We start from the raw sequence: 72,089 nt of genomic DNA, 5'->3' as shown, positions 1-72,089 counted from the left end.
AGTAAAAAAATGTTTTGTAAATGTAAAGTAAAAACGATGTTTTTGACTTCTTTGAAGAATTAACTTGATTGGACAGCTTCAAGATATTACACTCTAATTTGTTACCTAACAATTTATATAGACGAGGCTCATTCCCTTCTTGAAGTAAAAACACATGGGACATGATAGCATACAAAGACTCGACTTAGAGTAGAAATCAATAAAAAAATATGTACTTGCCTATGTAAGCAACATGATCAATGGATGTACGAACTCATGTTTGGCTTCTGCATCGAATTATCGAACTTTTCGAACGGAAGACTTCCATCAAGTAAAGAACATAAAAACGAAATTTATATTCTTTTTCCCTCGAATTTTCATCCAAAATCGTTGATTAATTGTTCTATATGTATAGTAGAATGCATCATCATATTAGATAGAAATTAATCTTGTGTTTCATTGATTATTAGGATTAATTTTGATTTTAGTTCCATGAAGTTTATTAGAGAAAAGGCCACGTAAAGTTAAAATGGAGAAAGATAAATAAAAGCAGAGTTAAATAGATCGCAATTATCTAATTACAGAGAAAATATATTATCCCAAGGAATTTCAGCGATAAAAAATTATCACCACTAACCTGATTCTTCAAATCCTCCTATTCCTCCTATCTTGCGAATACAAAACAAATTCATAACGAACTAAAAATTGTATAGGTAAACAAAACAGAAATTTTGAAATTTAGAAACAATTATTAAGATTTTACTAAGATATAAAAACAAATAAACATACTAGTGATTTTTATTTACCATAAGTCGCTTTTGACACAAAGCTGATACACAAGGATGTTGGTTATATTTAAATTCAGTTAAATCTCTGACACATAATTTTAAGTCCATGAATTCATCATATTGTTCAGTCATATGTTATTTTATGTATATTATATTATGGTGATACCATAGTATTATTAAAAATGTCTTTGTCTGATTTACCTCTCTTCTAAATTTCGTGGTATTAGAAATTCACTTTTTAATAGTTTATAAACTAAATATTCAATAAAATTCAGAATTCAATAATAATAATCCAATTGTCAGAAATTGAATTATTAAAATAATAATAATAATAATTGAATTTTCAGAAATATTTACAAAATCTTTCTTACTTTGCTTTTATCAATAATAGAAAACCCCTTGATTAAATATTTAATAAAACTATGGAAACTATTTGAATTTCATGTCCTCATTGTAATTTATTGTTGATAATTAGGTAAATCATATTTAAAAAACAAAACAAATATCAGAAAATAATATGCGTGACTGTAAAATTTGTAGCATTAAAAAGATAAAAAGTAAAAAATTTAATTTTCGAAATGATCCAAAAATCAGTATTATGAAATAACATTTTCTGTTGGTAATATAGATAAAACATCACGCCTACTTTTTGATAAATTGTATAATATTTGGATTAGTTAGAATGTGAACTAAAATTATATATATATATATGTAATGATATTTTAATTCTAATTTCAATTTAATTAATTTCCAAGATTTTATCTTAATTTAGCCCATAGTAACTTCATTCTAAAATATTCTCTTATTTCGTGATCCAATTCCACTTTCAGTTTAATTTATCCCTTTGTAAAAATAATGCGCCATCAAGAACTACGTTTCACATGAGAGTGATACTTCGGTACCCTTGAACAGGTGTCAAAGGTCATTCCCTCGGCGCATGGCCGGAAATCCTATGTTATATAAGGCAAGTCATCATCTGTTCTTCCTTTTTTTCCCTTTTCCTACTTCTGTGTGTGGCGCGCTGCGTTTTCTTGTATATAATCATGCCTGCCACTCGGAATAGAATAAAACGTAATTACGAATACCAAGTCTCTTCACTGTTTCGAACCTGCATTCTACTTCAATCAAAATATGTTACATATTATTTAGCCGACAGGATTCGAAAAACATTATATATATATATATATATCGAACAATTTTACCTTCCAAAGTGTATACGTATGTCAGATGATCTGGCCTATTGATCGTCAATATATACACAGAAACACAAGTATACACATTTCATCTTTATTATTAATGAAGATAAAAATTCGAAAAATAATGATAGACAAAGCAATTCATTAACTATAAACTAAATATTCTTTCTAACTACGAGAGTTCAAGTTCTTTTTTAATAAAACTCTCATAAATATATGAAATACACAGGAAAATTTACATGTAACCAGAATAAAGAATGAACCGACTAATATAAATCTAAAATTTTCCAGCTATAATCCTATTTATTCTGCGGCAACAAACATGCTATATCTGTTTCATTCAGTTTCGCTAAACAAATGTCAAGTACCGAATAAAATATTTATGAAAACAAAATCAAAAACAAGCGACAACTCTCCTGAGGTAGTGATATTTAATATGAGACGGGTAGAAATCGATGTCCCTTAGGGCTTTAAAAATTTTAATATTTTGCAAACCAGACGGATAAAGTTAAGGGAAACTTATTTACGCAGTTAATAACCTTGTTGTTTACATGGTAAATTTAATAATTCCAAAAGTCCCGTTTCCCCTATAAATAATCATTATTCCCTTACCGCGCCACAGAATTCATTAGACCGAAGCAGCCCCAATGCCATCGAATAAATGACAACTCAACCTTTAAAGTTGATTGTTTGATCAAAGCAGTTAAAAATAGGAAGTAACTCTTGCTTAAAAATTGCGAAAGTGAATCCATCATTCATAGAACCGAGGAAATTGAGTTCTTCCTTATAATTATATTTAAATCCAGTGTGAGATGTGACCTCTATGAAGACATATGACGAAAATTCCTTAGTTTTTGAGGAAGGAATTAGAGGAAAATATAAATCTTTGTAGCTGGTTCATTAGATATGCTGATTTAATAATGGATTTCTTTCACAGGTAGTTAATATCCAAATTAATCTTTAAATATTTCGAAGGAATTTCTATTTGCAAGCTGGGGATAGCTAATTAAATAAAAAGCACAAAATCGATGAAAATGTTAAATTTTGTTAATTATTCTTCAAGTGGACATACACGTTCAGGAAAGTGGACAAAAATACATTCATTTTGAAGCATTTTAAATAAATGGAAAACAAATTAACAAAAAATATAAAATAAATAATGAAATTTATTTTTGGGAAGCATTTTAACCTAATATTGGAAAAACGTTTATATTTTTTTAAGAAAATTTTTTTCAAATTTTGCTTGTATAGAAAAATGAATATTGGATAAAAAATAAATTTAATTATGAGGAGAAATAAATTTGATTAATCGAGAGGCATTATTTTTTTATTATTAAAGATTTATTTGTTAAAAACTAAAATTTAAAATAGAAATAGTTTATTAATGATTTTTTACACTATTCGAAATTATAGTCAAAGTTGGTAAAAATGTTTTTGATGCAAAGCGAATATCAACGCATTGTAAAATTAACATGCCGACCCTTAAAAATTTGCTGATATATTTTTAAAATATTTGATTTAATCAATTAGGAGCAACGCAGGTTTATTAATAATATTAGATACTTGTCTGTAATATTATAAACAGGGTTATTTATAATTTTACAGACTTATAAATAATTTATTTTTTACAACTAGGAATAAGTTTTGAAATAATTACTGAATCGAATTAATACTGCATAAATTATAAATTCTAAAATTAAACCTTCACTAAGGATAAAGATTAGTTTTCTTACGCATTAAATAAATCGGTAATAAAGTTGTGTCATTAAAATTAATTTTTTTCTTAAATTAATTGCATTCCTTTATTTAGCATTTTTCTCCTACGTCATAAATATATCTGAAAATTGCATTACCTAACCGTGTTGTATATCAGAATAATAAATTAAAAATAAACCTAATAATACCAGTGTTTTATCTTCATTTCAGAATTTAAAATTTTGTAAAAGATATTGAATATTCTATTTAATTGAAGTTTGTTTAACTTAAAAATCATAAATGACAAATCTGTTATTAAATTCCTAATTATTCTATATTTTAAAATTCCCTGAATTTTTTTTACAATAATTGTGTCTGAAATGAAATCAATTAAGTTGTAAATGAGTTTCCCATAGAAATGATTTACTCTAAAATATGTACAAAATAAATCAATGCATTTTTTAACTCATAATATTATGAGATTGGAAAAAAAAGCGAATACTATGGAAAGTTGATTGCTTTGGTAATTCGCATATTATATAAAATCAAAGAATTAATTTTTACAATTTATATAATTAGTTTTTTAAATTTATTTAAATCAATGCAATAGCGAAAAATAATTTCCGAAAGAGTTTAAAAAACTTCTATGATGAAATGAATATTTATTTTTCTAAGTGAATGGAAATAAAAAAGTTATTAAATGAGTGGAATGGCTTCAAGAGCAAAAATTAAAATTTTCTCTTAAGAAATCGCTTTATAGAATATATCTAAATATTTCCTGATAATATCATTCATATTTTAATATTTATTTCAGTGCATTCCACGAAAAAAATTCTAAAGATTAAAAGAAATGTCTCAGACGAATATTGAAATATTGATGAACTATATTAAAACTTAGTGTACATACCACAAACATCAACTATACAGTGCGGAAATCAAAGAATAACATTATACTGGAAAGTATAACAAATCCCTATAAATTTATTAGGCATTGAATGAAAGATTTGAATTAAAATTCCATAATGAACATAAATCCAAAGATAATTTTTTTCGCTCTACGAATTCAATATCTATCTAAAGTGAATTCAATCTCAATCTTGTGTGAAAAATCTAAGTGAAGAATCAATTCTATTTTGTTTTTTAATGCATATATTAAAGAATAAGTTAATAAAACTAGAAAAAAATTTTATATTTTCATATTAATACATTACGACTTAATTCAATTGTATTTTCATATCAGCTTATATAAGAATTAGAAGGAAATTCTTTTTTGGGTTAGAAAAATTGTATTGTTTTAAAATATATTTCATTAAATATGAGTAATAGAACTAAGGAAATATTTGTATATGTTTGTGTGTATCTTATAGTTTGTGTGCATATTTATCAATATCTCTCTGTATATATTTAGACAGTGTAATTTTTCTGAAGTTCATTTATTAACTGAGACAACATGAGATTTAAAAAAATTTACATCTTTTACGGTATTTTGGAAATACAATTATAAAACTTTTTCTAACAAGCTGGTACATAAACTAATATTTTGGCCCTAATTAGAGGAGATGGTCTGTTTATAAAAGCAGTCAATCAATGCTAAGTATGTATTAAATAGCATTAATTACTTAGTATACAATTAGCATTGTTATTGTTTGGAACTTATTCATATAGGAAAATATTGCATGTGGCCATTTCTGAAAGCAATTGAAGAATGTAAGAAAACCATTCACTGGGAGGAGTCTTCCTTAAACTTTCTCACATGTTCTCTTATAAAGGTATTATGCAAGAAAAACACTATCAAGGCATTGGCGTACAATAGTAATCAATGAAATATCAACGTTCGGCATCAATTTAGCATTTTTACTCAATCTATCTGTAAACCTTAGCAAGTGTTTTGACAATTAATTTTAGACATGCGATTAAATAGTATCTGAAAATTGGATTTCCATATTCATACTGTATTTTACTCATCTAGCTTTCTTTGATCGTTATCGTGTTAACTTACATTCAAACAGCCGGACAGACAAATTTATTCTGAACGCATTTCATCCAAAATTTGATTGAAATCTATGCATTTGTTGAAAAGACCGTATAGAAAATTTTATCCTTCTAAATCAAAGCGTTTTTGAGTTATCTTTGTCACAGACCGACAGGCATTTTTCAAAAAAAAAAAAAATCGAATTCATAAAAACATGGTGATTTGTCAAAAACTCCAGATCCACTTTCTTGATGATTACAATTCTTTTTCTATACTTTTTATATGAAAAAGTAATAAAACCAATGTTAATATGAAATGTTTTATTATAATCAGGAAAGACAAAATATGATTATAGTTAATAATAGCAAAAATTATGTATATTACAAGAATAATGACTGTAACAGTGTCAATCTGTCAGCTGCAAACTTTGCGCTGATTTGATAGTGTGAAATTTATCTATGTATTTTAGCCAAATCCATGTTATTGAATCTAAATCCAAGTATATTTAATGAAATACAAACATGAGGTGAAGCGCTATAGCTTTAAACAAAGGTTATATCACAATATGTTTGCCCTTGTCGAAGCAACTAATCAACTATTATCGTCTCATACCTTGAATAATATCTCATCAGAGAATACAAAGGATCACTGATAATTTTCATCACGAAAGAGCTTGAATTGGTTTCATTACCTTCGGGCATTCAACAACGGTTGTACATAATCAAATAGTATATGCACACGGATAATCAGGCATACGGATGTGATTCCATTAGATTACACATAAAGTAAATTTTTATTTTAAATTAATGTGATATTTTCATTATTTTCGGAATTAGTGTAGTCTTTTTTTAAAAAGAGTTGAAGCATTTCGTTAACATATTTGAAGCTTGATTCTACTTCATATTTCAGTTTTAAAAAAAGAAAAATCTTCTATATTTCAAAGATTAGGAAAACTATTTATAAAGCGACTATATTTGTTTATCCAGTGGTACTTCAAACAGCATGGTTTTTACTGCAACAAGATTGTGTACCACCACGTCTTTAACTATAAATTCGAAATCACTTAATTACTTCTAGAACAAATTATCATTTTAAAGCGTTGATCAGACAGAGCTCTAACATATCACAAATTATGATACTAAAGAAAAGTGCATTTTTATCAGTTAAAGCTTTTTTTTTTACTTACTTATAAACGAAGTGCAGAGAGAGAGAGAGAGAGACAGAGTGTTATAATCATCAATTCATTTGAACTAAACAGTTTGACTAATCTCTACGTTTCAGACACTTCTGAGTGCGAAAAACACAGTTGAGACGTTATTTATGCATGCCTGATTGAAATGCAATAACTGAAAAACGCTTCAATATAGATGGATGAAGTTTGGTATATGGATTTGCAACCAAATGCGTCGATTTGTACCAAAGTTTTAACTAAATCTATTTAGAGGAAGTAAATCTATTTGGATTTTCTATTACTAGTGAGCTCAATAATTCCGAAATGCAAAAAAAGCAAAGTAAATAAAATTTCACACATGACTATTTAAATATTTAATATTTCAAGAGGATTGGTCATCCGTCTGTCTTTATTTTCATATCGCTGTAAAAGCAATAACTTATAAATGGAATGTCTTAATTCCATGAAGTTCTGTTTTAAATCAACAGTAATAAGATATATGGATGCGGATGCAATTATAACTTCTTTCGCTACTACCAAATGAAGTGTATTGCGACAAAAGTGGTATGCACTACCACACTATCTAGCAGTAATGCGTAATTATCTCATTACCATTTCAGTGCACTATGTTGTGAGTTCAAATGACACAGAATGATTACCCAACTTCAAATTCAATTGCTAGTTATTAATGAAAATAATTATTACGGATAAAGAAAATTTACCATATTTATTTTTATTTTAAATTCATGAATAAATAAAAAAATTGTCATTATTCATTCTAGCATTTAAAAAATTAAATGTCAAAAATTAAATGCAATATTGAATATAATTCAATATTGATGGATTTGAATATATACATATTTACCGTGAAATATTTCATTTTAATAATTTCTATATGAAAATTTGAAATATGAAAAGTAACTTGCGTTAATTAAAATAAGCAAAACTTCCATTTCAGTTTTTATACAGAATTGTAATACTTTCATATATTCATGTAACTGTGTTGAATATTTTAATTATATCAGATACCTGAAGTATTAATGATGGTTAAATACGAACCAAAAATACTACTTTTTTCAAGCATTTCTCTTACAACCTGGTGTTGATTTTTCCGTTTAATAAATAAATATATAATTTAATAGCATTATCAAATTCGCGAGCCTAAACTAAAAGCTAGTTCAATCATTATTCAGCAAAATCCAGTTACTGAACGTTTATGATCTCTAAAGACTTTCCCTTGATACCTTTTTCCAACCTTTGATGTCATTTTGTAAAGCATACGGTTATGTTCCTAGATGCAATTTTGCATAAAAAAAGAGTTAATAAAAAAAGTCTGCTAAAATATGTTTTTAGCTCAATTTAGCTAAAATAAGTTTTAGCTTAATAAAGAAGACAACAAATAGAGATGTAATTTAAACATTCCTCTCTTGGTAATTAAGGAGAAAGAAGATTTTGTAAATATTAAATTTAAATTATCCGTGTATAAAAGCAATTATTTTCTAATGATTTAAATTAAGACTTCATGGTAACTTTAATAATTTCGTATGAAGTTAATGTATTATGCAAAAACACGAATTTATAACAGGTACTTACACAGCTAAATTTAGCGGAAATTTCCGTTGGAAGATATATAAGTTCTCACGGTCTTTCCTTTTTTAATTGTATTTTAATTTTGTTTACGAATCTAATATTGGTCATAGATGTGACAAAGAAACTTATATATATAAAGGATGTCTTCTAATGTAAAGTGATTTTTTAAAAGAAGGAATAATAATATTTAAACAAACAAATAATCAATTTATTAAGACTACACATAATAAAATTCAATATTTACACTATTTGTAGTTATGGGATAAGATTTAATTAGAAGAAGGGTTCACATGAGATGGGAACGCAAAACATGGCCGAGCCTAAAAAGGGTACTTAAAGGGAACACGCAAAAATCGTCAGATCTCACTCTTCCATCACCGGAGCAAGAATTGAGTGTTATTCCTTTTGGAGCCTCCAGCAGTCTCGATGTCATATACGCGCGAGCCTTTCTTACTGGAAGTCAAAACCAAGCCATATCCGACTTGACATGATTGGCAACGCCATCTCTTACAATCGAAACCAACTAAATACTTCAATTAATCACTATCCCTGAAATAAATTTACAGCCAATATCACTTTCTACATATATATTAAAAAATTTCTTAAAAATTAATTTCAAAGAAAAAAAATTAGTTCATAGTAAATAAAGAAAATAAAATATTACTTTATAATATATCTTTGTAATTTGAAAAACATATAAATATCTAAACTATACCTTTACACAATCTAATTCAATTCAGCAAGAGGTATCTCCCTAAAACTTCCTCGAATACTTTCTAATAAAGTTGTCATCCCCCCCCCCCACATAAAACCATGGTCTTTGGGTTAAGAAAGTGAATATAATGAATCTTAGATTTTTATTTTCATGCGTGAGAGTTCGGTGTTTCTTTATACAATTAGGATAACTTTTGTATTAATTATATGTCATTGACAAAAAATAATTACGAAAAATCACTCTTCTGTTTGAATCTAGCATTCTTACCGAAATTAACTCGTGATCGGTGATGATTTTATTTTTGCAATTGATAGTTGACATACAGGTTAATGCACAAGTACAAAAAGATAAAATATGTAGTTTGCATTTCCTTTCTCTCAGTGTTTCATAATAAAGTGAAGATAAATTTTGTATTAATTATATGGCATTGGCAAAATCTAATTACTAACTATCACTCTTCTTCGTTAACTCATTCTTATTGAAACAAACTTTAACTTTTTTGGAATAGATAAATGACATGCAGTTAATACACAAGTACAGAAAAATAAAATATGTATTTTTAACTATATTTCTCTGACCGACTGAAATTAAATTTAAAAAATACTGTTGTTATAAAATCGCAATGCCAGTATTCATTCACTTAAGTCATTGAGTTTTTATATTATTGAGTTAACATGTAAGATTACATTATAGGCCGACGGGTGAATCATTCAACAAATTAGCTAAACAATTTTGATAAAAATCTGTAATTTAGATGCTAAAACTGTGAACAAAATTCAGTTTATCTAAATTGTTATATTCTGTATTATCATGTTTACAGAGTACAGAAGAAAAAAAGTACAGAGCTTGTCAGCTTTGATTCCCAATTTGATACGCATCTACTACATTATAGATGGTAAACTCGTGGTTCAAATTTTTAGTTATTTAGTCTAGTTATTGTATTTTTAGTTATTTTGTACACAGACAGGAAGAAAAACATAATTTAAAAAAAAAATGTTTTTCGGATTGAAGAAAGTCTAAAGCATTATGACTCGTCTAAATCTCGAAAGGGATTTTTATTTTAAGATTACAATACTTTCTATTTGTATACTTTCTATACAATAAAGTAAAAATAAAGATATATAAATCACCATGAAAGAAAGAATCTAGCTTTTTTAGCCGATTCAAGAACTATTTGTCAGAGAATTTTACCTTTGACATAATGTTATTAATCTTTCTCTTTTTTTCACAGACACCTAGCTAAACTCTATTTTGTTAAAAAAAATATCCTCTACACTTCTTCCGCTCTAAATTTAAATGGCAGCAAATAAAACCTTTTTTTTTCCATAAGTTTGACATAATTAATCATCCGAAATATTTCATTTATCACTGAGAGTTTTTAGAGTCATTTTTGGAGGTTAAAGATTAATCACTAGAAGTTGTGTAAACAGGTGAAATGTGAAATAAAACGAGTGATGTATTTTATAAGGTGAAAGCTATCCAGGTTGTGTTTTATAAGCAAACAATTTATGTTCTCTTAGTAAGTTTAGATATCAAAGGAGTGTTATTGTGAAAAAGTAGTCAAATAGGAAATAACGGAAAAAAATTACCTGACATCGGTGCATTTCTAGAATTTTTATCGCTTTGAGTTCGCTAAGTGAATGACTTTTTTGCCTTAAAAGAAAGACATTGTTCATCATTTGTAAATTTTATTTACGTGATTTGTCATCGCTAGACATCAAGTAATAAATTTCATCTAGAGCCATAAAAAGGCTGCAAACAAAATTGATTGATAAATAAAGCAACTAGTATAACAAATCATTTTTGAATGGATTTCTTTTTGAACTATCATTTAAATTTTCTTAAAACGAAAATGAGTAATATATCTCAATGCATATCACAATTTTGAAAACAATTTTAGAGGAATTTGTTTAGTTGAGTAACAACGGACTTAATATAAATTCTAAGCTTAAATATTTGAAGTCTTACGTATCATAGAAGCAAGTTCAGCATTTTATTCTTTTTTGAAATTGTTCTAGCAATTAGTGTGAAAGAAAAGATTCTTATAAGATTGCATTTTTTGGAACTATCATTTAAATTATCTTAAAATAAAAATGAGTAATTTTTCTCAAGTGAATGCCACAATAATGAAAACAATTTTAGAAGTATTTTAATTGAGTAGCAACGGACTAAATAGAAATTCTAAGCTTAAATATTTCAAGTCTTATGTATAATAGAAATAAGTTCAGCATTTAATTCTTCTTTGAAATTGTTCAAGTAATTAGTGTGAAAGAAAAGATTCTTATAAGATTGCATTTTTTGGAACAATCATTTAAATTTTCTTAAAATAAAAAAAAATCAGTAATTTAACTGTGTGAATGTCACAATAATGAAAACAAGTTTAGAAGATTTTTTTTTTAATTGTGTAACAACGTACTTAATAGAATTTCTATGATTAAATATTTCACGTTTGACATATCCTAGAAGTCTTCCTTGAATTTTTTCTTGTTATTAGGGCGGAAGAAAAGATGCTTATAAGATAGCATTATTTTAATAGAAAAATCAAATAGGATATTAGCAATTGATGACTTCAAAATAATTCCAATTTCATTATCGATGTATTGGTATAAATATAATAGAAAGAATAATCTAATAATCTCTATTAAATTATGATCTTCAAATTACATCTTACTGTTATCAGGCATTTTATAAGACTAAATTGTAATTTTCTTTATTAAGAAAGAATTCGATTTCATATAAGAAATACTTTGAATTTTATATGATCAAAATAAATTAGTTTTATAAAGCTTTATTTGAAACCTTAGTACATTGGAGTTTAATTTCACCAATGTTCCATTAAAAAATAAATATTACATACATAATAATTTTAGCTGTACAGTAAAAAAAAAATTAGTATCAAATTAAATTATTCGATTCCATTCTCTAATAACTTAAACATATTATGACATTTAATTAATCTTTCAATACTACAGCCTCAAATTTTGTTATTGTTGTTAGTTTTTAGTATTTGCTTATTCTAGTTTAAAATTAACTTTATTATTATTACTCAAAATTATTCAACAATTATCAATATCCATGATTTATATCTAATAATCATTTATTCAGAGTCAAAATCCACATATCATGAATGTCAGTAACCGAATATTTCATATTCTGAACCCTGATAAAATTCAAGTTCTGAAATTTACAAATAATTGATCAATTATATTTGATTTAACTTCTTGGGCTTGCAATTCCAATACAAATTAACCAATTTAATAAAACGTAGCAATCGATAGCGGAGGTTCCAAATGCCTATCTTTAGCACATTATTTGAATGAGATATGATTTTGATTTGTTCGATCATTTGCTAATTCTTAATTCAAATAAAAACATTTTTACATTTGTACTCAAATATTCCATAATTATCAGTTATATCTCCAATTTATCTCAAAACATGAATTATTCAGAAATCTATCTCACTTTTCACAAACTTAATTGATCGAATTACGCAAAGATCTCACCATGATAAACTGATTCGAGTTCTGAAAACTTATGAATGAGAGATTACTCAACATTTATATTTGAATTCCCTACCTAGGTCCTTAGTTCCAGTACAAATTAACCAAATAAACTACAACGCAGCAACGAGCGACGGAGATTCCAAATGCCCACCTATTTGCAGGTTATCTGGCCGGCCGGCTAACTAAACGCAAACTTAATCCTTAATGAGATCCACGGTATCTTAACGTATACCTCCAACAGAAGTAGACCCATTAATAATTCCTGGGGTTCTCCAGTAGGAGGAGAAAGGCTTAAAATAGGAATGCTGCCTTAGTTCAGTAATTTGGACAGAGACGGAGTGGTATGAGTCGTGGATTGTAATTGCGTGAACTCAAGTGCCGTAGTCGGCTTAATTTGGCTGGGTAAAGCGGATTGCAGAAACACATCAAAACATGTAATAGCGACGAGAATTCAGAGGTGCCGTGGTCTGTGGTTTAGTGATGTTTCCTCCCCGGCTTCATTAGGCTCGTGAGTTTTGAAAGGTTTGTGAGGCAAATGCGAGAAGAAATGTGAGCTTCTGTGATTCGTGTTATGGGAATTTTAATCAGTCATGTAGTATGTTCTTTGTAAGTTTGAGTTAACTTATTATTAAGTTCATGTAGGAGTATGATTCGAATGTTTTAAATTCATGCTTTGGGAAATTGGGAATAAACTACCATCAGCAATTATGATTTAAATTTAAATAATGTATTAGAATATTTAGAATCGGCTTATAACACAATTTTATATTCTTGCTTCCTTATATAATAAAAAATAACCATTCGTTTTGAAGGGACATAGTAAATTATTATTAAATTCATGTACGAGATTTTAACATGCTAGTTTCAAAAGATATAATTCATATTTTGGAAAATCAGGAATGAGACAGCATAAGCTTGGTTTAAATTTAAATGATATATAAGAAATTTAGAATCAGTTAATAACACGGTTTTTTTCTTTATGTAATAAAAAATAACTATTCTATTTAAAGGGTCGTAGTAAATTATTATTAAGTTCCTATACGAGATTTTAACATACTAGTGTGATTCAAAAGATTAAAACTCATGTGAAAATATTTAAATTTTGAAAAATTGGGAATCAGCCAGCATCAATCAAATATGGTTTAAATTTGAATAGTGTATAATAATATTTAGAATCGGTTTATAAGCCAATTTATCTGTGTTTTTTTCTTTACATAAGAAAGAAAAAAATATATTACAGAAGATTAATATGTTACATAATATATTAATCTTATAATTAATCTTAATATATTACATTGGGAGGAAAAGCAGATTGTAGAAACACATCAAAAGATATAATAGCAACAAGAATTCAGAGGTGCCATGGTCTATTGTTTAGTGATGTTTCCTTACTCTTTCCTTATTAGGTTCGTGAATTTTGAAAGGTTTGTGAGTCAAATGCGAGAAGAAATGTGAGCTTCTGTGATTCGCGTAATAGGAATTTTAATCAGTCATGTGATATGTTCTTTGTAAGTTTGAGTTAACTTATTATTAACTTCATACACAAGATTTCAACATGCCAGTATGATTCGAAATATTTCATTTCATGTTTTGGAAAAATGGAGAATTAACCAGCATCAAAATAAATTGAATTGAAATAGTTTATAAGAACATTTAGAATCAGCTTATAACATGATTTAACTTTTTTTCCTTATATAATAAAAAAATAACTGTTCATTCTAAAAGGGTACCGCAAATTATTATTAAGTTCATGTACAAGATTTAAACATTCTAGTATGATTTAAAAAAATTTAAATTCATGTTTTGAAAAATTGCGAATGAGACAGCATCAGTATAATATGATATGATTTAAGTTGATACGGTGCTTTAGAATACTTAGAATTGGATTATAACAATATTTATCTTTTTTTTTCCTTATAAAATAAGCAGGAAAGAATATAATCATAAGGAAATTCCGTATATTTAAATTCCTCAAAAAAGGATAAATCAGTTTATAACGCGATTTATCTTTTTTCCTTTTATAATAAAACATAAATATTCGTTTTAAAGCGTCATAGCACCATCACATTTATTTTTCTGTTTTAAATATTATTTAAAATGCCTAAGAATACGGTCATTTAAACTCAAACAAAACCTAATTAAAAAGTAAAAAACATTAGTTCCATTTCTTTGACTGAACATTATTTCTTTAAACACAATTTTTTACTCTTTTTTTTCTAATCTAAATATAATTGCTTCAAATTTTATATACAGGTTTAATAAGATATATTACAGAAAAGTACATATAGATATCCAGATGCAATCAGTATCAAATTTAAGAAAAAATATTCAATTTATGTTTAATAAAAAAAATTAAGAAATTATTATAATGAAAAATGAAAGTCCATTGGTTTTTCTATTTTATCTTGCATGCAAAAAATAAGCAACTAAAGACATTTTGTATATCAAGGGTTTTTATATGCATAGGTAAAAACGTAACTATAAATTTTAAAGCCTTATCTTAAGAAGTAATAAAAAAAAGCGCTAGCATTTTTAAAGCACGAAAGTGAAGAAAAACTTTATATGGAAAAAATAAAAATTTGAAGTCATCATTTGAGAATACATTTTATTTTTCTCCTCAGATAGACATGGAAATAAATAACTTTCAAAATATTGGAAGTACAAATTTGAAAATGTTAGAAATTGTAGAATGAAGGAGATATAAGAGTAAAATCTACAAATAAATAAATGTAATATAAATTGAGACAAAATTCTTCCATGTAAATTTCTTGTTTATCACTCCTCCATATCGAGAAAAATTTAGCTTAAATAAATACAAAATATAGCACTTCCTAAATAACTTGTAGGATCAATAAACTGGAATGTTATTTCATATTTTCCTTAGTCTCTCCTTAAAATTCAAAAGCATCGATATATTTTGGTTGTATTACTGCTGACTAAGGTAGGGGACATTTCCCTAACGAAATATTTCTGCACTGTTTGTGAGCACATACCCTGTGCACCTGTTTGCAAAAAAATAGAAGACTGTAAGAAGGAAAAATCAGAAAACAGTTTTTTTGACTAGTGGTCCATTTATTCCCATGAAGCCAAATATGTCTTTTGTACAATTTCCTATAAGCAATTCCATATCACAATTAAGAATATTTCTTAAGAGCAAAAAAAAAAAAAAAAAATCTTCATAAAATACTAATTTCACAGGAAACTCGCTGGGTTTCTACGTGATTGCTAAAATAAAATTGCTTTGCATTTCCTCTAGAACTACTCATCGCTCACATTCACATGAATGTCTACTTTTCTTGGCTGCCAAGCAAAACAATAAATATCTTCTACATAACTTTCAAGATAACAGAAAAGAGCTGCCACCTGGGGTTAGGAAAGGGAATTAATCCCGACTACTGCGTTCTTATCAATACTGCACTTTTACGCTGGAAAATTCTACAAAGTCTCAAATGAAAATTTAATAGTCTGAAGGAGCACTGATTGGTTAATAAAAATATGATGAGGAAACATTTTTTCTTAAAGGGGTAGTTTCATTTACAAACATCATAATGAAATTAATCATTTAAAATACATGTTACCTTACTTTATTCTAAAATATATTTGTAATCATTTAGAATACACAAATACTATTTTTAAGAAGATTCAATCCAACATCAGTTAAAATTAATTAATTAATTATTCAGAATGAGTTGTTCTATTGGGTTTCACATCCAATACAATCCACTGAAGCATACTTTAAAAAAGAAAGGAGAAAATAATATCATAGTTACTTGCTTTAAAATGAGCATTCTGCTATTTTTTTATATATATTGTCTGATTTTTATCAAATAATTATTATCAAAAGCTCTGTTTAAAACTGAGAATTAACAAAAACATCCTTTCATTGAAAGTTTTCTTAAAAATTATACATTTCAATTATATATATTATAAGTATAAAATATTTTAACATGAAATAAATGCATTTAGTAGATCTACGCAATGCAACAATTTATGTAAAATAATTTTTTTTTTATTTTACAACTCGCAATTTATAATTTATATGCAACTTGTGAATAAAATTTCAGTGAATTTATTTTTGCCTTTATCACTCTAGAAAAACTTCAGGGTAAACATAATGCATTCTAATCTTGGCTCACTGGAAGACATGCTACATCATGCATGCACAGATGGAAAAGACAGTTATAACCACGAAAAAAATCTTAAATTTTTTGTAGAATTTTGGATTCGATTCTTTTCTTTCTTCTAAGTTAAGAAACTCATAATTTTGGCGTGCTGAAATAAGTTGACAGAACTAGATTGGGTGACCCATATCTCAACTTGCCAGGGCAGGAAAAGTCTCGGATATTAAAGAAAAGATTTGTTGGAACTGTAAATTGTATAACTGTTATCTCTCATATTATTGTTTCATATATAACTGCATTTATTGAAAGCGATGCCCGGGGAAAAATACATTTTATTCAGTAAACTTACTTGAAAATTCTATTGAGGAGGGATGGAAAATAGTATTAATTGAATGCATATGGTAATTTATAAGTCAATATCAGCACTGACGCATAAGGATATAAGTTTGCTGTTCCAATTTCACTGATAAATTGCATGATACTCACATTTTTAACATTGTGTTAAATGTTTTTGTTTTAATGAATTTTAGTAATTAGGCATTAATATTTGAAAATCGGGTTAGAAACTAATACAATAAATAGTTTAAAATTTAGGAAAAAGTTATTCACAATGTATTGTAAATTTGTAAGCAAAATAGAAGGTTCTTTTTATAAATATATGTGCCTATTCTTTGTTTCATATAATAATTTAAGAAGTATTGATGATATAATGTAATGATAACCTTAATGATATAACGTAATTTGATTTTAATCATAATTTATTAATTTGTATATTTATTTAGCCCATGTTACTTTCAAATTTTTCCCTTTTTATGATCCGAATCCCACATTTTTTAATTAATTATTTCCATTGTGTGCTCTTGTGCTTTAATTTCTCACTCTACGAGCGAAACAATAAAAATCCCTAACATTCACAGATTTCTTCCAAAGATACCTAAGATTCCGCTTCCAAAATCACCACGTGTTAAAAAAATCCCTAAAAGAATCTCTTAGCAAAATCACTAAGGGATAAAAATCTTCCGTCATTTCCACTGCTGTGTTCCACATTTGACTTTGTTTATAAATTATGTTCTCATGTAGAAAATCGAATTGAATTTAATTTCAAATTAAGCTTGTCTACGGCCATGGATCTGCAAACTTATTTTAAAATAGAATAATTTGTCATGCCGACTTATCACACCAGTAAAAGAATATTCTTTTTTACTTAGAAATTTTACTAAGGGATTTTTTTAAAGATTTCTTTAACACATGTTAATTTTGGAAAAGGAATGCGTGGGTATTAGGAATTTTTATCTCTTCGCTTGGAGTATGAGAAACTAAGTCTAAGCCATTTTTATATAATGTGTTATAAATAATACAACTAAAAAGTGAAATTTGAATCAGAAGATTTCAGAATAAAGTAATAATGATTAATTTAAGATAAAAATTAGTAAACTAATTAGTATTAAATTTTATTAAGAAATAGCCTTATATATATACATTTATCTATGTATATGTATATATATAAAGGTAAATGTTTGTTCATATTTTTTTTTTTTTTTTTTTTTTGTATTTTAGTGCAGTTTTCTTCACGCACTTTAAACTTTTATCATGTGACAATATGGTATTGTTTTGGTCAGGGAGTTTTGAAGCTCGCGCAGGCAATGAATAATTGAAGCTCGAAATCGCGTAGGCAATGAATAAAGCATAAATGGCAGTTTTCATCTCCATCTGCTTCACCTGCTTTTACCAGTATTGCATTATTATTATGTAAGCTTCTCTGAAAGCAGATGCGTTTTTGAAAGGTTGACCTGCTGCTAAAGACACGGGGTCTTCACCATAGTAATCCTACGGAGTTATAGAAGATCCCCCATGGAGTCTTCTACTGCGCATGCGCAGATGGTTTTCGTTATATCTTGTAAACTATATGCGTTAGAAACATGGGGTTTCCACCGTAGTAATCCTATGGGGCTATAGAATATCCCGCATGGAGTGATCTACTGCGCATGTTCAGATGATTTTAGTTATATCATGTAAACTATATGTGTTAGAGACGTGGAAGTACGTCACTTAGGAGTACTCCCGCGGATCCTCTAAGCCCCCCAAAATTTTGGATCCATAAGTAATAACCAATAATGATTTTGCTTAATATTAGTGAAATCAATGTCGGATCGATACCATAGAGTTCTTATGGGTCTCGGGATGTCGATGACGTCAACTTCTGGTCAGACAGGAATTTGTTATATCTCGTCTTCTATGCAACGTAGAGACGAGTGCAATCCGTCTAAACACTCGTATCGATGAACAGAATCGAATGACATTTTTATCGAAACTCGTGTCTCAATGAGGTCCGCGCTCAGATCTCGAAATTTAAAAATTCGAGTTATATTCCATTTGCTCGTATCGTTGGCTAGTACTGGCTGAAATGCACGTAACGATACAAGTTTCACGTAGCTACTTTGAGTGATTCGTGAGATACGGGCTCTCAAAGTTGTAAAAATTTGAATTTTCGAGCGATTTTTTCGTACTCGTTCTTGAAAAATCTCTCTTTACGAGTGGCATCGATACACTCTACTCTATATCCTCTATCGAACGATACTACATTTACTTTGCTTACGTTATTAGGAGCCGAGAAACGGAAACGAGAACGGAAAAAGAACATGATACTGTTTTGCTTAGGTTGGTTTGAAGCTCGAAATCTGTAGACAATGAATAAATCATAAATGGGGCGTCCTAAGCTTTCTCCCGATGAAGCCTTGGAAAGAGAGAAAGAAAGGGAATGAAAGAACAAACAGAGACTGGAACAAAATCTTCGATCAAACCTTCGGAGACAAAACATTCAATCAACCAAAACGAATGATGAAAATTTAAAATTAGAAGCTGGTCGAATTAAATATGAACGTAAAATAGTTTTACAACAGGAACGAAGAAAGCCTAAACGTATGCAGTGTGTTGCAGATTCTCAATCGCAACACTCAACTTCAAATACAGAATGTGTCCATTTGGTTTCTGCATCACAACCGTCAACGTTCAACGCAAAGCGTCACCGTTTCGATTATGAGTTTCAAATATCGCTTTCTAGCTCTAAGCAATTCTTCGAAAAAAATGTTATCACATTATCACTTCAAATTTCGGATAGCAGATTTAATTTTTTTATTATTATTATTATTTACTCTTGTTTATCAAAATGCGCGTGATAAATAAATAAAAAAATAACTTTTCTTTGTTTAAAAATTCGGTACATAATTCTTAACAAAGATTTTATTATTATTATTATTATGATTTCCAAAATAATTTCTTATTTCTAACAAGCCATTAATTCAGATGTTTTTGTCAAAATTAAAGTGGGGATAAAAGAGACTGATTTCTTTTGACTGGAATCCCCTAAACGTCACTTTCTATACCCCTTTTATTTTATAGTAAATATAATTTTTAATTTGTCAGAGCAATAATTAGTGGTATATTCATTCATTTAAACTATTATTTATAATTTATATTAAATGAGAAAGTAAAACTTTATATAAAAGCGTTCCATATTAATAGATTAACAGAAAATCTTGAATTCGAGGAAACAGGCTCTTCACAATAGATGTATGGGCAATTTTTAATAGCTCTAGACTTCAATTAAATGATTAATTTTTTTCTTGTTTCGTGTAACAATACATTTATTTTACAAATATACGAGCTTCATGACGTAGGGAAAAACAAATGCCACCAGAAATCAAGCTAAGAAATTTTAGTTTTTTTAGTTGTATTACGTCATGCACATTATTTTAATGTAATGCCATTAAAAGAACTGTGTAATTTGATTTAAATTACAATTTCTCGAGAATGATACAATGCATTATAAAAATGAAATTATCATTAGACATTCTTTTACTTAATTGAGTAAAATTTTCAGAAACTTATAAATTTTAAAAATAATATATATTTTTTTAATTATGAAAATATTATCTCTTTCTGTATATCTAACATTAATGAGTTTTTTAAAATGTTTTATTAAGCGAAATTTATAATATTTCTCCAAAAATATATTATCTTATACGATTTTTAGATCGTTAAAAATAAGTGTATAGCGAATTTTAAGAAAAAATTCGTATCATGCCCTACAATAATTGGTTCATGAAAATTTGCTACATAATTCTCATATAAAAAAATTAATGTGTACTTTTAAATTTGGTGAAAATATCAAGTATTTATTTACAAAAATATCTGAATAGATGTTGTTACTAATGTTAAAGAAACGCAGTAGAACGTTTAATGTGAGATTACTTAAAAGGAATATCAGGTGGTATAAGTTATTGGACGTCAAGTGAAATTCAAATATTGTAAAAGGAACTGAAGCATCTCTACAAGAATCTCTACATCTCTTCAAACTCTAATCAAGATTAAAATTTAAGGGAGAAAGAGGTAATCATATTGAATTTCCTGCTCCAACATATCAGTTTTTAAAATTTAGTATTTTTTATTATGTTAAGGTTTTTCTCTCCAGCTTTGATTATAATACAATATAAGAATAAAAACAGTACACTTGCATTATATTTCTAAGAATTTGATTTTTAATAAATAGTTGTGTTCAAAATGAGGAAAGTCAATGCATTCCGAAAAAGTAAGGATTACATATTAATGATATTTGTTTAAGGCACGGCATGATATGAGACAAAATTATTAAACTGTATAATAATCAGGTTATAAACAACAATATAGACTCCTTTTCAAAATCAATGCTCATCATTGCATGAACAGCCAAATACGTTTTCAGGGGATCCATATAACGTTGAGTGAAAAATATATTTGCTGTATGTAATCTGTCAACGTGACGTTGTAATATCCATTTGCAATGACGATTATGACAGAGAACCATGACTCCAGTGTGATAAGTGTTTCTACAATAAAACTTCAAATTTATTCTTTTCCCTATTATCTATCTATCCTTTCTGCTTATCAATTTTCCTTAACCGATTACCATTTCCAGGTAATTGGTGCTATATATTAACTAAGAGAATATGAGAATGAAAGAAAAAGATACTTGATATTCAACATCGATTTTGAATTTTTTGGCGATGATCGACATCATGCGTGAGAGCCATGATTGTGATTTTGTATTCATTTTCCATATACAAGCTCAAAACTTTTCTTTTTTATCACTTTTTCTTGAAGACTAGTGCTATGCGGGAACAGCATAGCTTTGGGAGAAAAATATACCAGTATATTTTTACAAAAATATACTAATGGTTATAATATTTATAAAGTGGTTATAAATATTATAACCACTTTATATTTGATATTTCAACGTGTATTGGGAATTTTTCTGAAGTAATAGTGTCATGAGTAAAAATCGTGAATGCAGTATAGCATGTTTTGTTTTCTTACACAAATTCAAAGATGATTGAAAATCGTGAATGCAACATATCATGATTTTGTTTTCTTACAGAGCATCAAACATGAGTGAAAATTATGAATACAGTACGCCATGTTTTTGTTTTCTTACACAGCTTCAAATCTTCTGTCCGTCAAAAAAAAAAACATTTATATGAAAAATTTGGACACAAATGCGAAAATTATTTATAATGACATTGTAAGATTAAACAATGCAATTTTTATTAAAAGTAATAATAAAACCTAGGTTGACTTCTAGGACATAGAGGAGTCAAAAGTATATTGACTATTCGAAAAAATAGCGCGTGTAAGAATAACTTTTATTACGAAAGCAGCAAAACAATAATAATAGCATTGAAGATATTCGAATGCATATGCTACATTTAAAGCCATCTGCATTGATTTATGAAAATGAATTAATCTTCCACTCTCTATGAGTCACTTTCACTTCAATTACAACCGAGTAAAGTTCAGAAGCATCTAGTAAAGATTGTTTAATTCGAACAAGCTGAAATTCCGGTTGGATAGTAAGGACTTAGAATTAAATGTTCGAGTTGGAAGAGACCACTCGACTTTTTTCTTTTATGTCTTTCCACTTTTATTTTATTTTTCCAATTTCTTCCTCTTTATCTGTTTTTGTCTCCATGATAAAAGTCAATTTTCTTTCTTGGAACGTTCATTTCTCCATCCGATTTCTATGCTCAGGTAATTTTGAGGTTCACTTAACGTTCACGGAAGCGAATTGCACCTTGCTACATTTCTTTGTTCCCCGAATAGCGAAGCTCTCGAAAGTGAGCGAATGAAGCTTTTAGAATAAATAAATTCAGTTTTTTGTGTTTAATATTTGCTTTAGTTTTCAAAATTCTTTTTCATGTTTATGCATATCTTTTAAGAGATAAATTTGACTGCTAGGAATCAAATCCAAGAATATCATGGATATTTCTTTTCGAATGAGATAACTTTACTTATATACTGCTTACTTATTTCTTAAATCTATTGAGAAGAAACTTTTGTGAATTATATGTTATAGAAATGCAGAGAGACTAATGATATTTATAGTAATCTTTTAGTAACCATTTTCTTTATCTTATCATTATTTAGTTTAGAACTGATGAATTATCAAAAATTCTAGATTAATAGAAATTTATTAAAACACATTTTAATAGTAAATTTATTTTATTACCCACAAAATTGATAAAATCCAAGTATATATAATAAACATTATGCATATTTAATAAATTATTTATATTTTCTTATCATCTTTCTAAAATTAATGGATTACTAGGGATACTATATGAGCAAATTACCGAATTATAAAGATACAGCTGCAAAATATAATTTCTGGGTTTGTGTGAGAAAACGACAGATTATTTTCAGGTCCTGTTCTAAAAACAATTTTATTCAAACGTCCATTAATTATGGACGTTTGAATAAAATTAATTTACGTCCATTAATTATGTTCTTGGAAGAAAGAAGAATTTTTTTAAGGTTAAATAAAGAGAAATAAATGTTGAACTTGGCACAAAACAGTCATTCAACGTATTACAATTCATCAAAAACATTTGTTGCCTTCATCTTTCTTATTTTAAATTCGAGTTTACAATTTATTCAAATGAATGAAAACAAATATTGAATTATGATATTCAGTGGAATAGAATAAGAAATATTAAATAGTACAAAAAGTTTGAAATTGCTTAGAAGCTGTTGATAAGAATATTCACTATTTTATAAGACAATTGTCAATAATTATGGACAAAATGACATTTTGTTTTCGTTTATATTAGATTTACAAAAGCATTTAAATGTTGAATAAATATTGCTTTAATGTTCTAAATTTAAATTTGAATTGAAGATCATACCAATTAAAACTTCAACTAAATTCGTTTGAAATGCCGAGGAATTATCGTTTTAAGTAGTTAAAGTTTTTAACAACTATTTTTAAGCAAATTCAAGCGTGCTTCTTCCCATTTGACATGTAACTTTAGAGAACTTTATACAATTTAATGAAACTCGTACATAAATATTTCTGTAAAAGATGTCTTGATGTGTGATTAGAATTTTTGATAATTATATTTCTACAACTATGTTATTGCATTGGCTAATTGTATTTGTCTATAAAAACTCTGAGTAGAGTTTTACCTCCCTTTCTTATCCAATGAAAATACTTGCATCAGCATGGCAGTTAAAATTGATTTTTCTCTTAATAATAAAGAATCTGCTAGAAAATTACGAAATGTTTTTAAACACAAGCTGTTTCTTACTAAATGTATTTCTTTATATAAATAAACAAAAGTCTTTCAAAATAATTTCGTGACATACTTAAATTAAAAGATATACTGCAAATTATAAGGTGTATTGAAATTATTAAATTTTTAGGTAATTCAAATTATAAGATTATAAGGTGCATTCAAAATTATTTAAGGTATATTATTATTAAATTAAATGTATGTTCAAAAAATATTAGATCAGTCAAAGAGAGTATACTGAGGTACAAACAATATTAATACATCTTTAATGATATACAAAAAGTAGGGTGTTACTTAAATAAGAAATCGTTGTATTCAAAGGCATAAATAAATCATAAATATTCAGTCTTTCACTATTTTAACTATTACAATTAGAGGACTTTTAATAATTTATATGTGCATTGATTGAACATAGAAAAATATTATGCATATATTACACAATTGATAATTCCTCATAATTATTAATAAATTATCTGGTTGCTTTTCATTTTAATTTAAATGGCAAATATTATAAACATGTATTTGAGTTGTGAAATTAAAAATCCAATTTAAATCTCACAAAGCTACTTATAGGAGTGTATAAAAAAAGAAGGACTGTTAAACTGTGCTACTTTCCCGAAAAGATTTCAGTTACTCACCTCGAGGGAAATAAGTCATTATGCACGAGAATCTTAAAAAAAAATATTTCAAGGACTAAACATACTTCTACCACAAAGTCTAAATCTGATAATAGTACAAGATTCTTGCACACGCTCTAAATCAGATATCTGATGGTGTTTTTTGAATTTGTTAGCTAATTTGCAACAAGACAAGGTATTAAACTTCAGCGAGAATCAAAAGTTTTGTTTCAGCCCTTTAACAATATAAACCAAAAAAAAATTCATTTTTTGCCCAGAATTTATATATATATATATATATATATATATATATATATATATATATATATATATATATATATATATATATATATATATATATATTTAAACAAATAAATAATAAAACTTTCATTTTAATATTTTATACATAAGTTGAGGAAATTTTTATTAAACTACTAATTTTAAAGTCTAAACGAATGCAATTCAGATATATGATTAAAATTTACTCATATCAATAGTAATGTTTGAAGAATTATTCCTTTTATTTTCATCGGAGAACCCAAATGTGTTATGAAATTTCTTTCTTAACTGACTGATTTTTTCTATAATGCTACAATTCTCTTTTTAAAAATTATAATTCTAACTTTAGAATTAAAAGAATATTCAATTAAAATATTTAGAACATTTACATTTGAAATAAATAAAATCCCTCCCTCTTTATTACTTAGTATTATATGATTACGAAAATAATTTTGGAAATAAAATTACAATATGGAACTTTATTAAATCATTATTTTTTGAAAGAAAAATTCCCCTTTGCCACTGATCGTAAAATAATATAAACAAATCATTGTTTAAAAGCTTATAACAAAAATATTTAAAATAGAAATTTAACTTAGAAATATAATAGAATGCTAAAATATCTAAAATTAAAAGAAAATTGCAATAAAAATAAAAGAATAAGTAAACTGGTGAGACATTTTACATATAAAGTTCGAATTGCTTCTATTTGTTTGTGTACATGAATTAAGATGAAAAAAATATTAATTAATATCTTATTCATCTCTGGGTTACACTTTCTCCAATAGTTTGTTTACTGCTTAATTTGCTTCATAAACAAAGGAAAGTGTAATTTTTGTTACTATTTTTCCTTTGGATATTAAAATATCTTTGCTAAGACGAATTTAATAAGCTTGCTTACTCTACACCCATACAACAATAAAAATTGAGTCTTTCTAGATGGTTGTTTTTATGCCTAATGAAATGCTTAATTAAGTTTGTAGATTATTATTTGGTTTATAACATTGTAAGATGAATTTGTTCTTTTTTCAATTCTGCATCCCTCGAGGGTATACAAAAAGTGCATCTTCTTGGCTCTAAGTTTTAGCAGTCTTGAATAAGAATTAATTGAATAAAACTTTCTCAATGTTGAACAGATAGAAAGAACAAAAGTATCATTTTAATAAGATACAAAGTTTTTCTGAATGTCAGCTTTTTTGGCAAATTGATTGATTGTATACAAATTTGAATGCAGCAATGCTTGGAAATTCTTTTAAACGAATAAAGAATGGTTAATAATTTTTTTAAAAGTATTGTTTACAAATTTTTGTAGATTGCAAGATATAAAAAGAGAGATGATTTTCTTTATTTTTGTGAAATAAAGCACTCGCTTGAAACATTAAATTCGAACCATGTACTCTCTGAATAAAGCTTGACGTTTGATAATAATTTTTAAATTTCAGAATTCTGAATTGAAAAAATGCAATTAAAAATATAATATACCAATGGAATTTATCACGTAATTCAAAATGCAGATTATGAAATTAAAAATTTGAATAAATTTCGATTGCTTGATGAAATATTATGAATTACTACTATCATATAATCCTATATCTTTAAGAGAGCAATTCTTGTACACATATTTATTTCGTGTATAAAGGAAATAACTTCAACAATTTGGATCAAATTTTATATTTAGATGAGCTTTTGCTTTTTATCTATGTAGGTACCTTTTCTGGAAAAATGCGATTTTACACATAAAAAAAAAGAAACAATTTATTTTATAACTAACTAGAGTCCATGAGATGGCGCCCTCAGTCCAAATAGAACCTAAACAAACCGAAATGAACATTCGAGTTTCAGTAAAAATCTTATAACTTTAAGCGATCAGTAATTGTTTATATATATATATATATATATATATATATATATATATATATATATATATATATATATATATAACCGAGTCTAAGTTCAAAAATATAATGTAATGATAGATAAACTGTAAAATTGATACTGTAATATAGTAGATTGTTTCTAATAACATGTTAACCCTTAACTGGGGAGGTGAAATGTTAGGACTTAACTGAGGAGGTGCGATCTACAAGACAGTATTTCATTTACACTCAAATTAAATTTTCTAAAGAATGTATTAGTATGAAAAACTGCCAATATAATTTACAGATATTTTTATTGATATATAGGTATGTTTTAGAAATTTTTGGAAATATATTATCATTGAAAAAAGTAAATGCATTGGAACATACAATTTCTTCTAAAATTATATGTTACAATAAATAATATTCTTGAAAAAATATATTACTTTTTAAATCATATTTATTTTTACAGTATATGAAGGTATATAGAAGACAATATAATGTAAAATTCACCAATTATATGAAAAAAAATGACAATGGATAAAATTGCCTCCTTTTTTTTATCCGCTTGTGTGACTTTCAAAGCACGGTTTTCTAGAGCATTTTAAGCATACAGGTTAAGAACTAGCATAAAAATCAACCTATAAATTCTGTATATATATCTCTTTGTATATTAATATATTTTATAATTATTTTAAAAATACATTATCACTAGAAAAATTAATTATGTGTGAGCATACATATCAGAATCAGTTGAATGCGAACTTTCATCGAAAAATTCTTCTGTACAATTGTCCTTATCACTAAATCACTTTCTGCTTCATTTAAAAGTGTCTGGAGCACTGCTTCATAATAGGATCAGTAAATTGGATGATATTTCGAGGCCCAAGTTTTAGCGCCATCTGCTAAGCCTTGTTTATCACTGGGACACTAACAGGGAGGTGCGGTCTTAGAGACTGTGCTCAAAAAATAACAGAAGTGTTAAAAAAAATATCGGCTGAAATCGGTTGAAGAAAGTGCACGTGTACTTTCTAATAGATTCACGTGCACGTGCTTCATAATAGAAAGTGCACGTGCTTCATAATAGATCACAAAACAGAAAGCTACAGATTCAATCCATTCAATTGAGCTAAAAATAGAATAATGACCGAAAATCAATCGCCAGTGGTCTCATAGACCGCACGTTCCCACTGAAGGGTTAAACTAAGCGCATTCATGGTCTTTTTTTAATTTAAATGACTAATTCATATGTAGGTAAGATTGAAAAATATTCATATGTAATCAGTATGTGAATCGTTTCTAAATACTTTCTCCGGAAAAACACCATGTTACATAAAAAAAGAAAGAAAGAAAATTGGAAAAAAAGGACTGCCTAGGTAAGCTCGGTCTCCCTGGTAGAATATAAATCTAAAATAGTTTTATTTTTTTCTATCCATAATTAAAATTTAAAACTTTAGTAGGATATTTAACAGTAAAACATTATCGGAGCTAAAATTAATTTATTCTAATGAGTTTTGTGATTATACAGATATACAGAAGTGATTATACAGATTTGATATTATATTATAATAAAATTTTTTGGAAGATGTTATCAAGTTTCTTATTTTATCCTAAATATGAATAAATAAAATCTATATTATATGTTTACTTAGGTGAATGCATTTCTTCAGAATTTTAGTCAGTTTTTATCTTCATTCCATTTATTTTGAGTTTTAATATCCATTGTTATTAATGTATATGCAAAGTAAATTTGTATTCACCGGGATAAAATTTTCATATTTACTAGAAGAATATTATTTAGAAAACTAATTTGTTTCAAAATATCTATTCCATCCTTCCATTAAATCCATTACTACCTTTTATAAGATAATTATATGTTTACTTTTACTACCCATATATCATACTCGGCTAAAATAAAGTTATATATAGTTGTGTAAACGTATTCCATCGAAGCATAAAAATATTTTCTACAACAAAAGAATCTTAACTTGATCAGCATTTCTAAATCATATCGGAACAAAAATTAAAGAAATATTTCTTTTAATGTGTTCAACTCATTCATGCTCGGGTCGGAAACTCTTTCCTTACTAAGAAGACATAACTGATCTTAATCATGGAAAAGTGTCGTCGAAGTTCTCTGGAATGAATGTTCAGCACAGATGTGATCCTTCCTAATTCCGGAAGCAGCAAAACAAAGAAAAGACATGGAGAAACGTCGTCTTTGTCTTCATTAGAAAATCCTCCCACGAGTGGTAAAGGTGAGATAAGGGTCAAATTTTCCTTGTAACTACTAAACGACAGGGAGCCTAATTGTTATGTATCGCCCAGTATATGCATCCTTTATTAAGTTAGATCTCATGGTTATCTCTCAGTTCGTTGAAGTTCCAGGTTAATCACCTGGTGCGCTGTTAGACGCGAACGGTAAATACTTCGACTGCTGTCAAAAGGTAGGTGTTTCCATGTTTTAAAGCTAAGACATTGTGGTTTCTTTTGAAGATTTAATGTATAGGAAAGAAATGACGAATTTCAAAAATTAAAATGTCTGTAAAAAATCTAAAAATTCAAAGAACACAAATAAAAATATTAATCCAAAATCTAATTAGTATGGTAATGTTAAAAAATTCTTAATCTTCTGAGCATATACTATTTGATTTATTAAATAATATAAATGCATTAAATAACAAAATTGTCGTATTAACTATTGTCGTATTAAAGTTACATAAGTTTATTCTTGTTTTAAATATGCTCTAGATTATTGGTATATAAATAGACAAATATGAGAAACAATCCAATGTAAATCCCCCGTTTTGGCATTTCAACATATTCAAAACTCATAGTATATTTAGGAGATTTAAAGAATGATTTGTGGTTTCATATTTAAAATGAATATTTAAAAAAGAAGTACTAAACGTTTTGTTATATTTTGTTTAAGGTAAGCATATACGTTTGAGCTGAGATTTTTAAAAAATGTTATAAAATATTGATAATATAAAACTAATATAAAAACTAACTAATATAAAAACTTCCTTGCGTTTGGCTAAAAGAGGCAAAAACCAAAAATCATCAGCTTTCGTAGTTTATTATATGTTATAGATCTGCATTTAAATAAAAACATAAGATTCTTAATCTACAAAGGAACTGCATTTTAAAACAATGTGTTCCGACTAATATATAATTCAATATATTTTCAATTTATTTCACATTATGAAACAGTAAACAACTGTAAACTTCAAATATTACAATATAATGCTTATTAGTTAACAAATTCTACAGCTCAATAGTTAACAAATAGACATTGGAGTTTCAGTTATTAATATTTTTTTCATACAAAGATTTTAGTAAAATCAAGAATTTGGAAATAGTGGTATTTGAAAACTATAAATAACATCAATAATAACAATGTAATTTATAGAAAAAGAACAACCAATGCAACCTCAGAGTAATTAACGCAGAAACAAAAATTAAATGATTTTACATAAAACACTATTTAAGAAATTAAGAATATTCAATAAAAACAATATTCAGTAGTTTGACAAATATCACCTTTTCAACGCAGTCTCCTGTCTTAAATTTTCAAATCTACTTTCATGTCTTAAGTTATATTTAAAGAAAGCTGAATTCGGATTTCCGATTGAAATTTTAATGTTGAATTAAGTTATCCAGTGTTCAAATCAATTAAATTTCTTTTTAGTTTACTTAAAAATATTTCAGTAAAAATTGTAAATTTCAAAAAATGAAAACTCAACTGATATTTTTGTACAGATTTTATAAAACTTAAATCTCTTAAATTTAATGTAAATAACACATTTTATTACTTAAAAAATATGTCACAAAACCAATTTTAGTAACATTAAATATTTTGTGCTTTCATTTTTAAAATTAAATAAAAATATTTTGTCAATAATATTTTGTAAATGCAATTAAAAATATGCAACTAATGTTGAAATAAATTATACAGATTACTTTATTTAGATTGCAAAATTTCAATTAGTTGGAATATAGCTTATAATTATAACAACAAATTTTCTATTAATTTATTTATAAAAATTTTTTACAAGATACAAATTTTGATAAGTAAAAGCTGCTGACCTAAGTTTAGGTAATATAAGTATGGCATGCTTTTTCTTTTCTACGCGTACGTAAGCATGAACTTTAATTTTTTTTTTCTAAATGTTATTTATTTTTTTCGTCATTTGGCTAAACTATTTAATAGTGAATAAATGGAGATTATTTATAGCACTTGAATACCATTAAATTAAATAAAAAAAATTAATCGACTTTTAAAAAGAAATTCCTCAATTTTTGAAGCAAGTTCAGGACAATATAAGGATGCTTTCTTGTTAGAAATAATTTGCGTGAGTAAAGATTTTGTAAGAAAAGTTTAAAATATTCTATAATTTGATTTTTCAGCCAAATTTAATATTCAAATATTACAAGAAAATGAACTAAAATCTTCAAAACTTTTGGATTTCATGAATTATTTCATGTGTAGAAATGTAAAACTAAATTATAACCTCTCAAAATCTTAAATCAAGACTCATATACATTTTTTGTCACACTAAACTGAATATTCTGTTTTATATTTATTGTCAAATTATGTATTTTGCAAAAAATTAAAATAAAGTCTGAAATAATGTTTTAAATGTAAGTTTAAACTAGCAATTCATCTAAGCAAAAGACATTACTATTTTTTTTATTCTTCAGCGATGTTTTTTTCTTCATAAAATTATCCTAGTTCGTTAATATATTCATTTAATCAACCTTAAAACTGGAACCAGTTATATATGCCTCTTTAAAGAATATTTTACATTCGGCAATTTTTCATTAGCACCTGAAAAATGTTCAGAAATAAAATCCTAAATACTTCATAACTAAATGCGTGTTTGTTTTTTTTCTTTAGATAACCCAATTTGAATCTCATTATATGTTTAATTTCCAAATTTCTTAGATTCAGATTATAATATAATATTTGCTTAGACTTTATGAATAGGCAAGAAATATACTTAAGCAAATATACATAATATAGTAAATTGCAATCGTATTTGATTTTACTGATAATGATGCCCTTTGGCGAATCTTTTATTTAAGGCAAATATAATTTTTGCCTAATATTTGAATATTTACATTTTCATCTAAATATAATAAAAAATACCAAAATTTTAATGAAAATATAATTGAAATGACCTTGTTTATCTTTTATATTTGGTGAATATAGGAGCTGGCATGAACGGAGAGGTAAAAAAAAGAGAAAAGAAGAGAGGCAAAAGAAAAGAGGCAAAAAAGCACAATATAGAAATTATTAAAGTTTTTACATAACCAAAATGTTTATACGGTTATTATCGCAATTCGACTGATTTTTTCTAATAATAAAGGTCCATTCTTAATTATTTTTGTTGTATGTGATAAGAAACTCACATTAAAATATTCACCCGAATATAAGCAAGTTTTTAAATATCGCTAAAGTTTGAAAAATATACAAAAATATACCCTTTTTGTTAATCAGAATGAAATTTCTGATATGATTATTTAAAATCTCAGTTTTAAATAAATATTCAACTTAACAGAAATTCCTATTTACTTTCACAGGAACCCCGTAATTATACAAATATCCAAAATTTGCGGGGGTTTTTTTTCGCTCAATGCCTCGATAATATTTTTTAAAAAAACTCACCATTAAAACTTTATAACTCCTTATTCTTCGTTATAGTTTAAGCTTTTTTATGACATAAAAATTGTTATTTCAAAAAGAGTCGTTTATATTTCCTGCATCTTTTCATTCAAGGTAAATTCAGCATAAAATGTCTGAGTAGAAAATTAGTTGATTTTTTTTCTAATGATTAAATGTACAAACTAACTGTATGAAACGAAACTTTTAGTACAGTTTCGAAAACTTTATCCACAAGTCGGTATATAAAGATATGTGTTTCTATGTAAGTAATATCTTATCGTATGGGAAATGGGAAATAATTCATCCGTATCATTTTTTTTTCTTTAAAAATGTGAATATATAATATTTTTACAAATTAAAAATTTGGAAAGTTTTCAACGTTACACTTTAAATAGATTTTATGACATTTCAATTGGATTCTTTTTTTTATAACTCAGCCTAGTAAAATACTAAACTAAATTCTAGTAAAGAAAATTATATGATTTTAATCATGATTCGTATGTAAAAGAATTTTTTTATTATTTTACAACGCATTAACATACATTATTTTAACACATTAACACATTATTTTACAACGAACATATTTATTTTTTTTTCTTTGAAAATTGGAACTTTTAGTGAGCTGATATCTTCTAAAAGCTATTGCATCATTTAAAATTATACAGATTCAAAAGCCTTTATTTATTTTATCGGCTTTAAATAAACCACTAAATAATATTTCAACTGTTATGATCTTTTAAACAGTTTTTTTTTTGGTTTTAATAATAGCAAATAATTAGCTCCAATTAAATTTTCTTTCATTTTATTGTATTACAATTACAAAAAAAAATATAGTATTGGTGAAATTTAAAATGAGTATTCAGAAAAACTATTCACTTATTATATTTTATGTCAGTACTTATTTTCAAAATTTTCTAAAATAGTGTTTTGCATGTTTCATTTTTCTTTCATTTGATTTTTTTTTCTCAGTAAAATTTTTACATATCTCCACTAAATTGAAATTTTAACATTACACATTTATTATTTTCCCTAAGAAGCACGCCTGATTTAACACATTCCCCAAAACTCATTAATCCATTTCGTTACTCGAAATTCTTGCGTGGAAGTGAAATATTTGCCCAATTTTCTTTTAATTAAATTAATTAATAAATAGTAATTATAAATGATTCATAACTGAGGATTTATTTTAAGAAGTAATAACATCCTTCTGCCACTATTTCTATTTATTTTCAGCTACAATATTTAAAAGCAGCATATATTTTAAAGGAAAAAGCTTTCATTTCTAATTTTCAAGTAAAAGGAGAGAGATACTATTTATTATACTGTTAAAAAATAATATGCAATTTCTATTTTCTAATTAGCTAATAATATTTAATTACTTCTAAATATTACCAAAAATATTTTTATTAATATATTTAATGAAAAAATACTTTAGTTATATCGTCAATATCCCTTTCTTTAATAGATTCGCTCATAAAATTTCAACGATTTGTAATATGAGGTAAATTTGTTTTCAAAAAGATTCTTCAGAATTATATTAAATTTAAAATCAATGTGCATACTTATTTTTAACAACTCATCTCGAAATTTAAAAATTTTAAAAGCAGATTATATTTTAAAAGCTTCAGCAATAAGACGAAAATGCACCGATTATTATTTAATATTTAAAAAAAATAAAAAGACTTTTCATTATTCTAGGCGGAAATGCCTTTATTAAATGTATTTATTTCAAATGATCAATGGAAAATTTATAGCACTTATATTAGTAATCATTCTTTTTTACTAAATTCAAATTTTTTAAATATGATGTAACTTATTTTTATTTTTAAAAAAATCATATAAGAATGGGAAAATATTGCGTACGCTTTTATTTTAAAAATTTATCTTGGAATTTAGGATTCTTACTTGAATCAGAAAATCTGAAAGGAATAATTCAGTAAGATGGAAAAAAAAATGTCCCAATTTATTGCATATTTTTTTTTCTGAAAATAAGGTGACTTAATTAATAATATTCTTATTAGATATGTTTCAAATGTGCTTTAGAAATATAACAGAATTTATTCAATCAGTGTTACTAAATTATAACATAAAATTTCAGTTATTTTGAATATGCGAAAGTGTTTTCAATTTTGAATTATTCCTAGTATTAGTATAAGAATAAAAATGAACGTATAAACATCCTTGTAAAACAATTACTGCATTTTTGAGATTCAATGCAATGTCAGCCCAGAACAAATGATTCACTTCCTCTTGTTTAAAAGACCTTAAATGCCAATTTAATTACATTCTGAAATTTTTTTGAGTGTACGAGTTGGCATCGCTGCTATTGTATTTCAAAACAGTACTGGTACTTTTTATAATATTGCCAATCCATGCTGGCTAAACCATTGAATGCATCAATAAGTAAATGAGCAAAGATTTGATCCTGGGATACTTGAAGATTATTATTACACACCTTTTCACTTGTATTACAATCTCTAATACAGAGAAAGTATTTTAATCGTCAAAAAAAAATTTTAAGAAGAGTCTGACATATCTTTACATATTAGAATTTTCCGAGTTCGAAAAAATAATTTGGGCAATATGACTGCTATCTGTGAAGGCAATAAGCTATCAACGCTTGGAGCTAGACGAGTGAAATTTCGTATATGGACTGACGACCAAATTTGTAAATTTCTATCAAATTTTGAAGGGTGTGAATTCGAATTAATTAAATTAGTTTGGGTGTCCTATTGCAAGTAAACTCGATATTTATAAAAAAAAAATTAAAAGTGACATAAATATAACCTGCTACGCAGTTTAACAACTAAGATATAAATTGTTATTACATTTTGAAAAACTCCGCCAAGAAGTGGCCCACATGTCGGTCTGCATTTTCGTATGCATGTAAATGCAATGACATAAATCAATGAAATTTGACATCTGATCATTAAACACAGTAGATGGTCTATGTGCAATGTTGATTCCAATCGCTTGGAAGAAAAAGGCATCGAAATACATATTCATATGATAGATTCAGTAAAATTTCTGGATTTATTCTAAAGATCTATATTTAATTATTATTTACTTACAATTATATACAAGGCATGCACAATCTTATACAAGATCCAAAATTTTATGCTGGGGGAAGGAAATGTGACTTCTATTCGCGAAGAAGTTTCAAAGAGACCAATCCGACTCATTTGCAAATAAAACGTTTTGAACATTTTTTTTTAACTTTTTCACATACAAAATATACCAAGAAAAATATTATAATTACTAAAAATGTCAATTCGAGATTTTGATGAAACTCTACCTTTCAGACCTCCCTGTGTCCAAAAAGAATTTTGGAATTATGTTTGTTTATAAATTTGAATGATGACCAAATTTTGAACGAATGCCATCATATTTAAGTCTGTGGAAGTTGAGGTTCGAACTCGCTACGTTAGGGTTCAAAGCCGAGTAACAAAGCCACTAGACAAAAGTGAACACGCTTTGCCGGAGGTTGTTATCTGGCTTATGAAGTTACCACCACAAGTCTAAATATTCGACTATTCGAATACAAATGAGCTCGATAACTACAAGCATTAAGAGCTAGATCGATAATATATGATACAAATGCCTAGTGCCTATAAAGTAGGTGCGTATGAAATGTAGGCCGATGTTCTTCACGGAGTTATACTTTTTCATGTATGTGAATTCGAAAACTCAAAAATGCGTTGATTTAAATAAATGGAGCACTTTAAATGACTTGTGATTATAATTACAATTATATTCCAAATTTTGGATACAATCGATTTGGAAAATGCGCATTATCGATTTTCTGGTAATTGTTTATTAATCACATGCTGGATATTTATCGCGCAAAAAAATGATAGCATTTAGATTTTGAATAAATATTAAATATACGTTAAAGATCTATATTCCTTAACTGTTGTTTGCCAATACCAAATAATTAATTCAAAAGTTCCAGTGTTTTTATATGGTATTTTGAAGCACATAACTCAGACAGACTCTCAAATTGAAAATTTGAATACTCGTGGCATTTATGGTCTAGCGCAAGGTTCACAGCTCTTTGCAGAAAATAAGGAATACAATCTTTAATAGAAACTATGATGGAAATTTTTAGAGAGAACACTCCAGATTATATTATTTCTTATCATACCTTTATGTTTCCTTATTATCTGGGAATGATTTCTTCGGCTGTGCTTGTTTCTATATGCTTATGTTTTCCAACGTTATCCTCTTTCCCCTTTCAAAGATTATGCTTGTATTTCCAGAAAATATCTTGCACAATGCTAGTAAAACATCACTGGAAAAATATGGTTATATTTGTATGTTATTCTCACAGTATGTTACTGTTTAATAAAATATTTTTGGATGATTTAAAGATTGTAGTATTGATATTAAATGAAATACATTGATTGTATAAATTATGTCTCTGTTTTCGATCTTCTGTTGAATTAAATCACATTTGCCTTGAGAGGATTTTTTTTTGGTATATAAGTCAGATTTGACATGTTTCACTTATTTCTCTGATAAGGATTTGGATCAAAATTTGTACATATCTATTATTTCGGATAGTAGGAATGTATGAAACATTTTTTTTCATTCCTTTTCCAGAGGCATTGCCTTAACATACTCATATGCATATGACAAAAAAAAAATTAAAAAAATGGGGAGACGAATACTCGGCATGTTACACACACACACACACACACAAAATAGAGGTCACATTTTTTAATTAACGTACATTCTCTGAAAATATTACATATGAGACTTTGTGGTTTGCTTGGTACTTCTAATTACAGATTTGATGAATTTAGTTAGATCGTGCCAATCATATAATAATATTTTACAGCACTAAAATGACAAATCATTCTATTTTTTTTATCTTATCTGATTTCCTCATATTTTATACATAAAGAACATTCTAATTTAATAATTTTTCTAATTAATAAAAATAAGATTATTCGATGTGATTTAGGTATTTAAGAATATCTACATTACAAATATGCATAATTTAATTTGAATACTAATTTTCAATGCTCTATAATAAACAAAATAAGAAAGATAGACATTAAAAAAATACTCGATATTTTTTTTACTTGTTTTAGTAAAAACAGCCACATTTTAAAATTTATAATGAATTATGTTTAAAAACACTAAAACGCACCTCAAAATCTGAAGTTTCAATTGTATATTGGTTTTGACATACATTTTATCATAGAGATACACTTCGAAATTTTAGTGATTCACTTTTACTGCAAAAGCACTTTTAGGAAATCTCCAACTTTATACTAAATTTAATATCATTTCTCTTTGTATAGTATTTTAAAACGAAAGTCTTATTTCAGCTTTGACAATGAAAAAAAGAAAAGAAAGAAAATGAAGGTTCTAGGAAATTAAAATTTCTTAATTGCTACATGTTAGATAAATAGTCGTAGAAAATATATAAAAAAAATAAAGATTAACCTGCAATTATTTTCAGAAGTGCGCAAATTAGTAGCGTTTCTTTCAAATGAAAGCTACTAGAAAATTAATCTAAGTTCCCTCCTTTTTCAGCTTTTTTGAAAGAGTTTTAATTACACCGCCAGAAAAAATTTAGAGATCACAGGATAAGAGATTTCATAAGTATTAATTTCCTCAAGCTACTTCATTGATTTTACTTTTTAATAGTGACTAAACTAAATTACCGAGTTTCGTTTTAGTCAGTTTTCGACTGAAAACAATTAGATGAAGAAGATAACACACCCGAAAATGTTTTAAAGAATTTAAATTATTCTCTCTTGTTATGCAGTTCATGAATGATTTAGTGGAAGGCTTGTACTCGAATGTGAAATGATTTTTTTTTTCTTATTTACTAGAAAACTTTTTGTTCTAAAAGATATGGAATAAATTAAAGCATTTTCAACTGTATTGTGCTTCTAAAAACATTTGTTTAACAGTATGCGAAGAATGTTTAATTAATGATTTAGGGTTGGATATTTAAGAAACTTAAACTAGCATAACAATTATAACACTGTTAGTATTTATATATTCACATCACATTTCATATGAGAATATATATGGAGAATGGTTAGTGTGTAATCGAATGCAATTGCAAATATCTAAAGTCAATACAACTTAAACAATAGATATCTATTTCATTGGTATTTAACATAATTTGTAATCCCAAAATTTAACTAGATTTGATTTCGCTAAGTTTGAGGATATGTAAATAACCATGACCAGTGTCTTTAAGGTTCGACTGCTTCACGGTGCTTTCATTCTAGACAGAAGTCTCACAAATACTTCATTATAGATTAGTTATTAGGGGTAAAAACCCTCCAATTGTAATTTTAGTACCGATTTCACCATTTCTTATTTCTTTAAAATTAATTAATGACTTTTTCATGCGTCATCACTGGCCGGCTATCCTTCCACTGCCCATAATTTTTGTCATAAGTCTCAAAACAAAACTTCGACTGAGTCCTCAACCACAACAGGAGATATTAAATGGAGGAATATCTGTAATTTGTTTACAGTTTGTCGATAATAATTTTATAAAATTCAGTCTTTTCTTTCTCTTCCACAATTTATGAAACTCGATTTGGTAATTGGTGCTACATGCTTGGCTTTCATACATTATTTGAACATTTAAAATCTTTCACCGTGATTTATTAACATATGATATTGGAATTAATGACTTTGTTTATTTTTTTTTCCAACGTTAACAGTTAATCTATACTTATAATAAAGCTCAATGTGTGTGTGTGTGTGTGTGTTGGCGCTCTACAGGCCAGACCATTCGAACAACAGCTACGAAATTTGGCACGTGTATACCTTGGAGGCCGGAAATGTGCACCTGGGGGTTATTTTTTCGAATTTTTAATTAGAATTTTATTTATTTAAAAAATAAGCGAAATTTTGACGTGTTTCTGCTATAACTTCCGAAAATATCACCGCACAAAAAAGATTTTTACATCAAGTTAAAGATAAAAAATTTATCTTTTAAATGATACCAATGTTTTAACGTTAAAATTAAATTTCTATTTTTAATTAATTTTTAAATAAATATATTAACGATATTTTTCAACATTTTTTTTTCGTACAAAATAAAAATAAAATTTTAGCTGCACGAGCACGTTTCGCATTCGTGGGGAAAAATTAGCTTCTTTTACAAAGTGTTGCCATCACATTGATTAAAGCTCCAGTTAAAAGTAAATTAAATCTTTTTGGAAATGAAATCTGCAAAAATATAATTTTCAGCACGTGTCTGTATGAAATGAAACAAATATGAAATATTATTTTTTCTAAAAAATAAATTCAAGAAAAATTATTTTATGTTCTTTTACACAATCTATATTATTAATCAAATAAGTCAGTTTTATTTTAAGACAAGTTTTGTTTAATATTATCAGGATATCCATTCAAATCAGAGCCACACAGCTAATTTGTAAACGTTTAGTAATACACACAAATCTTCTAAAATGGTCTAAATGGAAAATGATTATATTTTATGTAACTTAATCCAATAAATGCTCTAATAAATAACGAATTTTTTATTTTAAATAAAGCTTCTGCTGTGGAAATCATGTTTAACAAAATGTTCTTGAAGCACTACTATTTTAAATAAAAAAGAGACCAATCAACTAAACCAATCACTTAAACTGACTGATTTATGAAATTTGAATATCACTATTCAATAAAAAAGGATAATTTTAGATTTTTCCATCGATTTTTTCAAAGAAAATACGCCAATCAGCGCGTAGTTTTCTCAAGATTAATTGGTCTAAGATTATTAAAATGTTGAGTTTTTCTAAATTTTTAACATTCAAAACTTCATAAATCAGTCTTAGTTGATCTTGGAAAATAGAGACATTCATTCATTTATTTAAAATTTGGTGTGTCCATAATATTTCTCAGAATATGATACCTTACTGCATTAAATTTAGACTTCATAATTTTTGAAATATATTTATAGGCCAGAATGAAATATTATTATTGATTCCATTTCAATCCTTTTGAAAGCAAAACTAAAAACTGAATTTTATGCTGAATCTGAGAAATTTTTGTTGAAATTCTTTGAGATATTACATAAATTATGAAAAATATTTTGTAGTTCACACAAGACTTAAATACCGAGCGATTCTGGTTGTAGTACTCATATTCAATAATAATAATAAATAAATAACAATAAAAATTATAAATAAAATAAAACGCTTGGTTTCATTAAAAAATATCTTTATATTAATTGCTATCTCAGCATTTCCTCTTTAAAATAAAGTTGAAGTTTTACCGGAAATGACAACAAATTAGCAAAATATATATAGTAAATTGAACGAAACGATCTAAACAACAGTATAAGTTTGGTATGACTATCAAATTGGAAGATAAAAAATGTTTTGTTTGAGAAGCTATTAAGATACAAGTTACTTAAAATATTTAATTGAAAATTGTAGCGAGCGCTAATAATGGTGAACCGGCTGGTCGCCAAAGGCGGCTAGTGTAGAATAAAATCTAATGATTCTTCGTCACAACTGTATCTGTCAGTTAGTGACACCTGCAAACTTTCTACTGCCCATAGCAAGGGGAAAAAAGGGTTGACTCAATTTCATCTTTTCATTTGTAAAAAAAAAAAAAAAAAAATATTTTTGCATATAACTGAACATAGATTTAAGCTTCTTTCAGAAACCTCAGGATTAATGTCATAAAAACATTATTTAGTCCTACTTACTATGTATTTGATAAGAATTAATACCTGAACAAACAATAGGATCTAGTTCCAGTAATAATTTCGTTAATTTTCATTTTTAGGTAATCTTGAAAAGGAAAGGTACATCGAATTGGGCAACACTGAGTATTCCTATTCGTAATGTACGTTTAGCATCAAATCATAATTGTTTATTTCTGAAGGAACCGATAGACCTGAAACTTAACAAAGGAAAAAAATCGATATTTATGTAACTAAAAGAGCATGTAAGGAGTTATAAGAGAAGCATTGTCGGATATAATAATGTCTTCAAAGTTCCGCAGAATACTTTAGAAGTTACAGTAAAAGAAGAGAACGATATAACAAATGATTTCAAAGAAACCGGCTATAAAATGGTCGTTTGGAGTCATTCACACATGTGGTTTTTGAGAAAAACTACATGTGATAACCACATGTGTGAACCACACAATAAAAGATTTTCATAAGGAACACAATTTTTATCTTACTATATTTATGATGTTGACAAAACTGGAATAACCCTTATCTATAACGAGCAATCTAAGTGATCTACGAGAGCCACATCTTTGGAATAAATTGAAATTGGCGTTTTAGTTACTGCTGAGACGTGTATGACTGCGGATCGTAACATTTTATTTATATTTTATTCTTCTTGATTAAGCAGCGCCTGGTATCTTTGTCCGAAATACCTCATTTAATTACATGCAGACATAATTTTTTGAATTGATTTCGAAGATTTATACACTTTTCTATGTATTCAACGGGAAAACCAGTTATCTTAATTTTGTAGGACCATGCCAGCCATAAAGAGTATCAGTTTGTCCCTTGTTTGAGTTAACTGACACATTGCTGCTAACCACATGATACAACAGATAGGCATGGCCTTCTTGGCACCTTTAAGAACATATTACTGTCTTCCCATGAGATCTTTAAGAAGTTTATTTGTGTATTGTAAAGGCATATTTTCCAACACAAAGAAAAGAGAAAAGCGAAAACAAATCAGAAAGTGTCTTTGTTTGACCAAAGAAAATTGACCAAAAAAAAAACTCAATAATATGTAACCTTTTTTCATTAGAGTGCAAATTATTGAGGTTTTTTTTTTTTTAATAATAAAGAATCTTTTAAACTGTTATATATATTTAAAAAAAACTGGTTCATTGCCATTAAATATATAGTTTTCGTTATTCCTCATAAAGTTAACTAATTTTTCATCACTAATGAAGTAAGATCGGGGGATTTAAATTTTAAAAAATTCCGATAAAAAATCATTAATAAGCAGAAATGCGATTTTCCTAGGGTGATATATTATACGCAGTTAACAAAGGAATAATTTATTAAGATCTGAGAGTCTCTAGGTCAATTAATTTATGTAAAGGAGTTTTCGAATATTAAAAATCTGCTCTTACTTCACTTTCCCCTACAACTATTTTTTAATATAAAATGGATTTAACATGGGGAATGACTTTTCTTTAATGCCTGCAACAGAAGTTTTCTCATTTCATTCTGAAATTAAAAAAAAAAATGAATTAACATAAAAGATGAAAGTAAAGTCTTTAAAGGAAAAGAAAAAAACCCTTATTAATGTATAAAAAATTAAGAGCAATTTCAGCAGCAATAGTTATATCAGTGCTGAATTATAAAAATTAAATAATAAGACTATGTAAACAAAAGAAACCATGAGATTTAAAAAGGTCATTTCTTCTTTTATGAGGTTCAGATAATTATCAAAATAATGGAAATAAATGTGAATATAAGTCGCATTTAAGAATGACTTTCGTAAGCATTCAAATACTATAGCTGTAGCCATAATTCTAGTTACCAGTTTCTTTTTAATATAAAAAGCATATATCATGGTTATATGAGGTAACTTTGGTGAAGCTGTATATGATTTGAATTTTCGTCAAAGGTTAAAATGCCATACATCATATACTTTCCAGAAGCCAGATTTCAAGAGTCTGAATTGCTAAAACATCTCAGACTGAAATATGCCAGTTTTTAAGGTTTTTTTAGAGGTTCGGCGTCTGAGAAGAGGGTAAACATGACAGAGTATAGCGATGCAAGACAAGATCGACAAAGTAAAGCAGTAAAGGAATAAGTTGAATGAAAGAGACAGACAGATATTGAAACGGATTCTAATGTCTAAAGATAAGTAGGCAGTAAATGTCTAAAGTAAGAACTCAGGCAGCCAAAGTTACCTCCAAGCTTAATCAGCATTAAAATTTTCCAGTGTCAATAATTGGTTAGGACGCATCATCATAAGCAGAACATTTATGACAGAGCAGCAATTTCAAAGCCACTTATAAAATATCTCATTAATACCAAATGTCATCTACAGTGGTGCCATTACCTCGGAACCTAATCATTTGATAAGTGGAAGGCAGTTATACGATCAAATGAATGATACATCAGATTTTTCCCTACCCAAGAACGAATATACGTTTTGAGGAAGTGCATGATCATGATTGTCTCTTTTCAACAATCAGGCATGGAGGCGGATCTGCCATGATATGGTTATTATTATATGTCATGACTTTCTGCTAACCAAATAGTAAACCTGAAAGGTAGAATAATGATAGAGAAGTTTTAGCTGATTTAGACCCTCCTATGATTCAAACTTTGTTCCCTGCAAGAGATGGAATTTTACAGAATGATAATGATCTCCTCTCTATGCAACGAGACTTGTCCAATCATGATTTTATGAACACGAGGACATCACTAACTAAGCCCGCACAGTCCTTTCAATAATAAAGTTATGGTCTATTTTAGAGCCTTCAATTCGGTATCAATATCTTCCATCGGCATCCCTACCGGAATTTTCGCAATAACTCCAGGATGAAGGTACATTTCCCTTCAAACATTTTCAGGACTTCTATGATTCGATTTCCAGTCGAATCCAATCTGTTTTATATGAAAAACATAAACATAAGCTTTATTAATAAAGAATCTTGCATTCATTTGTGGTGCTTCCATTATTTTGATAACTACTTGAATATAACTAGTGCAACAATCGAATGGATAAGAATTTTTTTAAAGAAAATTATTTAAAGTCCTCAGTTTTTTTACATTCCATTATAAAACACACCGTTTATTTTTATGGCTGAAATAATATTTATTATTTTTTAATTAAAATCTTAATTTTGTTTTCTCATTACGAATTTCTGAAACTGTTGTTTTTCTCTTTATAACATATTTCGAAACGTTTATTTTTCACTTAGCTATAAAGCTCCAATAAAGAAAAAAAATCAGTTTTCATCTCTTATATATTTATCAAAGTTAAATCCCTTAACTAGTTGTAATTAAACGTAAACAATGAACAAATTAATATCTTGAAAAGCGGAATTCAAAAATGAATTCCACGGAATTCCGCAGATACACAGCTCATCCTGGAATAATAAATTAGAATGAATAAGAATTTTAAAGCAGGGATTCAAGGAAAATCTATTTTTATCCTTTACTAAATCCAGTTCCTCTAATGGAATGCTTTTTTAAAAGAACAAAGGTTTTTTTCATTCATGTAGTGTTCATTTCAATCACAAAAAGTTAAAGAATTAAAAAAAAAAAAAGGATTATCCAACTTTAATCAAAAAATGGAAATAGAATAAGTAAAAACTCTGGGAAACCATCGCTTTTAATATCCTTTTTAGGAAAGAGTAGGAGTTTAAATTTGATGTCGAGATTGGTATAAAGCTTCAATTTAAGTCAATCCCTTCCAGGGCCCCTCCCTTCACTCCCTTTACCAATGAGATAAGGGATTAGAGGGAGACGGATTGGGAAAATTCCGTGAAGAAATATAAAAAAAGAGGCATGCCTTGCAGCTAGCTCTTAACTGCTATTGATTCTAATACGGGATGTATGCTATTTTTTCATTCGCTGAATCCTCGAGAGACCTTTCTACCGTGATAAAAAATAAAAGGCAGGCAAAGGGAAAATGCCTTGAGCTAAATTTATGTGTTTGTGACAGATCAAGCAACAAGTTTCTCCTTCTAGTCACTCGGATCAACACATTTATTAAAGAAATGTCTGAATTCACTCCATGAAGTGCTAAGGTTAGCTTCAGTGCCGGAATGTTTCTTTTCTTATATAAATAAATAAATCACTGTCGTTGTGTTGTTGTTTTTTTTTTTTTTCCTTTTTTACATCTAAGTTGCTATGCGTATTATTAATTTTTTGAGCTTATGCTTAGTGTATGTTTACTTATTTATTATTTTTGCAGAATTATAAGGATCTTCAAATTTATTGATTTATTCGTTGATATCAGCCACCAAATAAATTTGGTGGTTTCCTGTATGGAAAAATTAAAATGTTGACGAAAACGACAGAGGACTAAAGTATGTGAAAACAAAATTAATAAAAAATAATAAATGCAAACAAAATGTAGCATTAATACTAAATTATATAAGTTAAACAAAAATATAATCATCATGGAAATTATATTTATGTTCTGATTTAAAAAAATATTAAATTTTCTTAGGTAATATCATCATGTTACCTAAGAAAATATTAACAATTTTTGTAATGATAACAGATTAAATAGTAATACCAAAGGTCAAAATAAAATAAAAATACAAAAAATAAAGCAGGTCACAGTACGCATGCCTATTTATTATGTAGAACATAAAATTTTGAAATTTTAAAATGAAATCGAAATTTCAAAATTGTCAAAAGAATTAATCCTTCGTTTTTTTTTCGACAACCTTTCTTCAGTCAGAGAACTCACCATAAATGCAGATGGAAATTGTAATTCTGTTCGCATTAACATTTTAGAGAAAAACGTCTCACCATTCTGCGATCAAAACGAATAGAGTTGTAAAGCTCCGAACTACATTATTTTATACCTGTTAGCGATTTGTTTATTGGGTTATACTTTCTTCAGGTAGCCGCTCAAATGGTCTGTTATCAGTCTAACCAAATAATAATGAAATATTCTAATATTTATTGTTCTTTGATATAGACGAATTCAAATACTATAGAGATGTAAAAGCTTCATAACTCAGTTAGTGTACATCAAAGAAAAGTGGGGTTTATTTTGTTTAAAATGCAAAAGTCAAAGTGCTTCATGATATATAACTATATTGGTATCAAATTGTATAAATATTTTGATTTCGTAATATTTTCATCATTACGCTTAAGATTAAGTAAACATAAAATGAAATTCTTTAAGTTATTTAAACGTTACATTTGAAAATTTATACACATCTCGAATGGATTAGAAATTACCTATTGAACCACAGTTATAGAACAAACCTTTCATGCGAAGCAATTACGTTTCGATTAATCCTAACTATGTACATTCCCACATTCATTTACAATTTATACATTGGACATTTTTTTTAAAGCTTAGGAATTGATTTTTCAAAATTATGTTGAATTCTTTTAAATACATAATTTAATAAAAATTTCCAAGATTGAATCCAAGAGAAATTTTGGAAAGAATCTTTTTTTCTTCAGAATTATTGTTTAAATTTTTTATATTTCAAATTGAGAACAAAATATATGAACAGTACTAATTAGTTTTTTTCAAAATTTTCATTTTCCCACCTTTATTTTCTATAGGAAAAAATTTAATTTTGAACAGAAGGTAGAATCGCTTGTTTTGTGCGACTCAAAATCAATCTCAAACTTGTAAGAAAACTTTAATCAAAGAAACGATATAAAATTTCTCTAGTAACATCATTTAAGCCATTTGATATTTTTCATATTAGTCACATTTATAATTCTTACCACGAATTTTCAAATGAAATTTAAGTTGTATGTAGGCGTTAATTTTGTTTTAAAACTATAAATGAATGAATAAAATTATGTTTATTAAAATAACTATCTTATTACATAAAATAATTTTTATTTTATTTCTATTTATTATCTTCAAAATAACAATTTTTAATAATAACATAGTAATTAATAATTAACAAAACTTTTTTTTAAAGAAACAGCAGATATTTTTCATGAATAAGTGTCATTTTTAAAAAGCCTCAATGATTTCTATCTAGAATTTCAACTCAATGGATCAAATTCAAAATTTATTAATTTAGATTCGACTAAAATTGTGTTGCTACTTTTTATTAATTGGATTAAAGAACAACTTGATATTTTTTTAAACATAAGCAAATCGATATATTTGTTTAATTAATGCTTGAAACATATTTGCTTTGTGATTAAGTGCATACAAAAGTAAATTAAAAAGAAATGAGTAGTATACATTCTCTTACAACAGGAAATAATTAAATTATGTTTATTATTTGTTTTTATTTATGTTTATTATGCTTCATGAATAATTAATTCCAGCGGAATTTTCAATTTTAGCAATATTATTACTTCATCTTCTGAAATTATTTTACTATATATAGATATAAAAAAATAATCGGATCCTACTCAAAACATTGTTTTCCTAATTATGTCAATTCTATTTTCTAAACATAATGTTAGTTTGAAAAATTTATTGCTTTGTCATGCATTTAATATTTAATTCATATTACGACATTTTTAGAATCAAAATGGAATTTAAAGAAAATGAATTTTTTATTGCAATATAATAATCTTGATTCAAATCCAGATATTGTACTGACCTCACATTGTAACTACAGCTTAATTTAAATAATATATTAGAAAAATTTGTTGCGAAATGCTAGAATTTAATATCTTTAGAATTTTAAACGAGTTGAATAATGGAAGTATTATTTATATTAACGTTTTTTACAGGAAACTAATTCCCAATTGCCGGTACTTAATTTACTCCATATTTACAAAATAATTACGTTTTAGAAACCTTTTATTAATTTGAATATTTTTACTTAGTTATATTTAAATTAGATAATGATTATATTTCTTATGCCAGGCATTAAATAAAATTTTACATTTTATATAATAAAGTTCTGTGAAATAGAATTTTGATCCCTTTATCCAATGGAATTATTTTCTGCAATATCCATGGACATTCTTTATCCTTTGACAATTTTTTAAAAACATTCTAAAATATACATCCATGTATTATATGTGCTTGTTTGGCTGTGTTTAACCCTTTCTATGATCATGGGAAGTATACTTCCCATCAAATTTATCAATCTTTGAATGAAATTATGTAGGTTGGCATAAATTCTGACTAATTTTTTTAGTAAGTCAGAAACTTAGATGCTTCAGTTCTTCTCAGACAAAATGATGTGTCTTGATTTGTTACCTAATTATTAATTAACCAAATAAATTAATAAATCAAATTAAATTTATCTAATAAGTTAAATGAATCCCTTTTCTTATTCTAATTTCAAGCCTAAAATATTTTAACATAATAAGACTAGAAAAAAATGGTCCTTTAATGATTAAATGAAATAATGATTATCGTTCCTATGTCAAACATTAAACGCAGTTTTACGTTTTTTATAATATTTTTATGATAAATTTATGTGAAATACAGTTTAGATTTTTTTTAACCAATGGAATTATTTTCTGCAAAATCCATGGACATTTTTTATCCTTTGACAGTTTCTTTTAAGACATCTTAAAATATATATTACTTGCTTGACTATATTTAAGTGAAATGCTGAAAAAATTTCTTAAGTCTTAGCTCAACATAAATAAAAACTTACATTGCTTATCGTAAATTTTGTTATGTAAGATCTTTGATTTCTAGTATTAATAGAAGTAATTTTTTGTAATTTTTTTTTTGAATTTTTTTTCAAAACGATTTTGATTTTTTAAAAACATTTTTGAACTGGTTGTATTTAAATACATTATTGTAAAATTTGATAAGTAAATTTTGAAATATGCATTTCGAAATTATAATTTAATATAAATTTCAAAGAAGGAAATATCTTTTAGACTCATAAATATCCTCAAGTTAATAAAATTTCTTTTTTACAAAATTATCTGTGAATGATATCAGTTATTTAAAAAAAGAGATATAATAGATAATAAATTATAATCAATATATAATTTTAAAAGGTAATTGATCTGAATACTTTTATTATTTTTTAATAGGCATTTAAACTACAAAATCTGGTTTTTCTTAAAAGCATATGAAGTAATCAATTTAATTAGATACAATAATTTAATTTTATATGATACAATATTTTTCAGGTAATTATTTTTTTCTTCTATTTATTCTTATCTGAAATCTTCCATTCCATCTATAATAAAATAATAAATTAATCTATTTCAATACATTCCAGATACCAAAATCTAATTATATTTTAACTTTGTAAAAAATAAATTTTTATTACTTTATAAAATTAATGCTCTTGTAAAGAGCTAATCAAAAATCAATGTTCAAATGAATATCGTTTCTCATATACTTTTATGGAGGCTAAGTTACAAAAATGTAAGAGTAAACTGAAAATAAAAAATATATACAATTTCTATTAATTACTATATTCTGAGAAGATATGTCTATATTTTTTTGTCTCTATTTAATAATCAACATTGAGGTCCTCCTTATCGGTACAATATTTTCAGTTTTTGGATTTCTGCATTCATGAGATAGTACCTTTGTGACTCTTAGGTATTTATTTATTTATTTTTGCGGAATTTGGCTCTCCAAGCCATCTACAGTCTGCTTACGAGATTTAGTTTCATTCAATTCATTAATTTTAATTTCAAATGGCTCCAAACAGGGTAAGTTACTTTATGACGCATTAATATGAGATTAAATATTAATATGAGGTAAAATATAAATGTTACCTGTTAAAAATATATTTATTTTAAAAGTTCTCCGAAGGTAATTTTAAAATATTTTCTGGCTCAAATACTCAATGAGTTTACTCATATGCAATCTGGAGCTTACATATACAAATACTCCACAAAAACCACAATCAACTCCCATGATGCTTTTCGTTCTACAAACACAGCCACTGGAATAAAACAAACCCATTTTTCAGGAAAGAGGTCTGACATCATTGTCCTAAATAATGCGATGGCGTAAATTCCTCAGCGAGAATCTGGCAGAGTAGAGGCACAAGTATTCGCAAAGCGGTTGATTATTACAAGAAAGAAGAATTACTCAACCGAGAAGAAAAGGGCGGGAGGGGGCAGGAATTCAGTGATGTTAAAAGGATTTCATGCGAGTGGATTGGCATGCATTCTGCGATATTAAATATGTATCGAAAAGCAGAATTCACAAAAGGCATAAGGGAATTTGGGAATAATGGTTAAAACCTTGTTTATTGATTGATGCACAAGCCTGCCGAAATTTGCATATTTTGATGTGAGATTCTAAATTTGGATTACGTTCAGTGGAATGTATACTTGAGTCTAACAGTTAATATTTCAAAATATTTTTGAAATATATTCCTTCATTTTAAGGTTGTTGTTGATTAAACTGCAGACAGGAAATTTGATTCTTACTGCAAAAGAATATTGATTTTGTATTTCATTCTTTGATAATTTTTCTTTTTAATTCTAAACTTGTGGAATGTAATTCAAGTGAAGGAAAGATATTTTAAAAATACAAGAAGTTTTATAATAAAGGGTATCTATTAAAAAAATATTTATACTTTTTAAAAGGGGTATTTATTATTTATTTCTAAGAATCAATAAATTTTAAGATTATGTTTATAAATATTCTTCAAAGAGCTTTAATCAGTTAATAATACGCATAATTAAAATATATTAAGATATCATTCAAGAACATTAAAAATTCTTAACCAATATCCAAATAAATAAAAAAAAATATCTAACCTTTTCAAGGATCATATAATATTTATTTTTAATTCATTAATATAAACACAATTGATTTCTCCGATCACTCCGTAAGAACATGGAAAAGTCTGAAACACGAGCATTGACGGAATCTACGGCTGTATCACAAACCAGTGTTCATACGACACCAACTTTGTGTGGAACAAAAAGTCACGCCTTCCTCAGGAGCATCAATTGTCCCCAATGCGTCAATGGCAAGTCGTTGTGTCATTAGAACACCTATTCGCCATTGTCCCATAGTGGACATGTCATCTTCCTGAAGTAGGCGTGACCTTCTATTGTGCTCAATAATTCGCCTCATATGAACGCTGCTTAAAGACAGTAGGGTCCCTCCCGTAGGTGGCACGTCTAGATAGTTATTGGATGGGAGGAGTGGTAGCTAACGCACACTATTTCTGAACACATCAGCCTGAGAAAACCTACCACCATACCTTCACATTCTAAATTTTGAGACAGTCCCTGGAGAGCAATTCATTAATACAAATATAAAATTGTTAACCAACCATGTTTCTTTGAAATATATTATTAGCTTATCAGATCATTATCAAAGTAAACTTAACAGGAAGTGAATAATTTGTTCTATTAATTGTTTTCTTCTTTTCTGAATAGTCATACAGGTAAAAATAGTTGTCCAATTTGCTCTTTTATTATTATTTTATGAGACATGAAAACCATATCTGCCTGAAAAATGATGCGATTATCCTTTGAAAATTTAGTGAAATGAAAGTCTGATAATTTGAAAATTTGCTTCCTATATTAGGACTCTTGTTTCAATCTGTTCTTGAATTTTATCTGAAGAGCCTCCGAAACTGGGAAAGTATCTTATATAAAAATTAAAAATATTACCACCAGCATTTAATTAAATAAGTTTAACTCAAAAAATTTTAACGCACTTAACATAATTAAATATGTTTAACATAATTAATGATAACGTACTTTACATAATAAATCATTAGACATATTTTAACACAAATAATGTTCGAAGCGTGTTCCTGAGTTTCAAGAATTGCTATAGTAATATCATATCACATCATTCTTAACAGCCTATAAATAAGGTGTTTTACCTTATAAATGTTTAGAAAAATAACGATACATATTTTCTAGTGATTGTATTTCTAATATCTAGAGAGAATCGCCTAATGTATCTGTAGCTCATGAAGACTAATATAATGTTCAAATCATAAATGTCTTCGGGTTAGTAAAGTTTCTAAACTATTTGATTCTCTTTCTCCAGATAATAAATTTAAAGAGAAACAAACTGATTTCACAATGGCATGAACAAAAAAGCTCAATTTCAAATAAAAATAAATATTTTAGCATAGTTAATATTCTGAAGAAAAACCCATCATAATTTTAAATTTTTCGGCGGGAATGAAAAATTAAAACATGAAATAAAAAAATGAAATAAAAACTTTCTTGAAACTTTCTAAAGATGCTTATTATTATAAGATTGCATGCTACTTTATTTTTATTAATTAAAAGCATCTTTAAGAACAATCATTTTAATTCTGCCTACTTTAGCCTAGATTCTAATTGAAATTCTAAATTTCGCTTTAGGCAATGATATACACAATTGCGCACTTGAAAATACTGCATTTTGGTCATTAATAGTTAAGGAAATTTTCTCAAAACTCAGATCACGTAATTCATTGATGATCATCTAATATCGCTGCATGTCCTATTATTAAAACAATGCAGATATAACAGTTTTTTGCCTAGATATTCAAACGACTGCTAACTTACAGGAAAATTTCCAATTACTCGAAAGAGATAAACAAACCTGAAAGGTATTTTTTTTTTAATACTGTCAGATATAGTGCTTCTAAAAATAAAATGTACAAATAATATTATTTTAAATTTATTTGGTGTTAATAAAGGCTTTTCTTTTCTTTCTTTTTTTTTTTTTTTTTTCATCATTTCATCGTTATATGCAATATAAATACTTACTATGTTCTAACAATAATTTTAATTAAATATTTCACACAATACTGGTAAAACGAACTTCAAATATCATGGTCAAGTGACTCGTTAAATACCAATGTAAAAACAAATAAAATGCAATGTTAACATATGTTTTAATATAATAGAGTGTTAAGAAAATAAAAACAGAAGCTATTCTTTTGTACTATTTAACCTTAGTCAAGATGCTTTGTCTTCCAAGAAATGCTTTCTTTAGAAACATACTACTTGTCAGGAGTTATTATACATTTTTCTGAAACTTCCATCTAATATATCTGCAGAGAGGATTTTGTAAATACTAGCCGTATTTGATCTATAAATAAGTATACCATTCAATTGTATACCTTTGCAATGCACCATCAATGCATTCAGCCTTAGCATTACAATACTCCTAATCTTGTTCAAAGTTTATTTTCCACATCACTATTAATCAAAAACTTAAATATCCTGCTGGTTTTCAAAATACATCTCTATTTTTGTTACCACCAAACATGCATACCACGAAACCACTCTCTAGATGCTTAGATACTCGAATGAAAAACCACAACGCACTATTTACAATGCATGTGGTCCAACAAGAACAGCCACTGGATCAAAACAAACTCATTTTTCACGAAAGAGACCTGACATCATCATTTTAAATAATGCGCAGCAAAATTCCTCTGAGATAATCCTGAAAAGAAGAAGGCACAAGTTTTCGCAAAGCGGTTGATTATTACTTGATCGAAGCATTATTCAGGAGAGTTGAAAAGGGGACGAGAGTTTCGTGAAGTTAAAAGGATTGCATGCGGGAAGATTGCTATTCATTCTGCAGGAAAACATACGTGTCGAAAAGTACAGTTCACCGAGAAGGTTAGGGAGTTTGGGAATAAAGGTTTATAACTTTTCATATTTATTGCTATGCGAGTGTACTCTGAATGCATATATTTTGCTTTAGAAATATAAACGCTGTTAGAATGCTATGAAATATAGTCAAGAGTGTAAAGAATGTGACAATAAATTTTATTCAGATGATTTTGGAAAAATGTCGTGTGTTTAGATAGGAATCCTTTTTCTTTTACTTGCTTTCGCAAAAATTGAATATTTGAACATTGAATATTCGCTCCTAAGACTGAATGCTGCTAAGATCAATCATTATTTTTAAAGACTTTTCATAAGATTTCGAGCATTTGAATACTGTTTTAGGGAATTTAGCTTTGAGAAAGTGAAAAGTAAAAAAAAAAAAAAAAAAAAAAAAACTATTTTCTAATAGTTCAGTAAAATGTATAAATGGTTTATTTTAATTATATTTGGTTGTTATGAAAAGAAATACTCATCTTGAAAATTTTTTTACAAGGTGACTATTGATTCGAAAAATGTAATTCTTATTGTAGATGATCGATACTATGCAAAAGTAATTCATTTTTGCTTTGAATGAGATCATTTAGGAAGAATTATTCCATTTTTTATAATCATGAAGTATTACTTTAAGTAACAGAAGATGTATTTCTAACAGGTGGTCGACAGAATTTGATTTAATCAATGTCTAAATTTCTTAACCTATGGCATGCATTTGTTTAAAGCGCTGTGAAGATAAGTTTAATTTGATTTCGTTCTGAACTTCCATAAGGTCCATTTTAGGAAGACTGTAGTATTGGTCACTGTATCAAAAGACGATCACAACTTTAAAGCTAGTAGTTAGTTTCCCGTATTTCTCTTGTAACCAACGAAATAATGACTCTTCTTTTTTTTTTCTCTGTGCCGTGGTTATACTCTCGAACGCAAAACCTTTAAAAACACTTGTCATTTTAAAGGGTATACGCTGAAATATTCATTGAAAAAAGAAGCATGTTAAATGTTACTCCCAATGCACCAATAAAGCAATTATAAAATACACAATACAGCTATAAAAATAATTGCATGATAAATTAAATGAGTGCCATGAAATTTAATGTAATATTTAATTTGTTGTGTAAAAAAGATTGATTGATGACATCGACGAATTAAATTATTCTGGCTTCAAATTTGAGAAAGCGGAAGCGACACATTTTTATTTCTTTTGATCCTGGCCATTTTGTTTTTCGTCACGCTGTTCTAAGAGGTTGTTCTAGGGCAAGGAAGGGTTTAAAGACGTCATGAGAAGATAGTTAGAGGCATAATGACTAGATAAAGAATATGTATCTAAATACGAAGAGAATCAACTGGTTCTAGTGATCGACAATTATCTTGTAAAAAGTAATTTCGATATTTACGTGATTCAGTGTGGAGTTTTTATAAGATCCAATCAATGGAAAGACCTTACTTTAATGAAAAGTCAAAAGACCATCTCGAAGATTATTATGAGACCTGCATTAACGTTGACCTAATTTGGAAGATAACTATTGAAAAAATAATTTGTCTTGAGTGAGATAATGAGAAGGATAATGATGGCATGAGGAATGAGGATAATAAAGAAGAAAATATAGAAGTAAGTAATTCAGAATATTATTCGACCTTTAATAAGAACATTCAAATAACTTGATGAACCATTTATTGAAACCTTTCCTGCGAAAGGATTATCTACCTGAATTCTCAACAGCTTCCATCTATTTTTAAGAAAATTTTAAAAAGTAATTTATATGAATTTTTTCAATCCTGCACATTGAATAGATTTTTCTATTTATAATCAAACAAAAGTTGTTGTGTACCTTTTTTATTTTTTCTAATGGTCTTGTATACTTATAGAACTGTATTATTGTTATAATATTTTGAATGTCATTGTCACTCAAATGAACCAATAACTTTGGTTTGCACCCAAAATAACTATAGACAGCATCCAAAATATTTTAAATTGGTATATCAAAAGTATATAAAAAATTTTCAGTGGAGACCTGAGTCTACTTACTATCTTTGATGAATTTCATCCCATAAACGATGCCACTGCAACAAAGCAATCTCATTGTCCACGAAAGAGATCTGTCATCAGACTCTTAAATCGCATGATAGAATAAATTCCTTTATGAAACTTTGAGAGAAATGAGAAGAAAAATATTCGATTGTTGTTATATGATTATATACCAACAATCGTATGATTGATATATTGATATATTACTGTTCTATTGCCAAAAAGGTTGTTGACTAATGCAAGATAGAAAAGTTGTTGAACTGATATGAAAAGAGGATAAAATATATATTCCACAAATTTAAAAAGTTCGATGGATTGGGATTCATTATACGATAATAAACATATATCGAAAAGTAGAGTTCACAAAAGACATAAGAGAATAGGGGGAAAATGATTCAAACCTTTACTTCCTGATTGACGTAAATGCACATTCTTTAATTTATATGCTATAATGCACAATTATAAATATTTTTCCAGTTAGGGAACTGCAAATGGAATTGAAATAATGTATTGCGAATCTTATTCCGATTTTTGAAATTGATCTCTTGAATTCAAAAATATTTTCGTTGTTTATAGATAATTTTTAAAGAATGTGTGGTTACTGTTATATTAAATCGATCTTCCAATATTTATAAAGAACTTTAAAATGTATGTTTACCTTTCGAAATTTAAATATTTCACATCCTTCTTCTTATTCTCAAATTACATCTTTCAAAAAAATGGTTCCAATATCTTTCAAGTATCGGAATATTTCTAAAGTTGATTTAAGAATGTTTCACTCTTAGTTTCTAAAAAAAAGTACCCTTATTAGGAGCAGCCCCAGATATGGGAATTAAAATAAATACCTCAAACAGAGGAGCGGTTGGTCCTCGCTTTTCTAGTGGGCACTTCTACTCTGATGATGTGATGTGCCTACATGGAATGAGTTGTTGCCTGATCGGTGCGGATCATTATTACCCAAGCATAATTCGATGACTGTCAATCATTAAGCGGATTCTGCGATTGACAGGAGCTAGCCCGTTCTTTTGTGGTGTAAGAAAAACTTGAATGTATTTTGTAGAGATATATTTTGAAAACTAGCAAGATATTTAAGTTTTGGATTAATAGTGATGTTGAAAATAAATTTTGAACAAGATTAGCAGTAATGTAATGACTAGGCTGATTGCATTAAGGGTACAATGCAAAAGTATACAATTGAATGGTATACTTATTTATAGATTAAGTTACAGCTAGTATTCACATAATCCTCGCTGCAGGTATATTAGATGGAAGTTTAAAAAAAAAAAGGATAGTAACTCTTGACAAATATTGTTTCTAAAAGGAGCATTTTTTGGAAGACAAAGCATCTTGACTAAGGTTAAATGGTACGAAAGAATAGCTTCTATTTTCATTTTCTTAACTCTCTATTACATTAAAACATATGTTAACATTGCATTTTATTTGTTTTTAGGTTGGCAGATAACGAGTTACTTGACCCATGATATTTGAAGTTTGTTTTACCAATATTGTGTGAATTATTTAATTAAAATTAGTATTAGATCATAGTAAATATTTATATTGCACATGATGATGAAATGATGACAAAAAAAGAAAAGAAAAGCCTTAATTAACACAAAATGAATTTTAAATAATATTATTTCTACATTTTATTTTTAGAAACACTTTTTGTGACAATATAAAAAAAATAGCTTTCCGGTTTGTTTATATCTTTCGAGTAATTAGAAATTTCCATGTAAGTAAAATATCGTCTGAATATCTAGGTAAAACAAGTGTTAAATCTGCATTGTTTTAATAATGAGACATGCAGCGATATTAGATGATCATCAATGAATTACGTGATCTGAGTTTTGAGAAAATTGGCTTAACTATTAATGAACAAAATACAATATTTTCAAGTGCGCAATTGTGTATACCATTGCCTACAGCGAAATTTAGAGCTGCAATTAGAATCTAAACTAAAGTAGTCAGAAAAAAATTATGGTTTTTAAAGATGCTCTTGGTTAGTAAAAATTAAGCAACATGCAATTTTATAATAATAAACATTTTCCAACGGCTTGAGATATTTTTTTGTTCATGTCATTTTTAAATCCGTTTGTTGCCTTTAAATTTATTATCTGATGGCAGGGAATAAATTCTTTTAGAAATGTCACTAACCCGAGGACATGTATGATTTGAAGACTATATCAGGGTTGATGAGTGACAGCGAACATGAGATTCCTTTAGATATTAGGAATACAATCACTAGAAAATATGTATCGCGATTTTTCTAAACATATATAAGATAAATTATTTATATGTTGTCAAGAATGACGTGATCTGATATTACTGTAGCAATTCTTAAAACTGAGGAACACGCTTCAAACATTGTTTGCGTTAATGAATGCCTAAATGACTTATGTTAAGTACGTTAACATTATTTGTGTTAAACTCATTTAATTAAATGCTGATGGTAAATTTTATAAAAGAAACTTTCTCGGTTTTGGAGGCTCTCCAGCTAAAATTCAAGAACGGATTAAAACAAGTGTTCTAATATAGGAAGCACATTTTCAAACGATCAAACTTTCATTTCATTAAATTTTGATAGGATAATCGCATCAATTTTCAGGCAGATATGGTTTTTATGTTTCAAAAATTAATAATAAAAGAGCAAATTAGACAACTATTTTTATCCGTATGACTATTCAGAAAAGAAGGAAACCATTAATAGAACAAATTATTCACTTCTTGTTAAATTTACTTTGATAATTTCTTATTTTGATAAGGTTTACTTGTTTAGAAAATGGAGCCAAAATTCAGTCAAATTTAAACTAATAAAAATTTTAGAAATTAAAATAATTAGTGCTCTTTAATCAATGGCATTCTAAATATTATTACGAATCTGTAATATTGCCTTTTTTTGCAGATAGTTTCAGAGCAAGAAAAAGTCATTTAAAGGTATTTCTAGCCAATCCTGCATGGATGATAGATCAAATCTTGACGGCAAACTTAGATATTGTATGGTGATTTCGGGAAGAATATGAGACATTTGGTGACATACATGGAGGTTCGAGAAAATACAATAATCATGGTTATACCTGTATAAGGAGCCGAGGTATGAGACCCTTCTAGAAAATGTGATACCGTGACTAAAGAATCAGGTCTTCATCTTCACTAAAATCATGGAGAGCTGATTGCAGAAAGAAATTTCTAGCTGCGCATTCTGAGGGATATCGAGCTTTCCTTATTGCTATTTTCTGTCTGCTTGTGTTGTAAATTTATACAAGCGATGTTCTTTATATATGCCTGTGTTGTGATTTTATTATATGTGTCTTTCATGGAATAACGCGTTGCTTTCATTCTCCAGCATGTTATACTTCTTTTATTCTACACCCGCGGACGTATTTTCATAATATTAAATATGCATTTAATAGCAGAGTTCGCTAAAATATAAGAAAATTCAAGGATGCTGTCATTTTAGTAATTTGTGTATAATGATTAAAACATATTTTAAAAAGGTAAACCATAAAAATCATGTATATATCCTGTTATCCAACAAAGGCCTCATCTAGAACAAAATTTTCTAAGAGCATTATTCAATATAATCTCCCCAAAAACGTCGCAGCATAGTTAAATACTATTTGAGAGATAATAAATATCTGTAAAATGGTTTATTTTTTCAATATAGAAATGTTAAGAATGTTTTTTTTAAATGAAGTTAGAATTATTCATGCACGAACGTTTGCCTTCAAAATATTAAATATATTTCTTATTATCGCGATTCGTTAAATTATAAGGGAGTTTTGAAATAATGATTTAAAAATCTTATTGATTGCTGTGCTTCTCTGTTCAGATTTACTAATTTTGATGCAAACATTTTTAAAAAAAATGTTTCTTGCACTGTATATAATACAGATGCAGTGGAAAGTGATTTGAAATGAAATATATTTCAAAAATGCTTAAACTCATTTCCTCGAGTTTGATGGTCTAAACATTGTTCATTGCAGACTTTAGAACAAATTGCACTTGCCTTGCCTAAATTGTTTTATAAGTGTTTATAATGTAAAGCAATCTTCTGATATATTTTAAAATGCTCATATGATACTCAACATAGATATTAAAAATTTTAAACACTAAACAAAAATATCACAATTTGTAAGAAAGATTATTGTGATGTTATTTTAAATGAAATAATCATAACTTTTGTACTTTCTATTTAAAAATTAACAAACAAAAAATAGTTATTCTTCTTATAAGAATTCTACATTATTGTTTTATAGAATGAAAAGTATTTCAGTTGAAATGTTTATTCCTTCTTCATATATTCTCAGTAAATATCAGTGTCAGTAGCTGGGACGCATAAAAAATATTGGAACACCTTGGGTTATCAGAAGAAAAATATTGCTATCTTTCTGAGAAGAACTTTAATATATATATATATATTATATATTTTTTGGCTCAGTCTAGTTTACGAAATAAAGTAAAACTACCAGATATGCACGGCATTTTGAATCTCGATTTAGTCATTTATCTTTAAATCGTTGCAAATGAACAGAAAATTTTTCTTTTAATGATTTTTTTCTAGTAGATATACATGTATATAAAATGTACTCGAATATCTTAATATAAAAATTTTTCCTAACTCTTTTCAAAAGGTACATATTTTCAAGAAATAACTTTTACTCTCTCGTTCCTAATATGAAATTCCGGCATCTCAGAGTATTAGAACGTCCTAGTTTATTTTTCAAAGATAAGAAAAATCTCTTTAAAAAGAAAAAAAAAATGCAATTATAGTCCTTGTCCTTAAGGAATTCATATGCAAAAGAGGAACCCAACTAACTGATTTTTCTTTAAACCATCAGTTAGTTTCTGTATAACAATTTCTTCTTACTGATACGTACTTGCGCATTCATCGAAAGTTCTCAGAAAAACATCTATATCTCTCTAATGCATCTGGAAGAGCATCTCTGATGAGCAACACATGAGCCATGGGTATTCAATCTGTCAACCTAACGAAATGGAAAAGAAATTACCTAGTGGCCTTATGGCATGTCGGGGATCTGATGTAATTTCTTTTAATACGCGTTTGAGATCTTTCGTTACTGATAGAATTAAACACTGCTAGATTGATATTTATCATTATAACGAAGCAAGAGCATATTTTATGTGAAATAAAATTTCATATAGAAGTCGGTCAATAACTGAAACTGAAAATGTTAACATTTTTCAATTTTGAAAAATGCAATTTTTGGCAAATTGTATTTTGGATATATTAGCAAAAAGGTCTTTTCTTGTATTACATTTATTTGGGCGAATGCAGTCATTTGACAGAAATTGAAGGTCAATCGGCAGCTCATCAGACTACACAGCAACCTCTTTTCATATTTTATATATCTTGATAGAATTTCTCTCCTTGCTCCATAATAAAATTCCATGAAACATTCAAGAAACTATGTATGAAAATGAGCTATCATATACACCTAACAACCTTAGCTTTTCACCTTGACCACTGGTATGGATTTAATGCGATTTTTTGATTCAAAACCTTGGTATTCGTTTCAAGAAATTAAACGTGAAATTTAATTGAGATAGGTAATGAATTTTTAGTTTTTTATTCATAGTTCCTGTAAATGAACATCAAATAGGTCAAATTTTAGATATGGTTACATATAATTCGGGTAACTTTTAACAAAAATAATTTGAAATATCCTTTAGTTTTTGTTTTTCTGATATTTAATTGCAATAAGAAAACTTCCTTATGAAGAACCAAGCTTTTATTAAACGCATTTTTAATCAATGCAAATAATCAGTCAATTTTTTTTTTGTCAGAGAAGTTGTTACTCGATATCCCATAAGCAAAGAACTTCACAGAATTTCTTTTTTTTAATTCTAACTCAAAACTAAGAAAAAAAATTGAATTAATCCACAAGCTATCCAGCAATGATCGTAGATTTCAGTGTCTTCATATTCAGAGCTAATTAATATTCGCGTCAATGCACATCTCCTCAAAAGATCTGAATGCTCAAGAAGTAATGAATTCAATTAATTTAATGGCAAAGTACCCCAAGACATTCTTAAGGTTAATCTGAAGAATCTGTAAATAAATGTCACTCATCGAAATTGTTTAAAATTCTTAAATTGCACGTTAACCCAAATAAATTAATATAGCTAAAACGTTTTGTATCTGCTAGGATATATGGCTTAAAATGTGTCTCTAGATATCTATATTAGGAAATGAGAAGCCTAATGCTTACGTGGAATACACCAATATTCCCACTTTCAGAGTAATATGATTCGGTTATTATGTTCTAAATGATAAAACTTTTATTTTTATATTCAAATCTTGAAAACAGAATTGAAATCCTTAAAATATTCCCTGCATGTCAAATCTCATAAATTATGCCTGGAGTATTATTTTTACTTAGGAACTGGAGTCAGACATTATGATATTTTTAAAAATATTTTTTCCTCTTTTCAACGCACGGAAATCTGTGGTAAAAAATCCAGAAGTCTTCAAACCTTTTATATTTTTTGTTTGTTTGCAGACAACTGCAATCGAAGAAGGTTTTATATATTTTTATAGAATGTCCTTAAGTTTTGATTAAATGCTTCCATCTACGACTTTAAGAAGAAATTTCGGTATTGCTTTTTGAATGTAAACATATAATTAATCCTCTTTCTGAGGCCAGATTAATTTGCTAAAGTATCAAAATTTTATGCATCTTTCTGCATTTAGATTTTTTTTTCTTTTTGTCAGAACGAAATCATTCAGATTAATTGTCTCCAGTGTCTTCAAAACATTTTAGATCATGCCGAGAATAAATGCTTTTTGAGTTCCAAATAAACCAACAAAAACCCACTTCAAACTTCTTACAATAATTCTCGTCCGTCGTTCATGGCCATAAGAGTAAAACAGATTCATTTTAAGGAAATACGCTGACAATGTTTTTCTAAGTAATCCGATTATTACTCAGTAAAATTCAGAGAGAGAAGAGAGCACAAGTATTCACAAGGCAGTTAATTGTTATATGATAAAAGCGCTACTCAGCTGAATTGAAAATGCAGTTGGACAGATAGGGAATTTTAAATGGAGAAGGAGTTCATGCATTTTACGATAATAAATATTTGAAAGGCTGAATTCACAGAAGTCATAAGAGAGCAATAATTTAAAATCATTTGTATTGAATGATATACGTGTGTACTTGCGAATTTAAATATTTCGATATAGAAAAATAAAATTTGTTTGGATGTTGTAAAAGTGGCGAGAATGTATTTTATTTCTTTTGATCCGATTTTTTTTACCCACTGTTTCTTGTTTGTTACCAGGTTCAACAATTAAATCGAACTTTTAAAGAGTTTATCATCCATATAATAATTCTAAAAGTTTTATTAAAATGTATATTCATTTTAGCAATGAGAATTAATTTTTTTAGATTTCATTATAAACCGTGCCCATCTACAGGTATAAAGCCTCAAAGACCATGATGTATTTAAAAATAGGGCATATGATACATATGCAAGGCGCATTTTTGAAATGTTAAGGGATATTTTTAATAATTTCTTCATGAAGCCGTTATGTACATCATTAAATATTTCATTAAAATAATTTAGTATTGTAAAGTACAATACTATATCAAGTATCATTTATCAATTGTCATAAATTCTATTTTCTCTCATCAATTATGTATGTTTGTATAATCCATGTTTATCTAAATAATATTTTAATTAAATTATTGACAATATTGACGTATTTCTTTTGTTTTCAACAATTATTTTAGTCGAATAATGTATAATTCAAACATACACTTTTCAAAAATGTAATATAATTTATTTATAAAATAAATTTTGTATCGAATTATTTTTATCAAATTTTGCACATTTTTAAAATGCATACATTGATATATTTGATTTTAAATGATGTACTTTCTATGAACTTGCCATTTCATAATATCCTACCAAATATATTGCCACAGTTATATATGTAAATTATAGCTGTTTGAAACGATATTTGTGCATTTCATTTATTAACAAATTAAGAAGGAAATATCTTTCATGATATTTTTTTTGTACACTAATTTAAAGGCCAACCTCTCTCAGCAATATTTAGTACGATTTAAAATTTGCTATGAATTTGAACAGAAATGTTTCAGTTTAGATTTGTTTAAATTGGAAACAAATATCAATACAAGCATCCCCTTAAAATAACAATGACCACCAGATTGACATTTTTTCCTGTATGTTACTCCTACTTATAACTTTGTTCGAAATGTTTAGAACTATTTTTCTTTAGTAACTTTATGAGACCCTACTTTTATTGCCTGGAATTCTTATCTGAAAGCTTTTGATATTTCTTTTCATACCACGCAAACATCCATTGTGAATATTGACTCTGCACAACAAGCTGAACCTTTTCTTCTGAAGTACAACATTACTGAATGACTTCAATGTAGAGCAGATCGAAACACATTCGCGGCCTTTGTTGCACAAACGTAGTCATTTAGATGTCTTTCTTTCCCCGAGGCAAAAAGTACTCTTCGAGTAGCTAAACTCAGAGGAAATTCGAAGAATCCGAAATCGCTACCATAAATCGCAATAGCTAAAATGGAAGTTTAGATGTCAGTCGATGCGGTGTTTGTGATACTGAACTGCAACTGTTGCTGCCGTACAGCACCTGAATGTAATTTTGTGGAATCACCTACAATATTGTTAAGTGAGATGTTTTCGTTTTATAGTACTAAGGAAAAAGTAAGGTTTGTTCAGCAATAAAAATACTACTTTGTGTTTACAATGCCACAAAGTTTGAAGCCTTTTTGCTTTTATTTTTGTTTTCAGAGGCAGAAAACATATATAAAAACAATGGCAAAATTTGAATCTTCAGTTTCATATGTTGTGAAGCATTTATAATGTTTCTCAAAATTAACAACAACAAAAAAAAAAGTTTACAAGAAAAAATATTTAATTTTCAGTTACAGGTATGGAGGTTTCGATAAATAAATATATTATATTTAAGAACTGGGATAATAAGTAAGTTCAAAAAGTCTATTTTCTAATTTAATTTCATGAAAAAAGTGATATTTTACTGACTAAAGATATGTATAATATATTTAGTACCTGTTTAGGTTCAAAAACGAAAAACATTTGAACTGCATTCTAGAGATATAGAGGTAAGGTTTTTCTTGTCATTTTTTAAAGAAAATTTAAAATGTCTTTTTGCTTCAAATTTAGAAATTCGAAGAAAAAAGAATGCAATCGTATTGCAATATACATAACGTTAATCTGAAATAGCATTTTTATTTATTTTTACACAGAAGCATGTTTACAATTTCTACCATAAAGAAAAAAATATCAAAATATCATGTGATTTCTCAGATTTTCAAATTACATGTCATTAATATATTTTCAATAATATGTCAAATAATTTGATTAAGTAAATAGCATTATGCTGTTTTATAATTAATATAACACATTTTTGCTATATATATTAAATTTGATATCAGATATAATGTTTACTACTTCAAATTCTGAAGATTTTAATTTCTTTGATTACATTTTAATACCCTCAAAGATAAGGACTATTTCATTTTTTGATCTTATAAGAACTGACTACAGTTTAAATATGTCAGACATAGTGCACATACACTAATTAGTATTCAAACGTACACTACATGCATTAATTTTTACACACACTAATTAGTATTCAAATGTCTCCAGTAAAATCTTTTAGAATTCCACGGTGCGCAAATACTTTTCTGAAACACCCCTAACATTTTCTCTTTTAATTAAACTCCAAGTTTGTGTTTCTATACATTTCGAAGAAATTCATCTCAGAGATGTATTATGCAAAGTACCTAGAAATTAGAATTTATGTCTGTCCAGGGTTAATTTTTTTACAGATTTGAGTTATTACTTCGAGCGAATGTATATAATGTACTACAATTTTAATAGTATAAGGAAATATATATAATAAAGTATAAGGAAAGTATTGCAATCGTGAAAAATTTCGTATTCGAGATTTTGACAATAAAGTTTTAGACCTCCCGGAGTTCGTAAAAACGCATTTTTGGAATCGCCCGCCTGTCTGCGTTAAAGATAAATCAAAATACTTTGAGCAAAATGGAAAAACATTTAGTATATGCTCTCTCTCTCTCTATTATATATATATATATATATATATATATATATATGTGTGTGTGTGTGTGTGTGTGTGTGTGTAACATTATTATTTTGGTTGAAGCAGAAGGCAGGTTTGAAGACAGACGAGACATTGTATTTTTAATTCTCTTTAATATCCATCTAAGGAAGGCAATTTATTTACAAGAAGACGCAGCGCGCCACAAAACCAGAAGTAAAGAAGAGCGCGAAACAAATAATCACTAGTATTATATAACATAGGATTTCCAGCCAAGCGTCAATTGAATACTCGTGTTGACCTTTGACATCTTGGCAAGGGCAACGGAAGTATCACTTTCATTTGATACGTAGTACTGATGGCGCATTATTTTTACAAAGGAATTAATGAAACTGAAAGTGGAATTGGATCACGAAATAAAAGAATACTTTAGAATGAAGTTACGATGGACTAAATGAAGATAAAATCTTGGAAATTAATTAAATTGAAATTAGAATTAAAATATCGTCACACACACACACACACACACACACACACACACACACACACACACATATATATATATAAGCACCGATAATTAAAAAATGAAGAAAGCTAGATAGATAAATTTCGGTACACAGGTTTAACATTTATATTGTTGACGCATATCAAAATCTGAGCAAAATCCAACCAGGTGAAGACAGTCTGTCGGTCTGTACTTACATAAATATTTAAACGCAATGATTTAAAAATATCAAATTTGTAATGGCATTTTATCACTACAAGTGTAAATTTGTTTCAGCTTTTTACGTCAATCCGTTGGAAAAAACGTGTCTAAAATAAAAATGCGTTTTTTTTTTTTTTTTTACCATATTAACTACATGCCAGGGATTAATAGCCAAAACACTCGCCAAGTATAAAACGACATATTCAGTAAAAATGAAAAAAACAAAAAAAACAAACAAAGGTAAACATTTCTTAACTATGGCACGCAAATATCATGCAAGTCTTTCACTGGAATAATACATTTATTTGAGAGTATGAAAACAAGTTGTGGGCAGATCACTCCCGCGGTTTTTATAAGTGCTTTAGTAAAATTACATGGAGACAATATATAGAAAATCGTAAAAATATATCCTCCATAGTGAAATCTTTCGCTTTAATGCCATCAAGAAAATTGAAGTAATTATTGAATTTGTCCATTTTTTTTTTCCATAAAAAGATATGCATATTCGCAATTAACATAATTTACAGTTATTTTGTATAATTTCTATTTTGATGCTAAATAAACTCATGCTCGTATTATATTATATAGCACATTTGTTCTTCAACTTTTGGAATTTATTCAGCATAATATCAATCAGAAGATTTTTATTTACCAATAATGGAAAAAGTACTTTTTAAATTAAATATTAATTAGATTTTTTTAAATTTAAAAATGTTTAACTAATAAATTCAACTTCAATATTAATCTTAAAGTAATGAATGACTTTTCTTAAAAATATTCTAATCCCTCTATATTCTTTAGTTTTCTTACAACATCAAACCTTTATAAAATTTGCAAAACCTTTTTTTTTTTCAAAGGGATTTGCTTTCTGGCATTCTGAATTTCAAATGTAATCATAAATATTATGATTTATTATTTATGAACCAGAGAAAATATTTTCTAGTTCATTATTCGATTGGACGTTCATCAATTACTTAAGAAGCGTTATTTCTTTCTGTTTTTCTTCAAGTTCTAGATAATGAATCAAATCCTTTGATGAAACTTTTATTTGTTAATGTGTTATTTTTAACTTCATTCAAAAAGCTTTTCTTTAATTAAATTCTCAACTTTAATGAGCACTTTCTCTTCTCTTATTTCTTTTAAATGTTTTATTCAAATACCATCTTTTTATTGTGAGCAGACTTTCATATCACAAGATTTCTTAATTAATGATTGACTGATAATATGCTTTTGAAATTTCGGTAATTAAAAACTTTAAATATCTAAACACTGAAGCCTATTTTTTTTTGTTATAGTCTATTTGTGCTATTGAATAAGGATAATAATTTGTACTATAGAATGAAATTTTCTACAATTAATTCGTAATTAAAAATATAAAGCTTGATTTTTTTTAATGACTGTTTAATTTCATCTGAAAAAAATGTAAATTAAACAAGGTCTTTTTAAGAAACTCGACCATTCTTGTAAAGTCTGCAGATGCACGTTATATAATAAAAAAAGTAAATATTTTTAAAATAAAATTGCTTTACTTACACAAGGTTTTCCGAAAAAGTGAAACATGCATTCATTTCCATAAATAGTTCTATTATAAAAAGTTATTGTGCGATATTTCCACCTGTTTTTCGATATTATGAATATTTGAAAACTTTGCAAATTTTTCATAATAATGTTGTTGGGCAATTTTTGCAAATAACTAATGAATGCAGAGATACTTTGCCGATTATTGAATTTCATTACATAAACCTTGCTGTGGCATGTGAACATTTTACTTTTGTCGATATTAATGATAATCTTATAACTTTATACCAGCGTTTTCTTGTTTATTTATAAATTTATTTATTTCGTGTACCTAAGCTCTAACGATTGAATCAAATTTTATATTTAGATACGGTTTTACTTTTTAAGTTTATCTATATATGTGTCTTTTCTTTAAAAAAAACCGAGTTTGCAAATACACACACAGAAAAACATTTTTTATAACTAACTATTATAATAAGTACTTTCAACATCGAATTCAAAGTGCGGACATTGTAGTATATTAGTCAGAACAACAGGGATAACGTGTGTGTAGTGAGTAACCGGTTCGAGTTTCACGTTTTGCTTTATTTTTTATTGATGTATTTATATTTAATATTTTGGCTATCTAAGTTTATCTGTAAAAGTGTCTTTCCTGAAAAAATGCGATTTCACAAACACATACACACTCACGCAACGTAATATATCCATATCACTCTGATTTATATGTATAATAACCATATCACTCTAATCTATATCCATAATAACCATATCACTCTAATCTATCCATATCTTTATCGTAATCTATCCATATCACTGGCCAGTTCACCAAACTGCCATTGTCTTCGAAACGGTCGACCTCCAGCCATAAAATGGTCAATCTCTGACCTTCCTCCTTATCTTCCTCTACACCTATCATCCTATTTATAAGGAGCACGTCACGGCTTTGAGAAAATCTCCCTCCAAATGATCGCCCCTCTACAAAAGAAAGCTAAACAGCATAGTCATGTTTACTCATAACATACTCAAAAGCATACTCTTATGTTCATTCTTTAACGATTTTTTATAACCATTCTTAAGTTCAATCTTATGAATTGTAAATATTATGTAAATATTAGAATATAATTTTAAAATAAAGCTTCAATATACTCATTGGATTTCAGTATATATACAAAAGTTTCCAGAATATTTCAATAGTGTCGAATCTGTGATCGAATTATTTGCTTCTACATATTTGTTACTTTCTAACAAATCTCAACAAATAACCGATAATTTATAACAGCATTGAGTTACTCTAAATCATAAAATTTATTCAACTGGTTTGGATTGTGCAGGAACATTAATAATAAAATACAACAAAGGTAGAAACAAGCAAAGCGTGGATAGCAATGTTTGTTTCTTTTTTGTGGATGGAAGTTTTTCATTTTGAACTTGTGAGTGACTATACTTTAAACAATTTAATAGCTGCTCCGAAACGCTTCAACGAGACAAGATGTCGACCTATCCCACATCTATTGCAATAATTTCTCTACTTTGTTGCACTTTTCTCAAGTAAAATTATAATCACGATTTTTTTTTCTCTACTACATACAGAGAAAATGTCTCAATTTTTTCTTTCGCAGTCAAGAATTGAATTGAATTTAATGATTTAGTTCCTCCGCACTTAACGGGTTGTGGAAATCATCAGTGAATTCCATGAAGTTCCATCTCATGCGAGTTATTAGTATCTCAAAATTCAGACATGTCTGACTTTTGAGGAATTCACTACTCATGTCACACAAAAAGAAGCTTTTTAACATTTAAACATTTAAAACATGAATAAATTGTGTTTGACATTTAGAACTTTTTAATAAATGTGATTTCGAAAAAAGCAAGCTGAGAAAAATGGGTATAACAATGTCGACACTGTAATATTACAATTAAACCAACTTTTAATAAACCAATCCTTTTCTTTATATGCTCGTAAAATAAAGTGGTATATAATTTTATGCTTATTTGTGAGTGTTAAGTAATAGTGATAGAAATAGCATTTACTGATTAAAAAGGTAAAAGTGAAAAAATGAAAATCATGCATCTTTTTCTCACTCTTCATCGATAGATTAATTTTAAGGCTAATCTTAAAACAATTTTTAAACAATAAAGATATTCTGAATTTTATTTATTTCGCTCAAGCAACATTTTTTTTTTCAAAATGGCGATTCAGGTTTAGATGCAATTTAAACAAAACTTTCAATAATCTTGAATATTTCTTTCTCAAAGAGAAACATCATTTTCCCAGTCATTGTTTTCATTGTAAATATTTTGCCGTGCATGAAGTAGTAATCGATTTTAACATGTAGACTGTTATTTCGCGAATTGCTAGAAAAATAAATTTTAAAAAATATTACTGACGTAAGAAGAAAATCTAAATCTTATATTTCTGATTATGATAACAACCCATTAAAAATGTCAAAGACCTTCCAATGTAATTTTATTATATTAACAAAAATTTATATTCCGGGTAATTTTACCATGAGAAATCTTTTCATAGCATCAAATAAATATGCTGCTTTAAGAAAATAAAAAATATGTACAATTTGATATAAGTAAATAAAAAAAAATATGAATATTTTAGGCACAATAACTTTTAATATACTCTAATAGATTTTAAATGGAATTTTTTAGTTTTTATACATGATAATCGACAGCAAAAATAAATGAGTCAGACTTTTTTTTTTCGCTTAAAAAATAAATTTCAGATAACTGTTGTTAAAGTTAAAAAAAAAAAAGATTTTATTTCAGCTTTTGAATTTTTGCGAAAGTTTTCCAGGTATATATTATGGCCTTAGTTAGATATTATTTTTGATTGCTATAAAACGTATCAAAATAATAAATGTCAAAATTTTCTAAATAAAATTTTTATTATTTATTTATTGCTTTTTTGAAAATCTACAACTTTTTATCACAAAAATAGGAATTGAATTGTAACTAAACAAGGAAATTTTTATAGCTTACGAAGTCTAGAATTGTTTTAACATAAAGACATATCTAATCAAGTAAGCAAATCAATATCCGTCATTGTATTCCAAAAAATATAAAAAATAACATTAGAAGTTAATTCTTTAAGAAATTAAATCAGCATCTCAAACCATTATTATATTTATTCAGTAACAATTCTGTTGAAATAATCAACGAGATACTTATTGGCTACTTTATTACTTATCGAAGGCCGTCTTTAGTATCTCTCAATCGGAACAAAAAATATATATATTGTTCAGATTGTTTAACATTAACTATTTCAAGTTTCAATACCTAACTTTAATTCTAATTTAATTTTTTTTTCAAAATATTCAGCATTTAAAAGGCTAGTATTCATTCAAATGAAACTCCAATTACAAATATTTATACTAATTTAAATAAATATGCCCTGTTTGCTTTTGTCAAACGATTTGTTCAAATGGCGAAAACTATTTTGTCGTTTCTAATTAAATTGAATTCTACATGAAAGAAATGTTAATTTTTCTTAATTAAGCAATTCAGCTCATCAAGAATAGAGTTTTCCTACCATTCTTTGCATATCTCAATCCATTTGATTTATTTTCATCTTTTAAGTATTACAAATGCTTATAACAGTCGACGGACGTAGTGAAAATATTTAATGTATAACGCTTGAATTCCTTTTCTTTGAAGCAACGAACAATTGGTCTTGATTGCTAATGCAAGTTTTTATCGCTTGAACTACCGGCAATCTATTTCGAACAAACAAAACACACCATTTGCATTTTGTAACTTAAATCTTTCCTTCTAAGCAGCGTTAATCTTTTGATCACTA

The sequence above is a fragment of the Argiope bruennichi genome, chromosome 4, assembly GCF_947563725.1.
Source record: "Argiope bruennichi chromosome 4, qqArgBrue1.1, whole genome shotgun sequence".
NCBI lineage: Eukaryota > Metazoa > Arthropoda > Arachnida > Araneae > Araneidae > Argiope > Argiope bruennichi.
This window is presented reverse-complemented; position numbering follows the sequence as displayed.